This window comes from Notamacropus eugenii, chromosome 2 (assembly GCF_028372415.1).
Source record: "Notamacropus eugenii isolate mMacEug1 chromosome 2, mMacEug1.pri_v2, whole genome shotgun sequence".
Lineage (NCBI taxonomy): Eukaryota > Metazoa > Chordata > Mammalia > Diprotodontia > Macropodidae > Notamacropus > Notamacropus eugenii.
In genome coordinates, this window is record NC_092873.1 from 380,832,234 (window position 1) to 380,888,535 (window position 56,302).

General features: G+C 40.8%; 1 protein-coding gene and 1 pseudogene across 1 annotated transcript in view; both read right to left on the reverse strand.

Annotated features, from left to right (window-relative positions):
• Positions 1–4,767: 4,767 nt before the first annotated feature.
• Positions 4,768–41,212, reverse strand: LOC140523092 (antizyme inhibitor 1 pseudogene; annotated as a pseudogene).
• Positions 41,213–55,633: 14,421 nt separating this feature from the next.
• Positions 55,634–56,302, reverse strand: part of CRABP2 (cellular retinoic acid binding protein 2) — a 10,671-nt gene continuing 10,002 nt past the window's right edge. Inside the window, exon 4 of the mRNA XM_072647269.1 lies at positions 55,634–56,223. Coding sequence (XP_072503370.1) covers positions 56,173–56,223 — 51 coding nt within the window. The 3' untranslated portion in view covers positions 55,634–56,172. The remainder of the gene's footprint in view (positions 56,224–56,302) is intronic.

A 56,302-nucleotide genomic window follows, 5' to 3' on the forward strand; every position in this document is an offset into this window, starting at 1 on the left:
TTATCTATGGTACCTTTTAGTAGGATGTAGTTTCCTTCCTTATCTCGATGTATTTTTCCTTTTATTTTGTCTGAGTTCAGGATTGCTACCCCTGCTTTTTTTTTACTTCAGCTGAAGCATAATATATTCTGCTCTAGTCTTTTACCTTTACTCTGTCTGCTTCAAATATGTTTCTTGAAAACAACATATCGTAGGATTACGGTTCTTAATCCACTTTGCTATCCATTTCCATTTTATGGGATAGTTCATCCCATTCACATTCACAATTATGATTCTGTCTGTGTCTTTCTCTCTATCCTATTTCTCCCCCTCTGCCAATTATGCTTTTCTCTCTCCTTTTTCCCTTTACCTCCTCACTAAAGTTTTGCTTTCAACCACCACCTTCCTCAGTCTGCCCTTCCTTTTCTCAGCCCCCTTCCTTTTCTTCCCCTTTACCCTTACTTCCAGAAGGGTATGTATTTTTAAAAGGTAACTTGGTGGGAGAGTGGATAGAGCATTGGGCTTAGAATCAGGAAGACTCACCTTCCTGAGTTCAAATCTGGTCTCAGACACTAGCTGTGTAACACTGGGGAAGTCGCTTAACTGAGAAGGAAAGGACAAATCACCCCAGTACCTTCATTGAGAAACCCCCAATTGGTGTCGCAAATCACCCCAGTACCTTCATTGAGAAACCCCCAATTGGTGTCGCAAAGAGTGGGACATAACTGAACCACAACAACTTGCTCAGGTCATTTGAGTATCAATTCCATTATTTTAATTTATTTCTCCTCTCTGGTATTGTACACTTTCATCACTTCACCCACCACCTAGTCAACTCAAATTCGAGTTGCTGCTGCAAAGCTGCAGCAGGTGACTCCCTTTGTCTGCAGCCTAATCCTATTATCTGAAGACTATTCCAATTTCCTGAACCCTGGGAGAGCTGAAGTGACTCTCATCCCACCTCCTTAAATGTCTACCAGTTGGGATTGTCTTGCCTTTGCCTAGGGAGGTCCAAATGATATAATCAGGTAAATCAGAAGAAAGACACTCGAGTTTAAAAGACAGGATCAGCCCTAACCAAGTCATTTGGCTGAATTGAGGTAGCCATTTAATCTTTTGTTAACAGATTTCAGGGTTCTCTTACTAAATTGATAAAGCTCAGAAATTTTGAACCTCAGTCTACTCTACCTTTTTTAATTTCTATCACCACAATTTTGAGGGTTCACCTGAGATCAGGAGAAAGAGGCTGGTCCCTGAAAACAGCCTCTTTGGGGAACCCCAATCACTCCCTTGAACAGTCTAGGAAGGGGTAGAGGTTTCTCCATGGAGGACTGCAGCATAGACCTGACTTTTCCCTCCATTCAGTTTTGGGGGTTCATTCTTCTTCTAAACTGAAGGTAACCACTCTATTGGGAAATCTCCATTCTTGTCTGTCTTGGGAGTACTATTTGTGTTCAGTGTGATAATTTGACAATAATTGGCAATGTAATAACCCAGGAGATTCCCCTAGGGGATTTTAAAACATTGAAGGAATTGTTTTTTAACTTTACAATTCAATTTAATATATAGAAATCATAGATTTTTATATTCAGTTAAATTCTGAATTGAAGTTACAATATTGTAACCAGAAATGATATTAACAATAATTCAGTACTTTTTGGCATATCAAATTGAAATGCATAGGTTCAAAACTTCAATTTTTATGTCAAACAGTCTTCAAATACAATACAGAAATCTGAAGTTACTACCATATCATTTACAAAGGTGATACTTATAGCTCTGAACTGTTTTCATTTTCAGATAAAACAAATCTACAGACTTTGCAGCAAAACTGATATGCTGTGAAACCTAGATGTTATCATAAGTAATCAATAAGCTCAAAGTTGCAAAAGTTTGGCATTCCTGGGCTACAAACAAGCATGACATGTAAAGGAGGCAGGGAAACAATTCCTCCAGCCTTCTGAGTTCCAAGGATGTTGCATGGTAAGTTTAGAATTTTGAATTTTGCGTAACATCCTACATTTAGCCTTGGCCACCCCCACAAATACAATTAAGATGGCACACTAGGAGGCTGGGATCCTAAATTTTAGTAGCCCCAATATTAAGAACAAATAGGCATTTGTTAAATCACAAAGTATCAAGCAATGAGTGCAACCTATTAGTTTCAAAGGTTGAAATTTTAAGAGAATCATGATCAGTTTCTTTCTGCTTTGAAGCATGTGTAAAAACCAGCTTTTTATTATATTACAAACTCATAAGTAGAGGTTAGGATTTTCTGTCAGTCGGCACCAATGTGAAGTTATATTTCCACTTGGGAGGCAGAAATTCCACACCTGAGCAAAAGCGAAGTTAAGAACAATGATCTTCATTTCATTACTATTTCAATTCTGAAAGTTAAAATTATTAATAACATTAGCACAACATTGTGAATCCTGACTAAACACTTAAGCTAGGGATAGACAAACAAACAAAAAGGCCAATCAAATTAGTACAAGAATTAAGAAACAAAGAATTAAGGGAATAGTTTAAAATTTTGTTTCCTAAGGACTTCAGAAAAATCTGGAAAGATTTATATGAACTGATACTGCGTGAAGTGACCAGAACCAGAACACTGTATACAGTAACAGCCACAGTGTGTGATGACTGACTTTGATAAACTTAGCTCTTCTCGCTATGAAAGGCTCTGAAACAATTCCAATCTATGAGCTGATCCAACTATTCTGAAGAACAATTTGGAACTATGCCCAAAGGGTTACAAAAATGTGCATACCCTTTGACCCAGCAATATTGCTTCTAGGACTATATCCCAAAGAGATCATTAAAAACAGGAAAGGGTCTCACATGTACAAAAAAAATTTATAGCAGCTCTCTTTGTGGTGGCCAAGAACTGGAAACTGAGGGATGCCCATCAATTGGGGAATGGCTAAACAAGTTGTGGTATATACTGGAATACTTTTGTGCTATAAGAAATGATGAACAGGAAGATTTCAGAGAGGTCTGGAAAGACTTATATGAACTGATGCTGCTGAGTGAAAGGAGCAGAACCAAGAGAACTTTGTACATAGCAACAACCACAGTGTGTGAGGAATTTTTCTGGTAGACTTAGCCCTTCACAGCAATGCAAGGACCTAAAAAATTCCCAGTGGACTCGAGGCAAAATGCCTTCCACATTCAGAGAAAGAACTATGGAACTGAATCGCAGAATGAAGCAGACCATTTTCTCTGGTATTATGTTTTGTTTTGTTTTCCTGGTTTCTTCCATTCATTTTAATTCTTCTATGCAATATAAGAATGTAGGTGTAGAACCTATATAAGATTGCTTGCCATCTTGGGGAGGGAGGAGGGAAGGAAGGGGGAACAAATCTAAGATATATTGAAGTGATTGGAGAAAACTGAAAACAAACTAATTAATTTTTCAAATGTCAGTGGAACCATTAAAAAAAAGACAATTCCAAAAGACACATAATGGTATATGACATCCACATCCAGAGAAAGAAATAGGGAGTCTGAATGCAGATGGAAGCAGACTATTTTCTTTTTTTGTTTTGTTTTTCTTTCTCATGGTTCCTCCCATTGGTTATAATTCTTCTATACAACATGACTAATGCGAAAATATGTTTAATAGGAACGTACATATGGAGTCTATATTGGATTACATGCCATCTTAGGGAGGAGGGAGAAAATTTAAAACTTATGGAAGAGAATGTTGAAAACTAAAAATAAATTTTTTTCTAATTATTACTACAGTCGAATAGTGTATTAATAGTGTGCTTTTCTGAAATTAAAAAATGAGCATTAAGGTGTTTGAAGATGGATCTAGCCCTTCTTTTTATTGATATGCATAACTATTTGCAATTTATTCCCCCCCACTCTTATTTAACATAAATTGCCATTTCAGCCAATAAATTTGTAATTCTATGTCTAAGTTATCATGTGCATTCTATCTCTATAAAGATGTTTATTTATTACTATTGAGCTTGCAGGCTAACATTTTTGCTATTGGACATGTTAAAGAAACGTATTATGTTTAATAAACATTGCAAACTACACATCAACTTTCCAGTAAAGAATCTGAAATTCACAATTTTCAAACTCATTTTATGTAAATTATTGAAAACTTAAATGTTTGAAATAAATTAAGGTACTACCAAACTAAACCTGAAATAATAAACTAAAGAAAAATGATTTTCAGAACAGTCACATGCACATCTATTTCAAAGCTATCTTTGCTTTCACTAGCACTTTTCCAAAAGTTTTAGCCTGAAAAGGCAGCAAAATCTACACAAAATTTTATTGCAATCATACATGGGTTATATATCAGGTCAAATACAACAAATATTATGACGCAATTTTATATTTATTAAGCTACAGTTCAAAAGCAAATTTAAATAACTCAACATATCTAAATGAAGTCACACTGGTTTCCCACTGACATTTGATATATCTGGGCAAAAGACAACAATTTTATAAGACTTTCTAACAGGAATCCTTAATAAAAAAAAACCATAGTTCTATGTAAATGGTTTGTAATGGGGAATCCAAGTGATGGGCTTCCATCTTCACTAAGTCATTTGTTGCATACTTTATTTTAAATGCTTATTCCCACCTTACCCCAAAGAATTGTAGTTGTAAGCTGGTTTTCCCTGGTCCCAGTTCGCTATTATTACTAATTTCTTCCAAGTTTTGGAGAGTGGATAGTTAAGATTGTTCAATTTTTCTTCCACACTGGAATGTGGACCAGACAAGCTTAACTTGCAACTTCAGATCTAAAAGGCATTAATGACTCTTTCAAGCTTCAGTGGAAGAGCTGCTGTTGTCTTGGCTCAGCTGAATGCAAGGGGTACAAAGAAGTTCATCATTGTGTCTGAAGTAATTCCAACATGTTGCATCTCATATCAATCGCTGAATGATATCACATAATAAATAGTTGGCCTATGAAAATCATTAAAAGCAGATGGTTCATGGAGGGTGTCTGCCTCCATATTATTAAAGATCAGTCAATCTCCCACATTCAGCTCAGGAAGAAGACAGTTTTTCACCATTTGATCAAGTTCATCACAGGATGGACCACATCTTTCTTCTATTTCCTATGAACCTCTGGAATGGTATTCAAGTTATCAGACTTGCAAAAGAACCATAAACACCTTCATTCATGTAATACACAAAGGCTGGTTTGTTACTCTGAGTTTTTCCTATTCCAGAGGAAATATCATTTTCAACAACTTTCTTTTCAATGATTAACTGCTAAAGTGAACACAGAAGATGCATACTAGCTTCCAGGTTCTGAAATGAACTCAATGCCAGGTCCATCAGAAATGTAAATGCTCAACAATGGGCTGATGACATGATTTGCTACCCATGAAGACTAGGCCAATATCCAATATGGTCATCGTAAAGCCAAATTCTCCAGCCATGGCAAACACACATTGAGCATCAGCTACAGTATGAATACACACACTTGAGGTTCTTTGCAAGAGCTGGAAAAGTGAAACCTAACACCAACTATTTGGAGGTCAAGCTCCTTAGCACATTCCAAGAGATGCCTACAATTCTTCAGCTTGGTGTCAAACTTTATGTAACTCTCTTCATCGACAGCAGTATCTTCTACTGAGATGTGTGGTAAGAACTTTGCATTTGGATGATTATGTGCAATTTTCTTCAATTCAGTCTCATTGTCATATGACATGATGTTAACCCTGCATACTTTATCAGAAAAGATTGCTTACATGGACTTGCATCAATGATGTTTTCAGGAAAAACATCCAACTCTTACACCACTGTCATTTCATTTTTGCTGGAACATGCAAATCCAAGTTCCAAGAGCTGCTAAAATCTCTAGAGCAGCTGGAGCCAAATTGCATTTTACTGTGTAGAATGGCTTTATTTGAGTCGCAACATTCTGCCTTGACTGGGTTTCTTCACATTTTTTCCAAGATCTCCAACAAAAAATGCATTTTTTTCTGTTAGGATATATTCATAGACATAGTTATTAATAACATTTCCAAGATATGTTCCTTCATCCAACAAGCCAACAGAGTAGTTTGCATCTTCAATAAATCCTTTAATCTCAGCCAAAGTCCACAAAGTTGAAAGTCATAAACCAGGAAAAACAAGGAAATGGGCCATTAAAGCTTACATTTGGGTCCTTAGAATACACAACAAACTGCTACAAAGGCTTCTGTAGTTGATTGACTTCAGAAGAAACTGATACATCTCTCAAATAATCACAAGACAGTTCTGGCAGCAACAGCCCACTTGGCACCAAGCTGGAGGAATATGGGTCTTGGATTTCTGAAATGGATGGAGACCTCCATCAACAAGGTAGGAGATGGAACCCTTCTGTCATCAGCTAGGTTCCTAAGGTAGCTCAGCATTAAAGTCGAACTGCTCTCTTTATAAAGCACTTCTCTAAGGTCCTCTGTCAAGTTGTATGCCTGGTCAAAAATTTCACCATGAAAAACAGCCTAAAGAGTCAGGTTAAACGTCTCCTCTTTTTAGGTGGAATTTTTAAAGACAGATGAGGTTACCTACAACAGAAATACCAGAGGCAGACTAGGCTGTAGGCTGACCAGAAGAAAAAAAAATAAACACTGTTTAAAAACTCCCCAAATGAGGTGGGGGCAGGTGGAGATTTAGGATGATAGACAGGTTCCTTAAAGAGAAGAGTAACGGTGAAAAGGGGAGAGATTGAGGAAAGAAAGGAGAAAAAGGTGACAACATAGAAAGATAGGGGAAACTAGCTGACATGAAGAGCAAATTTCAGGAATTCTCTTTCTAAAAATTTCTTTCTTCAAGGGGAACTCTTGGTATAAGCTGGGAGACATATGTAAGTATTTAAGCATTTTACCTTTTAAGACTGAGGGAGCAGAGACATTCCACAGTTAAAAAAAAATACAGAGCAAAATCAGTCTAAGGATAGAAAAGTCCTAAAATTGTCCTATATGGGCACAATTGATTTGTTTTTGAAGCTTCATTCTTGATGTTTAATATCTGGGTGTTTGACTTGTTATTTCCATTTCATTAATCATTGTTTCAGTTGGGAGTCATGGGAGAGTCCATCAATCAGTCGTGTGTGTGTGTATGTGTGTGTGTGTGTGTGTGTGTGTGTTTTACAAATTTTTTTTCAGCCAAATCTAAGAAAATTTTTCTAGAATAATGGGAGCTAAAAACAGCTAAAAAAAAAAAATACTGTGCCAAAAGGAGCTGTCGTAGAAAAAACTCCTTAAAGCCTGGGATAAAGGGGAGTTCCCAGTTGAGACTGGAATGACATAAAAACAGGCAATTAGGTTATGTGATATTTGCTGTAAAACAGATAGAAATTCTGCTGATGAAAGATTTTAGCCTAGATATGGTACCTTCAATTATTATAAATTAAAAGATTTATGGCTAACCAGAAGTGAATACCCAAAGCATTTAGAGTACTGGTTCTGTTGGAGCAAAATGTAGTGACTAAGCTTCTGTCTGAGGATAAGTCATCCAATGGCATTTCTTCAAGGAAATCTCTCTCCTGAGAAGCTTAGCTCTGGAAAACAGGGTGTCTCCTAATATCTTGATTAACCCTACCTGAGCAGATGTAACTGATTTAATGGAAATTCTACCCTGCCAGGAAGAGAGACAAGCTAGTATAGAAAAAGTGAATAGATTTGATCTGTTGAAAGGGGGGCCCTAATTGGTATTTGTAAGACCCACATTAGAACCCCAATAATCAGGATGATTACATTAGATTACCACGGGTTAGGCAATCTCTGGCATATGGCTATGAATACTTGTGCTGAGAACTGGACTGAGTTCCAAGAGACATTACAAGAAAAGAATGAGACCCCTTCCAATTGTTTTTATGATAGATTGTACAAAAGTGCTCAATTTTATGGAAGATTAGACCCCACCAGCCCTTGAGATGCATGCATCATTAGCATACATTTTGTTCATCAATCATTGCCTGAAATATGAGAATATTCCTGTGAGAGATGCCCTGGATGGCTCTGTGTTGCCTATATGTAAGCTTAAGACCGTTGTCCAATATGCTTTTGAAATGGAGAAAAAGAAAGAAAAATAAGAGAGGGCAAAACAGGACAAAGAGAAGAAGGAGAAACAGGAAAAAGATAAAACTGAACAGGCTGTTTCAGAGGCTATATCTAAAGCTCCAGAATTATGCCAATGTTTTTACTGTGAAAAGAAAGGCCATATTGCTTGAAGCAGTTGTAAGAGACAAAGAGCTCTCAGAAATAAGGGGGGGAATGGTCCTGGAGGTTCCCAGAGAAACTTTGCTTCATGAATGTGCATGGGAGGGCTTGGGAATGGGGAATTTGGAGAGGACCCTTGTGTATTCCTTGAACCTGGTGTCTTGGCCCCAGTCACTCCCGTCCATTTCGTTTCCCAAAATAATGAACCCCATGTCATCCTTAAGGTTGGGGACATACTCTGTGATTACTTATTGGACCCTGGCACCTCTTATTCAGTTTTAGTGAGTAAACCTGGTTCCAACTATATTGGGTCTTGAAATATTGAGGTCTCAGGGAAGCTTCAGAATGTTCCAAAACTGTCCTATCACATGGTGTCCATGGAGGCCCTTTCTTCTGTTGAAAATTCCTTCCTCCTTATACCCAAATCCCCTGTAAACTTATTGGGGGGAGATATCCTATGCAAACTTAGGGCTACTGTTTCCTGTTCCCCTAATAGTGCATTATCCCTGTTGCTGCCTGAGGATTCCCTCTCTCTGTTCTCCATTCTCATTCCTAGTGATCAGGAGGCAGTTGGGGACAATTAGCAGCATCCCATATGACTTGACTCCCTTTGTGCCTCTTCATCCTCGGATGCATGACTTCTAAAATCTATTTCCTGTCACTATTAAAACCAAAGGGGGCTCCCCTCTATCTCCCAGTATCCTTTGTCTAAGAAAGCCATTGACGGTATTTCACCTACCATCAGTTCTTGAAGAGACCAAGATATTACAATTCCTTACAAATTACCTTACAAAATGCCAATCCTTCTGGTTAAAAGGCCTAAAGAGGTCCAGATGGCAAACCTGTTTATCATTTTGGTCATGATTGGTGCACTATTAACACTTATGTTATACCTAGTGAAATAATCAGATTGTCTCTTTTTTCTCTAATTGGTCTAATTTATAGTTAATTGATTTTTATTCTGTTAACTGCCCAAGTCTTTGTCTCTGAACTTAATTAAGAAATTTAGCTGGCTTATAATGAATTAAGTTTGGAAATCCAGTTCTCCTGTTAATCACTTCTGTTCTTGTTTCAAGGAAATCTGTTACCCTTGAAGGAAGCAGGTGGACCAGAAGTCTGGGATAGTATCTTTATACTGCTAAGCTATCCTTCAAGGATGTCTGGTTTGTTCTACAAAAAAGTCTGATTTGCTATCTCTGTCCTTGCAGATAAAGCTGAATTCAAACAACGAACAATTCTTAGTAGCAAGAAGGAAGGAAGGAATTGTTGCTAGTCTTCTCAGTTTCCGTCCAATCATATTTTCTTCCATCTATGATGCCAGCCTTCCTATTTTCTTACTCCCTGAAACTATAAAAGAGAGCTGTCTCCCTCATTCTAGGACTTTTCTTTGCTGGAGAAGTTGAAATCCGATTTATTTGGGAAATTCACACTTTGCTAATAAATTGGGCTAGAAACTTTGTGCCTCCATTTACCTTAATTTAACTGTTACACTAGACATCCTGTGGTATCCAACCCTGCTATCACCATTTCCTTGATTCCTTGTGAGGTAACCTGATTTACAATGGCAGATTTTTTTTTTTGATTTCCCATACACCCAGATTCCCAACACCTGTTTTGCTTTTACCTAGAAAAACTCACAGAGGACATGGACTTGTTTCCCTCAAGGGTATGTAAAGAGTCTTACTTGATTCTCTCAAATCATTTTGGCTTTGGACAATTTGGCTTCCATCACTCTTAAAGGTGCCACTTTGGTCCAGTATGTGGGTGATCTGCTTCTAGCGGCTCCAGAGACTGAGATTTGCCAGGACAGTTATTGTCTACTTTAACAAAGAAGCTATAAAGTATCTAAGTCTAGTCGTGCCTTCCATAAGTGAAACATCTGGGAATTTATCCTAGCTGCTGGGACTAATTCTATTTTGCCTACACCCATTCAGACTATCCAGCAACTTTCTACACCCACCACTAAGCAACAGCTGCATGCCATCTTAAGAGCAGCCAGACACTGCAGATAGTGGATACCTTCATTCAGTGGGTTTACCAAGCCCCTTGTTTCACTAACTAAAGATTCTGTTTCAGGACCTTGACAATTAACACCTTTCTGCTTTTGTGGAGCTCAAACAGCCCCTGTTATCAGCAACTGCACTGAGACTCCCAGATTACCGTAAGTCCTTCTCTCTTTTTCTACACAGACAAAGGGAGTTAGCCTCCAGTGTCCTAATTCAGATGTTGGGGCCTGCTCCTCACCCAGTAGCTTATTTTTCATATTATTATTGATTTTGTGGCTATGGGAGCATCACCCTGCCTACTTTGGGCTGTGGCTGTCACTGCTCTTGAGTGGAATAGGTGTATGATTTTAATTGTGGCTTCCCTTCTAAAAGTACAGTACTTCCATGATAAGAGGCACTCTTATTTCACCACCAAACTTAGGTTTTTTCCGATCAGAAATTTGCCAGATATGAAAGGACTTTGCTCTTAGTAAAGAGAATATCACTCTCAGATGCCAAGCTGTGCTAAATCCTGCTATGTTGCTCCTTGATTTGCTCACGTTGGAGGATCTTCTCCATGATTGTGCCTCAGTAGTGATTGTGGCTGAAAAACCCCTTTGTAGACCCTTGCTGACTTGTATCCTGAAGGATCCTCTTTTATGAGAGACCATGTTCGCTATACTGGTGTTGCTATGGTTCCTAAGTGTGACGCCATCTGGGCGGCTTCACTGACCCTTAATCTCAGCTCCCAGGCTGCTGATCTTGTGGCCTTTACCCAGCTGTGTCACTAGCCAAAGGGCAAAGCACCATGAATCATACTGACTCTCCAGCAGGCATTTGGTGCTGCAGGATTGCTCTAGCTTTCTGATATCAGCCAGCAAGAGTGTTGTAAATGCAGAATTCACCAAAGGTGTCTTGTCTGCCCTGGCCCCTCTTCACTGCTCTGCCCACATGGGAGGGACTAATGTTTCAAGAGGGAACAATCGTGTTCATGATACTGCCAAGGTTGACGCCTTGGAAGGCTCTGCACATATTTTTAATCGTTCCCATGGGTGATGATAGCATCCCTCTTTCCTGAAGTGGAGAAGTGGAAACAACAGTAAGAGGCAAAGCAGGCAATTGCTGTCTGGGTGACTTCAGAGGACAAACCATTCCTTCCCTGGAGTTTCTATCACCAAATAGGTCTACCTGTCCATAAGGGGGGCCACTTTGGCGCTCAAGGTATCACCAACATAGCTGTCCTGCATGTGACTCTTGCCCTACTTGCCAGGCTTACAACTAACGTGCCTTTTGTGACAAAGCCAATGGTGGGCACCCTCTAGCTTATACACCCTCAAAACATTTGCAGATTGACTTCATCTACATGCCTAAAGATGGCCATTACAAGGACTGTCTTGTTATCATTGACCACTCACCTGATGGGTAGAGGCCTTTCCTGGTTTTCATGCCACAGTTGGATTTGTTGCTAAAACACTCCTGAATGTGAATGTCCCTCACTTTGGCTCACCAGCCTGCATCGATGAGGATACCCACTTTACTGATTCTATCCTTTCCCAAACATTCTCTTGTCTAGGAGTGACCCCAAAATTCCACATATCTTACCACTCCCAAAGCTCAGTCTAAGTTGAGTATATGAATAAGGAGCTTGAAGTCATGACTGGCAAGTTTGTGTACTGATGTACTGTGTACTGATAGCATTGTTCTATCTGTGCAGTAAACCAAGGTGGCAATTACATATATCTCTTTTTGAAATGCTTTTTGGACATAGCCCTATCCAAGCAAAATCTTTTCCTCTAGTATTGCTAGGGGGAGATACTTCCATTACTTCCTAACTACAGGAATTTACAAATCAGGCTGAGGAAACTCCTGTTCAAGAAATAAACCAAGCCACCTTGCAAATATCCAGTGAGATTAAGAGAAATTAATTCTTTAGCAAAGGCAGTCCCACAGAACCGCTTGGCCTTAAATGTTCTCACTGCTACTTTAGGGGGAGGATATGCCCTGTTGTTCTTATATCAGTAGCTCAGGGGAAATTGTTTACAAATATCCATGAGCTCCACTATATTATGAATGAAACTCAGCAAATTGTAACAGAAACTCATGGAACATCTGATGATAGCTAATGGTGGAATTCTTCTTCTTGGTTCACGTCATTACAGGGAATTGGCCTGTTAGCCATCCTTGTTAAATGGGCTCTTATTGCCCTTAATCTGGTTATTCTTTTTAGGTGGTACCTTAATTGTTGCATTAGAGCATATTCCAAGGTTTCTCTAAAAGGGAAACTGATGGTAATGCATACTAATGATAATGACCCTGTTAAAAATCTTAACAGAATTAGCTTATAGATAAATGATCTCTTATCTCCATTACTTCCTAAATACAGGAATTTACAAATCAGGCTGTGGGAACTCCTACTCAAAATATAAACCATTTTTATCCATTTGATAAATGGATTTTTTCCATTGATAAAAGGTGGGTAGCATCTGGTATTTTGATTCAGTCTTCTAATCTGCCTACTACTCTGCCAGGTCTGACTCTGATGCCACAGAGACTTCTCCCATGCTTTGAGAAACTCTTGAATATGGTTACCCTTAATTTCCAAATGATCAGTCTTTACTTCAGTATGAATTTAAACTAGTAAGATCTATCTATATGTGCTTATTTCCAATAGTTATTGCAATTTGTGAAAGACAATAGTAACCTAACCCCAAGCCGTCATTAATGAAGCTTTGCTATTTGAGATCTTATGGGACTGTAGATGATAATTTGAATTTGATTTCAGGGTCATTAAATCAATATTTCACCATTTCAAGGAAAATGCCAAACAGCTCAGTGGAAGTAGGATCTGTGCTCTGCTTCTACTGGCAGATATTTGTCCCTGAGGAATAGTCAAGGTGGCGACCTTGTGAAGCCTGAGGTAAGACCCTCTTGACTCAATTTCCCATATAAGAGATTTTCCCACATGGTGAATTCTTAGCTAGCTGGGGTAGTGCTGTTATATGATTGGCTGCCTTTATGTCTCTTGCCTGAAATCATGATGGAGCCAGGGAAGCATCTTCCCTGTGGTATAATTATGTCCTCTTTTTTCTTTTATAGCAAATTTCTATAATCAGGACCAGTGAACAAGGCTGACTTCATATTTTTTTGAACCCTCCTGTGTAAATAGCAACTCTCTTTTGGCCAGTAAACCTGAGGGTCTTCACTTCCCAGTTTGATTTTTTTTTTCTCTCTCTCTCTTTTTTAATTAAAGGGACCATTCTTTGATTCACTTCTTAAAGAGACCTATTCTCTGAATGGGTGTTACCTCACTCAAAATGAGAACCCAAAAAGACCATAGTCTAAAATGACCAGGGTCTCCCATTGCCTCCTGAGCCATCTCCATTTGTCCTGATGAATATCAGGCCACTGGACCCAGACGGCTCTGGAGGATAAAGTGAGACTGGTGACCTTGCACAGCCCTCCTTCACTCAAATCAAAGTTAAGTTCAAGTCATGCCATCATTTCCCTGATGTCATGATCCTCTTCAAGAAGGAAGGACAAACACAACAATAACCTGTAATTTTTATTTGTAAGCATAAGATATATTTCCTCCTAAGGAGGAAAATAGAATTAGACAAAATGAATTTTTTAATTAGAAAAAATTTAGATTAATAAATTTTAAGAAAGTAACACAATCACAATTTGGAAATTAACAAGTTCTTGAAATTGGATTAAGAATTCTACCTATAAATTCCCAAATTGAATAGAAATCATTCCTCCATTCTGTCTGATAATTTTTTAAAATGACTTTATTTTCGCAAGTTAGACCCTCATGGACTCCTTTTTGAGATTTTCTTCTTCAGTATGCTGACAGCATTGTTAATAGTTTGAGATGGTTTAATTATTGAAAACTAAGAAATTCTAAATTGTTGAACTGGGTTTTATGAAGAAGCTGTACTAACTTGTATTAAGTTCTGTGTTACAAACATAGAAGTAAGCAACTGAGAACTTCTGCCAGTGACCTGGAACCATAGAACAAGACCTACTCCAGAATGAGACCTGTGCCATGATCAGAAAACTATCTGAGACATCTGGGACTCAAGATGATAAGAACATTGGGAATGAAGATAACATGTAAATCTGTCCTCTGAAGGAGACTGCCAGGGGCAGAGCCAAGATGGCAAAGTAGAAAGACACACATATGTGCCAGCTCTCCCCCCACAGCCCATAAAATACCTGTAAAGAAAGACTCTCAACAAATTCTAGAGCAGCAAAAGTGGAGAACAACAGAGTGGAGGAGATTTCCAGCCCAGGGTGACCTGAAGGGGTGATAGGAAATGTCTGTAGCCCTGGACGCAGAGTGGAGCCCAGCCCAGCCTTGGCTGTGGGGCAGCTCTAGGAGGAGAACCAAGCAAGCCAGGGGGTGGAATCTCCAGTCACGGAATCCCCAGTTGCAGTAGCAGTGGTTCGCAGATTCCTCAATCACAGACGCCAAAGGTCAGTGACAGGGTTTTTTCAGCAGGCTGAGAAGGGAGAAGGGCCTTCCCATGGCTCTGGCCTCAGGCAGTGGGCACAGAGGCCACATCAGGCAGGTGGCAGCACTTCCCACAGCAGCCCCTACAGCAGCCTGCATCCATTGTTGGATCGTAAAACCCCTGGGGGCGCTGAGCAGCTGACTCTAACCTCAGCCCTGTGTAGAGGCCCTGCCCCCACCTAATTTCTGAGGGATTTGAGCAGCTGATCTTTATCTCACACTGAATGGCAGCCCTGCTCCTGCAATTTATCTGAATCTCAGCCCCCAGTGCTGGCTTGGTGGAACTGGAGGAGAGGTGGTTGTGAAGAGGAAACTCTGCTAAGATTCTGGGCTCAAAAATCCCAGACCAGTGTACACGCTTGATTGTGCCACCTTGGAGGAACTGAAACCTTACGAATCCCCAGAGTATACCCTACTCTTGACAAAGGACCCAAAAGTCAAGTAACTGGTTGGGAAAATGCCCAAAAAAGGGAAAAAAAAATAAGACTATAGAAGGTTACTTTCTTGATGAACGGATATCTTCTCCCATCTTTTCTGATGAGGAAGAACAATGCTTACCATCAGAGAAAGACATAAAAGTCAAAGCTTCTGTATCCCAAACATCCAAAATAAATATTCAGTGGTCTTAGGCCATGGAAGAGCTCAAAAAGGATTTTGAAAATCAAGTAAGAGAGGTGGAGGAAAAATTGGGAAGAGAAATGAGAGAGATGCAAGAAAATCATGAAAACTGAGTCAACAGCTTGCTAAAGGAGACCCCAAAAATGCTGAAGAAAATAACACCTTTAAAAATAGGCTAACTCAATTGGCAAAAGAGGTTCAAAATGCCAATGAGCAGAAGAATGCTTTAAAAAGCAGAATTAACCAAATGGAAAAGGAGATTCAAAAGCTCACTGAAGAAAATAGTTCTTTAAAAATTAGAATGGAACAGATGGAGGCTAATGACTTTATGAGAAACCAAGAAATCACAAAACAAAACCAAAAGAATGAAAAAATGGAAGATAATATGAAATATCTCATTGGAAAAACAACTGACCTGGAAAATAGATCCAGGAGAAGGAGACTGCCCCCAGTGGATTTTTGTCATTGTCAGAGGGGATGAGTTGTTATAAGATTAGGCCAGATGATTTTGTGACCATCATGACAGTCTCCCTTAAGGAAGGTTGTAACATGCTAATAGGCCCCAGAATATTGTACACTCTCATGGCCATAGGCCTCATTATGAGCTTTTGACTTTGTTATCAACTGTTAGGTTATTTGTACTACTAGGGTTTTCTCATTTTAAAAACTTAACAATGGTGAGGAACTTGACAAGGGAAGGAAGAAGGAAGGGAATAAGCATTTGTATAGCTCCTACTGTTTGCTAGGCATTGTGCTAAGCACTTTCATGCTAATAAATGTCGAACAATTAGCTCACCAAAAACTGCACATTTTTAAGTTTAATCTGTATTGTTAATATTTTTCTATCACTTTCTTAAATCTAGACAATCAACAAAACAATAAATCAAACCCTGCTTTGTAGCATTTGCCTATTTCCAAGGAGTAATGTTCACACTGAAAAATCTAACGTGTGTGTGCTATGCAAGCACACACATGCATGCATGCAGAGAAAGAGAGAAAACCAATTCAAACTGGTTTCAGCACAACCCTGAACTCCCCCAAGGGTGAGTTCATTACACTTTTGGATAGCTTTAATACTTAGAAAGTTTTTCCTTATGTCAAATACAAATCTTCTCTGCAAATTCCACCCATTGGTCCTAGTTCTGCTCTCTGGAGCCTAGCAGAAAGAATATTATCTCTCTTTCACATGAAAGGTCTTCAAATATTTGGAAATAGCCACATCTATCCCCAAATCTTCACCCCTCCTGGCTTAACATTCCCAGTCTTTTCAAGGGCATAGTTTTCTTCCCTCTATCCATCCAGTTAGCAAATATTTGACTGAATGTTTGCTGTGTAAAAGGCTTTCTGTGGGGGAGACTGCTGGTCTCTTAAGTATAATTAGCTAACAAGCTTCCAGACCTCACACATGCCCTATTTGGGTCTGGGTGGGCATAGAGAAGACTCAGAAGATATGAACCAGAGATTCAGCCTTTGCTGATACTGCAATATGAGCTTATCAATCATCATTTGCCCCCTTAGAAATCTGGACAGTGTGTGTGTGTGTGGCAGGGCCAAGGCCTCAGGAATCCAGTAGTAGGCACATGCACATGCTTCTTCCATTTCTCCCCCAGTACTATATGCCTCTGAAATGCCATGTTATGTTTCAAATACAAAAGGAGAAGCCTGCAGGCCTGCCCGCTCACTGTTGAGCCATGGGTAGAAAGCTTCCGAATGACCCAGATGCGCCCTCTTTCCTACTGACCTAACAGATGTGGTGATAAGATTCAACTACTACCTTGGAGCTTCTAATTGCCTAATAGGGTCTTGCTGTATATTTAATAATGCTGAATTATACTAACAAAACTCTTGATTCTCTTGTAATGGAGTGGGGTCATAGTTATGTAGTGAGGGCTGTCCTTATGTGGCTCAAAGGGAGACAGAATAGACATGTCCAGCTTCTTCTCCCCTCCTTCCCCCCAACCATTCTCCAAGGGAGACTTTCCTGCCAGGAGTAGAAAAAGGAGGTTGGGGCCAGAGGCTGATCCATTCTCCTCAGAGAGAGAGGGTAGCAAGCTAGAAGCATATCTATCTGTTCCTTAAATATTTTTAGTCTAGAGAATATGATTGAGGCCCCTCTAATTTCTGGTCATTTTATCAGTTTGGGCAGGAAAGGAAATCCCAATATCTATATCCAAGGTTTGACTTCTTTCCCAGGAATATTGGGAATTGAAGAATAAACACAACACATTGGGAATAACAAAGAAACCCATTTATCCAAATCAGTAGCAAAACAGAAATCAGAGAAGAGAATATATACCAGACAATACAAAGTAAAGGAGTTCTCCCGTTAGGATCAAAGTAATTCAGCTCAAGCAAGATATTCCTTAAAGAGAAACTCCAGTGTAGCAAGTTGGGAATAGGGGCATGAGGGCATCTGCCAGTCCCTTTCATGTCTTCCCGGAGTCTTTTCTTTCAACAACCTCAAGTGGGGTTGACTCTTCCATCTTCTCTGTCTCGAAGCTGGAATTCCAAAGTGTCCAAAGCACCTAACTTGATGAATCCCAAAGGGGACTGGCCCTTGAAGAGTCCTAGAAGGGACTGGCAAAGACTGGAACTCTTTCACCTATTCCCAGAATTTTCAGAAAATTCCCAGAAATTTCAGAAACTTTTTCAGAAACTGCCAAGGTATTCATCTCCACCAATAACGAGAGAGTCCCACACAAATTGTTTTTGGAACAAGGGTTACACTACGTTGGGAAATACAGCTCATTTGTGCAGAGTTTTTTGTCTATTGTCTCTCCTATTGGATTGTGAGTTCTTGAAGACAGGTGCTGTCTCTTGCCTTTCTTGGTATCTCCCTTGTTGTTGTCATTGAGTTGTTTCTGACTCTGTGTCCATGGGGTTTTCTTGGCTAAGATACTGGAGTAGTTCACCATTTCCTTCTCCGGCATCCCCATTTTACAGTCAGGGAACTTAGGCGAATAGGGCTTAAGAGACTTGCTCATGGTCACACAGCTAGTAAGTGTCTGAGGCTAGATTTGAACTCAGGTCTTCCTGATTCCAAGCCCAATGCTCTATCCACTGTACCACCTAGCTGCCCTGGCACATAGTAAGTGCTTAATATGTGTTTACTGATTGACTCAGCTGGCCTAATAGTGTTGCCACAACAATTTCTACAACCTACATCTTGAAGAGATGCACAGGTTACATAGAGTGTAAACTGGGTATACCCTGGCTTACCCAGCTCATCTTCATCACATGCTTATGGGTCACATATTGTCTGCTGGGACTTGAATTAAGTTCAACAAACATTTATTACAGTCCTACTCAGTGGCAGGCACAGGGGATACCAGGACAAAAACTGGCACAATCCTTCCCCTCAAGAACTTATGTTCTACCAGGAGAAGGAGGGAAGGACAGAATGCATCATATATAAAGACAAATATAAAGCAAGGTAAAGTGTGATGAGCTCAAAGGTGAGATTCCAACAGTATGGGACAGGTTACGGCCTCTGTTGCCACTTTATATTTGCTCTTTTCTTTTGGGTTGAAGGAGATTGGATTAGCTACAACCTTGTGAGTTGTGAAATGTAAGGAGAGTAAACCATCAGGTGTTAGGCAGTACAGTGCATAGAGCACTGGGCCTGGGGTCAGAGAGACCTGAGTTCGACATGACATCAGATACTTCCTAGTTGTGTGAATCTGGGCAAGTCACTTAATCTCTTTCTGTCTTAATTTCTTCAACTACAAAATGAGGATAGAAATAGTGCCTACATCCCAGGGAGGTTGTGAGGATCAAATGAGGTCATATTATTTGTAAACTGATTAACACAGTGTCTGGCACACAATAGGTGCTTAATAAATGTTTATTTCCTTCCATGAGAGGTCTGGAAGCTGGAGTCAGTGCCAAGATTTGCCAGAAGTCAGAGGGTGGTAAGCTAAGAATTTGCCCAGTAGAGTAACCTATCCAGTCTAGTCTAGAAGTAACAGAGGTGCAGACTGATCAGTGAACCTGATGAGAAGAATAATATATAGCAATTTTCATTAAGTTTGAGCCCTCTACCCCTCTATCCCTCTATCCCCAAGGTAGTAAAGGGGAGACTGTGGGCCCATGTTTTGGGGGGGGAATTTTTTGTACTTCTGTTCTTGCTATATATCTTTACACTAACTATCCTTTTATAAAAGCTTAAAAAATGGGAAGAAAGAGAAATTTCTTTTAGTATCTAGGGATATGAAGGGTGGGAAAGAAGGAGCCTGTAAACTGTCCAGAGGACCTAATAGAGACATATATGACCTGTCACTATCTACACATGGCTTCGTATCTTTCCATGTTTATATAACTCAAGTGCTACAATGTCTGGCTTCCCTTAATATTCACATTTGAGCTCTCGCAGTGCAGTTTTCTATCTGATCAGCGCATTCCCCAGTGCTCTACATTGAGTGCTCTGTCCAGACTCGTGTTGCTAATGGTAGGAAAAGTCTATGCTTACGTTCACTCCTTAGGTCTCTTCAGTCAGAGTATTCAGTCCTGAACGGTGCCTTGGGCATATCCCAGCTGGTAAACACTCTGACAATATCTATGCTGCTATCTGTCCTAGAGTCATTAGTAGTGAATCTGATAATATCTAGGCTCAACCAAAATATCTGAGAGATATACTAAACTATAAACAATCTTAGATTTTTTTAAGACCACAGGAGCTGAATAAACCTTAGAGATTGCCACCACCTCTCCCATTTTACAAAAAAGCGAAACCCAAGAAGTGAAGTGTTTTGTCCAGGTGCGTAGTAAGTGGAAGCATATGAATTTGAACCAAAGTTTTCTGATTCCATCTAGTATTCTCTCTCTAGATCTTAGAGCTATAAAGGACCCTAAAGATTATCTGATCTAACCTCATGCCCTAGGAACAGAGCCCTTCTATGGCATTCAATAGTCATTCTACCTCTACTAGAACTCTTCTAATGATAAGGAACTAAATATTTCCTTGTGCAGTTCATTCCATGATTAGATTGTTCTGTTAGGAAGGTCTTGCTGAACTATAATGTACTTCTGGTTGCTCTTACTCCTGTGCTCTGGGGCCAGTCTTTCTTTCACATGACAGTACTTCAATTATTTGACAGTGTACTCAGAGGTAGTCACTTTCCTATGGAGAAGCTGTTTAAACCTAGAGAACCAGATTCTGTCCGCCACTGCCATCTAGGAGTGGCACTCTAGTACAATGGAAAGAACTCTGGACTTGGACTCAGGAAACCTGATTTAGAGTCCCAGATCGATCACTTACTGGCCATGTGACCTTCAGAAAATAATTTTCTCCTTTCTGGGATTTCATTTTCCTCATTTATAAAATGGTGTTGTATGATTTATAAGGTATAGAAGGAGTGGTACCTGTTTTTTGTAGTTTCGATGTTTTTCCTCTAAAGGAACAAGGCCATTCTTAGGATCATCATCAGTTTGGCTTCGTCGCCATCTCAACCTTAAAGGAAGTTGTCAGAGGCTACAACAGAATTCCTACTGCCTTGCAAGAAATCCCACTGACCTAGCCCAGCTATTTTTTGTGGTGAAAATTAAGGGAGTAGCTATTTTATTCGAATGACTATATTTTTTAACCTTAGGAATTATATCCTTTTATCCTTTAGTATTAGTAAAATCTTTTTTATTCCATATTATGGTCCACAAGTATCTCACTGCGTTCTAACCCCAAATCTGAATCACCGAGCTTGCCTGACTTAGATCTGCATCATAATAAAAGATTTCTTCAAGCTCTAACTTGACTGGTACTGCAATCAGGATAACCAAAAGCTTGGACTAGATAGCTCTGGGCCTGAATAGGCAGTGAGTACAGAACATTCTAAGGAGGGATATATGTATGATATTTATGTAGAAAATGTATGCCATAATATATATACACACATACATATATGATACACATGTATAAAATACACATATTATATATGTATCAAAAGTATAAGAATAAGAAATATATATAATATATTATACATATGTATAAAACCTGAGGGTTTTATACACACAGACACAGACACACACACACACATGAATATAGATAGATATCTACATACATCCCTCCTCAGAATATATATAATTTGGATATGTAATTGTGTGTGTATATAGATATAGATATATGCATGTATGTGTGTATATATATTATATGTGTATATAATATATAAACACACACATCCTGAGGGATATATAGGTATAAATGGATACCCATGTATAGATTCCTCAGGAATATATGTAGACTATGACAGAAGTGTATTCTGAGTGGAAGGAGGGAAGGAGTGGGAGCATGAGGGACCAAGGTTAAAGAGTAGGAAAGATTTCATCTATGGGCAGGTTTGGGACATCCTATGGGCCTTGAAAGTGTCTGTACTGGAATGGGTCTGGGTCTCCTAATTCAGAGAAGATGATAAGAACTTGGAAATCAGTCTGAGAAAGTAGAGATTTATATTAAAAATCTGTGACCCTCACTTGTGAGGATCAAATGAAATAATGTTTGTAAATTGCTTTACAAACTCTGAAGCACAAAGATCAATTATAGTTCAAACTAGGATTGGGAAATTGGCAGTTTGCCCCAGAGCACTGAAATTTAGAGGGTGGTGACTGTACTTTCGATTCTTATGGCAGCATAAAAACAACTGAGTTTAGTTGCAGGGGAGGTGGGGAGATGCTATGATATGCAAACGACCTGTTTTCTTCTTCCAGCTATCCCTCCCTATTCCTGTGAGCTTCTCTCACAAGAGCTCTCAGTTTGCCCCTATTCAGAGCACTGGCCTTTCTACCAGTACTTTTAAGGAACAGTTTATGCCCCTTGGCCACAGACATATCTTATGTTACTTAACCCAGATGAGAAAGTTGGCAGTTAGGGCTCAGATGGCAATAATTTTCGTTGCTGCTGATAAAGTTTCATTCTTTTCATCATTTTGTTTGATGTAGTTCAGATAAAAATGGTCTTCAAATAAGTTTCCATCCTACTGCTCTTTTATTAGCACATGGTTTTGATTTCTTCTACTACATCTCTATATTTAGAGTTCCACATAATTAGAGTTTCTGAGTGTTTGGTATGATAATATATATTTAAAATGTTGTTCTTAATTTTTTTGTGGGTGAATATTATGTCCAGGTAATTGTGGGTAATAATTTTGCCTGTGATAATGGCTCTAATTCCAGCATGGCTTATTCATTGAATTCTCAAGAATATTTTGGAATTTATACTAGCCATTTGTCAGCTTATGAAGAACAACAGACTCCTGGTATATAATTTTGCCTCATGCCTTTCTAGGTATTTAATAGTTACTAAAAATCTGTAAACCTTCAGCTATAATAAGTTTTATAGTTTTCACCATCTTCTTGCAAATCTGTGCCATTCTATAAGCCTGGATTCTTAAGAATAACCCTTCTGCAGTTTCTTGTAGCAGTGACATAATATATTGTTATCAAGAACCCCCTCTGTTTCTATAGAAAAATCTACTGGACTCAGCCATTTTTTGCAAGTCTTGTTTGTAACATACTATGTGTGAATGTCAGCCATTCTTAAATCTTAGCCATTTCATAGTCTCTATCTGATGGTAAGTCACTATCAGTCACATTCCCTATATTCAGGGATATGTATCACTTTTCAACCTTGTTATTACTTTATGAACTAGGCTCTGTTGTTCAGTAAGTATTGTGACAATAATTTTGATACCCCTACCAAATTTAATCTGCATTTAATCAGTTCATTGTGGTTTAATGGGTATCAGTGATCATATTAGTGATTTAAACATAATAGGATTAAATCTGATAATGCTGTTAGGATAAGAGTTACGATTGATTAATCTATGATGTATTAGTGGCAATGTCCATGTATTGATTAAAATTAAAATTAAAATTATTTGTATGTTGACCTATGTTTAAATATAGAAAAGGAACTTGCTATGCCTGTCCATCCCCCACTGATGTTGATAGCTGTTGATAGCTATATTCCAGAAAACCACAGTTTCTTATTTGCCATGACCAGATGGTTGTAACAAATGTTCAAAAGTCCCAAGGACTCTGTTGCCTAGTCACTGACCAAACAGTAGAAAGTCCTGGACCCCCTGTTACTTGGACACTGATTAAACAAGCAGATGGCTAGGAGACGTTACCCTTGACCAAATATGGAGTTCCTTCCTTTGGCTATTTCCTACGGTCAAACATGGAGTTCCACTTCCTCCCCTTGATCAATCATGTAACTTTCCCCTTTTTGAAATTAACCAATCAAAGATTTGTACTACCCCTTTTTATTTTTAGTATTATCTCATTTTCCATAAATATGCCTAACCCTCAGGCAGAAAAGGGTCTTTGACTGCAGAGGAGAGTCTTGGATCCAATTTCTTGGGGATCATCAGTTTCCCTAATAAATTGAAACTGTTCAGAGTCCTCATGCCTCACATGTCTTTTGTTGCAAATTGGAATTTTTGGGTCACATTCTTTCTATACATTTTTAATCTGTTATCGTCATCACCATCAATCATCAAGTGTTTTGATGTTTGATCTGGAAAACAAGAGTTTTGGAATCTGTGCCTGAGTCTCATTCTATTCTTATTTCCCCATAGCACAAATCCAGCTAAGGGATAAAGAGAATCAAAATGATTCTGATCCAGGACAATGACCCTGGAGTCTCTCAGAGTTGCCATTACACAAGAGCCATGCACAGGGCAACCTTTCCTTTGATCTAGTTGCTGAAAGTCAGATCCACATGGGAGGAGATACCATGATACCATCAGACCCCATTCTGGAAGCTATTTTGCCTGGCATTTTGTAGGGAGAAGGCATTCAAACTACTTTTGCCCTTTTTTCATGTCTCCTCATCTCTAAAGTGCACAGATGGACACTAGTCACAAGGAGGGATTGTTTCCAGAAATCTGCACTTTCCTGGGTGGCAGACTAAGAGCCAGAACAAAGGAAGAGATTGTCTAGGAAGAGAAATCTGTCTTTACTTGAAGACCTCAAGAGAAGGAGGATCTACTACCTTTTGAGGAGACAATTTTTGGTTAGATATAATTGTTAGGAAACTTTTCTTGATGAATGAGTGAATGAATGAATGAAAAGTCTTCTTTTAGTGCTACTATGTGCCATGCACTAAGTACTCGGTGTGCCATTACAAAAAGCAAGGCCATTCCTCCCTTCAAAGAACTTAGGAAAGACAACATATATAAGGGAGTAACAGCCAGAAAACGGTGCTTTGGAATGAGAAGTTACAGCAATAATGAGTGGAATTCACCACAGGACACATCTGTTCCAGGAATGGTAATGTTGATTTGGTTATTTTATCCAGGGCTAGAATGGAAATTCTGAAGGAAAAGGATCAGAGGGGGCAAGGTGGGCATTGAAGCAGTAACCTGGCATAAAGATGGCTGAGGAACAGCATACTAGAGTTTGGGTCAGGCCAGTTATGGAGAATTCTCACCAATCAGTAGCCTAGAGCCCCATGGTAAGAACTGGAGAACTGGGTCCCATCCCACTTCAAGACATTAAGCCTAAATTGTCCACTTTGCAATTCTCATCCACCTGCTACTAGCTTTGCCCTCTGGGTCCAGGCAGAACAAATCTAACCTCTCTTCCAACCCTTCAAATATTTGAAGATACCATTTATATCTCCCCTAAAACTTTTCATTCTCCAACAAAACATCTCATTTCCAGTTTTTGAGTGGCTTGATTTTTGAGGCCCTTTGCTCATTGGGTCTTTTTCTTCTGCACACTCTGTAGCTTTTCCATGTCATTCCTAAAATGTGATGCCCAGAATAGAAGACAGAATTCAAGATTTGACTTGACTAGGCCAGAGAATGACAGGATTGCGATAGTCTTTCTTCTGCACATTATGCCTATTGATGCAATCTACAAACACATTAGATTGTTTTTTGCCACCATATCAAGTAGTTGGCTTCTATTCAGTTTGCTGGTCTCAAAAACCTTTGAGTCTTTTTCAGACAAATGGCTATCTGGCCACACCTCCCTTCTATTGTACTTTGAGGTTGGATTTTAGACCCAAGTAGAGAATTTTTCCATTATCTTTTTAAAAGTTCATTGTATTAGACTTAAATCAGTGCTCATCGAAGCAAAGAATTGGATCTGGAGGAGACCTTAGAGATCATTTAATTCAACCTCCTCATTTTACAAATGAGAAAATTGAAGCCAGAAAGGTTGTGATTTGCCCAAGATCACATATGTATGGACAGAGGTAAATACGAACCCAGATCCTCAGGTCTCCAAAGCCAGGGTTCTTTCTATTTTATTATCCTGTCAATTCCTTTTTGGATCCCAATTCTGCTAGCTAACATTTTAGCTATCCTTCCTAGTTTTGTGCTATATACAAATTTGGTAAGCATGCTATTAATGTTTCCACCAAAGTCATTGATAAAGAAGTTCAACAATGTTTTGCCAAGCAGGTCTACTGGAGACCCCTTCCAAGGTGACCTGGCCCATCAATGACCATTTTGGTCTGGCCATTCAACCAGTTCTCAATCTACCTAACTGTTGAATCCATATCTCTGTTGACAAGCGCAGCATGAAAAGCTTTCTCAAATGCTTTGCTGAAGTCTCATCTACATCTATCTGTCAAATTCTCCTTCATCTATTAGTCTATAAGCTCTCTCAAAACAAAAAGAAATCTTATTCTTGAGTGACCTGTTCTTTTGTAAAAATATTTGTTTTTGACATTCACTTTCTAAGAATTTTAAGTTCTGAATTCTCTCTCCTTCCCACCCTACTCATTTGAGAAGGCAAAAAATATAATATCAATTATACAAATGAAATCACGCAGAACATATTTCCATATTAGCCACGTTGCCAAACAAAGCAAAAAAAAGTGAAAAAAAATTATACTTCCATTTGCATTGAGTGACCTGGTCATAATGAAGCCATCCTTACTCTGGAAAATTTGTAAAATTTCTTCTCTTCAGTCATTTGTCAGTCACGTCCAACCCTTAATAGCCTCATTTGGGATTTTCTTGGCAGAGACAGTGGAGTGGTTTGCCATTGCCCTCTCTAACTCATTTTACAGATGAGGAAACTGAAGTAAAAAAGGTTAAATAACTTGCTCAAAGTCACATAGCTAGTAAGTGTTTGAAGCCAGATTTGAACTCAGGAAGATGAGTCTTCCTGATTCCTGATCTGGTACTTTAGCCATTGCACCACCTAGCTGTCCAATTCCTTTTCTAGATATTCAATACTCCTTTTCTAGATGCTCCTTTTAGTGATTAGCTCTGAAATTTTTGCCAGGAATTAAAGTCTGGCTCATCATTCTATTATTTGCAAACTACTGTCTTCCCTTTTTAAGATATTGGGACATTTGCAGCATCTCTCCCTTTCTCTGTGATCACTTCGCTTAGCAATCACACCCAGGCAGTTTGTCTGAGTCTATTGATTTATACTTATCAAGAGCAGCTAGGTGTTCTCTTAATATCTCCTCACTTTGAACATTAACTCCCCTTTTATTCCTAATTCTTCTATCCTTTCCAGTTCAGAGATGATTCTTCTTGTCAGAGGCAATGGAAATAAACTAAGAGTGCATAGTTGTCTGCTCTTTCCGTGATCCTTTATCATCATATCAACCACCCAAGCAATGGTCCTATGCCTTCTTCATTCCTTTTTTTTACTCTAATATGCCTCAAAGGAACTGTTTTTGCCATCACAGTCATTGTCTTTGGCATTTGTCACCAATTTCAGCTGATTCAGAGCTTTACTACTTGTGACACTGCTGTTGTAGCTTGTCTTTCACTCTCAGAGAGGACTATGACATCAGGGAGATGATGCCATGACTTCTAAGTAAATTGGATTTAAGTGAGGAAGGGCTGTGCAAGGTCACTAGCCTCACTTTCTCCTCCAGAGCCATCTTGGTCCAGTGGCAAAATATAGATCAGGACAACTGGAGATGGCCCCCTGGTTTGGAGAGGGTAGAGAACAAAGAATAGAAAAGGGTAGAGGACATCATGAGTTTGAGAGCAACATGACTGCTTACAGAGCAGAGGTGCAGGAAACAATATGATTGGTTGAAAGTTTGGTAATGATGGCTAGCAATGGTCCCCACCTTTTCTCCTGAGACTAAGAAGTGCTCCGTGTTTGAGTCTAGGTGTGAGATAGCAGCCCAGACTTTTGGACTACAAATTAGGCATCCTTTAAGGATAACTTGGTAATGTAAAGATATCAGGTCTGACCCCCTTGTGTTCACCTAAGTACTTGTGACACTAATCTTAAGGGAAGGTGCCATTTTGTATTCATCTTCTATTACCTTCTCTTGCTTCCATCTGCTGCATGTGTTTTGAATATCTAAATTAGTCAGTTTCCTGTGTGCGCATATCTGTCTCTCCCCTTTTGCTCCTCATCAGAATTATTTTCCTTTGTACCTGCAGAATTTTATCTTTAAGAACTTTCCATCCTTCAGGGCTAACTTTCCCTGGACAGATTTAAGCCATGGAATTTTACCTATCCTTCCTCTAACCTTTTTGAAATCTCTTCTTCTAAAATCTAGGATTCCCTTCAGCCTAGTTCAGTTTTCCTTCTGTATCACAAATTCTAACCTCTTCCTTCTTGCACAACAGTCAAGTCAAATCATTAAGCATTTATGTGCCAGGCACTATGACTTATGGGCTCCAGGATTACAGGGAAAGGTAAAATGGAGCCTGAAGTCTAGTGGGACAACAAGACACAAACAACTATGTACAAATATAAGATATATACAGGATAAATTGGAGATAAACTTGAAAGGAAGACATTAAAGGAGAAGTGAGAAAAGTTTCTTAGAGAAGATGGGACCTTAGCTGAGGCTTGAAGGAAGTCAGGGAAACCAGAAAATGGTGATGAAGGGGGAAGGAGTTCCAGGCAAGTGGGACAGCAAGTGAAAGTTCCCAGAGTTGGTAGGAGGGTCTTGTCTGTGGAATAGCAAGCAGGCTAGTATTACTGGATCACAGGATATATAGCAGGTAATGAGAAATAAGAAGACTGGAAAGCCAAACAGGATTTTACATTTGATCTTGGAGGTAATAGGGAGCCTAATGGGATTCACTGAATAACAAGGGAGTTGTGCCACTTCCAGGGTAGCTAAGTAACAGAGTGGATAGAGTATCAGTCTTGGAGTCAGGAAGACATCTTCCTGAATTCATATCTGGCTCAGATATTTACTAGCTATGTGATCTTGGCCAAGTCACTTAACCCTCTTTGCTTCAGTTTTCTCATCTGTAAAATGAGATGGAGAAGGAAATAGCAAACCACTCTAGTATCTTTGCCATTGATTAGTGATAAAGACATGATCCTGGAGAGATGGGCTGAACACTTCCATGATGTTCTCAACAGACTGATGTTGAAGTCATTGGCTTCAAGTTGAAGTCAATCCCTTTCTAGGGATTCCAACTGAAGAAGAGGTTTTGAATGTCGTTGGTTTTCTCTCCAGTGGCAAAGTGCTTGATGCTTATTCTATTCCAGTTGAGATTTACACGATAGGGGGTCTACTGCTCGTACAAAAGCTGCCTTCCCAATTATATGGCAAGAGGAAGTTATCAACCCTAGGACTTCAAGGATGACTGTTGTCTATCTCTATGAAGGAAAAGGAAATAAGTTATTTTCTGACAATCACAGGGAGGCCTCTCTCTTAGTCAAATTCTTGCCAGAATCCTCCTTAATAGGCTGATCCTTCACCTGGAAGATGGTCATCTACCTGAGAGCCAGTGTGGCTTCAGAAAGGGCCAAGGAACAGTCGATATGATGTTCGCTGCCTGAGAACTCCAGGAGAAATGCTAGGAGCAGAACAGAGGTCTGTACACAACTTTTGTAGATCTGACCAAGGCCTTTGATACTGTCAGTTCTGAGAACTTGTAGAAGATCATGGCAAAATTTGATTGCCCAGAGAAGTTCATCAGTATTATATGCCAATTCCATGACAGCATGCTTGCACAGGTTCTAGATAATGGATAACGCTCTTGTGTTTTCTCAATCATCAATGGAGTGAAGCAGGATTGTGTGCTTGTTCTCATGCTTTTTAGCATGATATTTTCAGTGATATTGTCGGAAGCCTTCAACAAGGACAAAAATGGCATCAAGGTCAGCTGCCAAATTATTTAACTTGAAAAGGCTTCAAGCCAAGACTAAAGTGGAGGGAGAATTGGTGCTTGACTTTTTGTTCCCAGAGGATTGTATACTCAGGGCAGACTCTGAGGCTGAAATGCAACAGAAGATGGATTAATTCTCTGCCACTTGTGCTAATTTTGGCCTGACAGTTAACCACTAAGAAAACAGAGGTTCTCTATCAGCCAACATTGTACCATCCATACATGGAACCAAATGAAACATCCATACATGGAATTACAAATGGAGAAATTTTGAGTGCTAAGGATAAGTTCACTTACTTTGTCAGCATGCTTTCCAAGGATATACACATAGATGATGAAGTTGGTACCTGCATTGCCAGAGCTAGCTTAGTGTTTGAGAGGTTCTGAAAGAAAGTATGGGAAAGCATGACTGCCTACTAAACTGAAGATCTACAGAGTCAGTGTGGTATGTCTGTGAAACCTGGATAGTATATCAGCACTGTGCCAGGAAACTGAATCACTTCCATTTGAATTGTCTTAGGAAGAGTCTACAGTGATCCTTGGCAAGATAAGGTACCAGATACCGAAGTCTTTTTTTGAGCTGAATTGCCAAGCGTTCAAACTCTGCTGCAGAGAGCGTAACTCCGTTGGGTTGATCATGCTGTTTGAATGCCAAAAGTATGTTTGTCTAAAAGACTATTTTACAGAGAACTCACACAAGGAAAGCACTCACATGGAGGTCAGAAGAAGAACTACAAGGACACTTTCAAGGTTTCTCTGAAGAACTTTAGAATCTACTGTGAAAGACATGAGAGACACTGGCATAGAACTGCCTAAAATAAAGTACTTTCATCAAAGAAGGTGCTGTACTCTATGAGAAAAGCGGGCCTGCACTAGTTCAAAAGAAACATGAGATGCATAAATTTAGAGACATTTCCACTCCAAATGGTCATATGGATTATTTGTGCCTGACCTGTGGTAAAACCTTCTGAACTCATATTGGTCTGATCAGCCAGTCAGACACACTGTACCTCGACCCTAACATGGTGATGTCATTTGGCCCCTCTTTAAGCAGGAAGGGTAACAACCAACCAACCAATCTACAACCTTGTGCAAAATATTTTAACCTATCTGGGCCTCAGTTTCCTCATCTGTAAAATGAAGGGATCAGACTAAATGACTTTCCTTTTATGGTCCTTTCTACCATTACATCTGGGCTTCTATGATTCTTTATGAAGATTTTCTCCTTCCCTCCCTTCCTGAATAGCTCATCTTTCTTTCATTGGCTTTTCTCCTTCATTTCTGTTTTCTCTCTCCTACACACTTATCACATCCTGATATGTTTTAGTTATTTGTGTACATGTGTAGCCTGAAAGCTCAGAGAAGAACTTAGGAATTGGGGTCTATTTTTCCCCACAGCCTGATGTTTTGTATATAGGAGGTTCTTGAAGGTCTGCTAGATTCAAATGTATTAAAGGCAAGGGTCAAGAAGCAAATGTAACAGGGTCAAGAAGGTTTCAGGGATGGTTGTCCAGGACTGACTCCCTAAAGAGACTTTTGTGCAATGTGACCACCAGGTGGCACCAGTACTCAGAGTCTCACTTCACCTCTGCTTGGAAGAATTTTGTGGGGGTCCCAAAGGAGAGGGGATAGGGGCGAGGCAGAACAGAGAGGAAAGAAGAGGTTAAGCAAAGTTGAGGGTAAAGGGCTTGGGAAAAGGGAACTGGGGTAATGGGGGGAGGAGGTGGAGATGAGATCAGAAAAGCGAGGGAGCTGGGAGGATAGAGAAGGAGATGTGGCTCAGGCTTAGGCAGCTAGGAAGGGTGGGGATAGAGGAGGTATATTTATCTGCTGAGCTGTTGGCATTAAAAATAACCAGGGGCCCACAGTAACCCAAGCCTCCCCCCATCCCCCCTCACCCCCGCCATGAGCAGGGAAGGAAGGACTATGAGGAGGGCAGGAGCGGAGAGAGAGGTGATCCCCCTCCCCCACAATACCCCCAACCTCAGGGCTGGGCCCAGAGCCAGAGAAGGGGCCTGGCTGGCACCCCATGGGCTGGCTGGAGCCAGCGAAGTGGGGAGGAGGAAAGAGAAGGGAAGGAGGGAGGAGGAGGAGGGGGAGCCAGCCAGGAACAATACTGGCCCCCAGCCAGAAGTTGGGGAGGGGGGAAGAAAGAAAAAGGCAAGGGGGGGAGGGAGCAGTCAATGAGAGGGGAGAGAGGAGGGAAGGAAAGAGGAGAACGGGCCAAGAAGAGCAAGAGACAAGGAAGGAAAGGAAAAGGCAAAGAAATGCCCACCCACAGAGAGGGGGAAATAGGTAGGGAGATGGATAAGTACCCAGAGGAACACAGAAGAGGAAACACGGGATGGGGAAGGGAGAGGGTCAGAGAGACAGAGATAGATGGAGGAAGAGATACTGAGGAGCAGAGGCATAGAGAGAGAGACAGAGAGTGGGGAGAAAGAGGGAGAGAGAGAGAGAAATAGAGAGAGAGAGAGACAGAGACAGAGAGAGACAGAGACAGAGAGAGACAGAGAGAGAGACAGAGAGACAGACAGAGAGACAGAGAGAGAGAGAAAGAGAAGCAAAAGTAGACAGAAAGAGGGGAGAGACGGAAAAACAAAAGAGACTCTTAAGCAAAAAGCAAAACCCTTACTGATAGGAAGAGGAGACCTGGAATGAAGCAAATAGTTTATCTCCATTTCCCCAGGGAGCTCGTAATACTGCCCTCCCAGGCAAACAGGTGCTTTGTCTCCTAGTGCTACCCTCACACACATAAGACACAAGGGATAGCAGTAGAAGGCTTTGAGATTAGATTTTGGAAGAATTTCCCCCAGAGAGTAGGTAGGAATCTCAACTAAAGGAGTTGAATAAAGGAGAGTGTGGAGTCTCATTCTCTTGGGAGCCTATCATACAGGATAGAATCTCACTAGGTTAATGGGAAAGGGGAGGGGGGTTGCCCCAAAGCAGGGGGCAGGGGACAAGATGACCTCTGGCAGTCCCTTCATGTACACTATTTGTTCTTTGGTTTCTGATTCTGGGGATGTGATGATAGAGCGACAATAACAGGAAAGTTTTGCTGAAAGATTTAACTTCTAATTCCCAGTCACAGAGGGGAGAGGAAGTGAGATTTAGGATAAGGGGTGCTGTGGGCTAGGCTACCTGGTTCTGGTAGAAGGGGGAAGACAGCAAGAATAAGGCCGGATGCCCCCACCTTCCTGCCTGCTATAGAGCTCCCTGGCCCCAGGCACTGTGGTTGGCACACTGGGCAGGGATGGTGGTTTGACTCAGCTTCATGGGAGGGGAGTAGCCTGCCTGCTTGGTGGAGTTCACAGTTCCTACAAAGTTCAGAATAAGAAAGATCATCGAGTCCAGCTCCCTCCTTTGACAAATTAGGAAACTGAGGCCTAGAGAATAAAATTGGCTTCCAGTACAGAGTAGTGGAAATGATATTTGAACTTACATCTCCTGACTCCTAATGTGATACAACTGGCACTTCAGCACATCACCTCTGCTGAAGAGGTCCTCTACTAGGTAGCTAAATGATGCAGTGAATAAAGCACTGAAGCTTCCGTCGGGAAGAATCTATCCTCAGACACTTAACCACTCATATGACACAGGGCAAGTCACTTAATCTCCCTGTGCCTCCGTTTCCTAAGAGTAAGCCCTTTCCCCCCTCCTTATGAAGTTTAAATGCTATGTAACTGTGAGCTATTATTACCCTAAAAATGGAAGGAATGGGATCTTACGATTATACCAGGAGAGTACAGTGGTGGACCCTTCCTTGAGTAAAGTAATGAGTCCGTTGTAAATCTGATAACAATACCTACATGTCAGATAACTGGGGGTATGACTGATGCACAGAGCCTTTGTCCCTCTGCGTCTTTGTGCCAGAATTTGGACCACATAGAAGGTGCTCTGGACGCCTTTTATCTCATTGAAGACAATATTCTCTGCCCCAGGGTGTATTTCTGTCTGTGTGCACAGTATGGTGTGCCCTGGTAGGCAATCTTTATTCAAAGAATCAGAACTAGAGAACTAGAACTGGAGCTTGGCAGTCCCTAAATATTAATATTTTTATTACATCTTAAGGTTTGCAAAGCGCTTTCCAAATATTATCTCATTTGAGCCTCAAAACAGCCCTGAGAGAAAGGTGCTATTATTATCCCCCCTTTTTACAGATGAAGAAAGTGAAGCACACAGAGGTTAAGTGACTTGTCTAGGGTCACACAGCTAGTAAGTGGCTGAAGTTGGATTTGAACTGAGGTCTTCAGGATCCCAAACTGCATGATCTAGCCTAGCGGACTGTCTTAGTTCTAGTACAATCCTTACAAGAAAAAAGAACTCTCTCTACTTTTGCTATGAGGCCTGCAACGAGGGGGCTCCTTCCATCCCCAGAGGCAGCTCATTCCATCTTTGGAAAGCTCTAATTGCTAGCAAACCTTTCCTGACAGGAAGCCTAAATTCCCCTCTTTGCGAAATTTACACCCTTTGCAGTTAGTTGGCCCCGGGGGCCGAACAGAACAAAGCTAATCTTTCTCTTACTGGCAATCTTTCAAGTACTTGAAGACAGATCTCCAGGATAGCAGCACACCCCCACCCCTCACCCCCAGGTCCAGTCTTCTTTTCACCAGGCTGATTGTCCTTGTCTACGGATCCAAAAGTTAGTAGCTGCTCCTGCTAGTGGATTCCTGCATCTCAGGTGTGACAAGCTGGACAGGTTTGGGGCACTTTCTGAGGAGCAAAAGGCATGGTGGAAAATGGATTCATCTTAGAGCCAGAAGAATCTGAATTTGAGCCTTATCTCCGCACCTTATTTAAACTATATGATGCTTTGTTGGTGGTGGTTAGTCATTTTTTCAGTCATTTCTGACTCTGTGACCCCATTTGGAATTTTCTTGGCAAAAACACTGGAGCGGTCGGTTTGCCATTTCCTTCTCCAGCTCATTTGATAGATGAGGAAACTGAGGCAAACAGGGTTAAGTGACTTGCCCAGGGTCACACAACTAGTAAGTGTCTGAGGCGTCATTTGAACTCAGGTCTTCCTGGTTCCAGGACAGGCTTTCTGTCCACTGAACAACTTCGCTGCCCACTCCCATTTCTTACCACACACTAATGTTCCATTACATTCACATAACTACAGTTTGTTCAGCTGTCGCCTGTTTGATGGACACTAACATTGTTACCAATTCTTTGCCACACTAAAAGCAAAACAAAACAAAAATAAATGAAAAAAATGTGCTGCTGTGAATATTCTGGCATGTACTGGATTTGGTTCCTGTCCCTTTGGGGCTTGGGATGAGAGAAGGGTGAGTGAGTTTGATTCAGATAGACCAGTGAAGGATGCTGGAGAGGAGAGTCACCATACTCTCAGGAAGAGAGAGAGGGGACAAAAAGATGGGAAATACTTCAAGTCAGTAGAGAATTATGGCCCACCTAGGACCGAGGACCTACATTTAGAAAGAATAAGTGTACACAGCCTAGTCTGGGCCTGGCTCACTTTCTGGTTTATAGACTTCCTACTCCTATACCCTGATACAGTCTTTCTATATACACAGACTCATTTACCTTGTGAATAAACCCTAGAAGAATATACTCTTGCTTTAAAATGCATGGTATGATGAGAAGAGAAAAGCGGAAAAGGAAACTTCTGCCAGAATTGGGGATCCAGTTAAGCTACATTGGACAGAAAGTGGAAAGGTGATTAGGAAGGGAGTGTTTACCAACTCTAGATAACAAAACGTATGCAGGACACACTTTTAAATTTAATCTGCATTAACACTTTCTCTGTCACTTTCTTAAGTCTAGAAATCAACAAAATTGTAAACCAAACCCTGATTTGTCACCTTTGCTGATTTTGGAGGCGTCAACGTGTTAAATGAAAATTTAACAGTAGGCTATCTCTAGGGCTAGCTCCACCCCTCTGGGTGTGACCGATCTTAAACTCCTGGGAGAACCGGGACCAAGAAAATCTAGCCTTGAATTTAGAGCAGGAAGGGATTTTAGGGATTATCTCTTCCAATCCCTCTATTTTCCATAAAAGGAAATGGAAGTCAGACAAGGGAACTGACTTTTCTAAGCTCACCCAGCTGGTGGGTTGCAGAATTAGGATTTGAATCCTGGTTATTTGACTTCAAATTCGGGAGAATTTATCTATTTGGCATTCAGCAATCAGTGAGGTTCAGAAATGAGTAGCATTAAGAAAACCCTGGACTCAAATTCAGTTTCACTTAGAATCACTGAGGAAGCTGACACTGTTCATAGAGGCCTAAGGCTCAGGGTAGAGCCATCCTAGTGTGTCCCTAAATAGGCTGATGTGGGGGGTGGGGCTAGGGCCAGGAGATGTGGCCTTCTAATAAAATCTTTCTCTGTTTTCTCCCCCATCCACTACTCCTCCCCATTTTCTTCTTCTCCCTCAGGACCTGGGGGTATTTGAATTCCCCCTTGCCCTTCCAGAGACAGCCGTGGGGCAAGGGCCCTGGGAACAGACCAAGGGTCAGCCCCCACTCCCAACCCTCCCCAGCTGGATCACTGGCTCAGCTATGGTAACCTTAGGACTTAATCCTCCACCTGAATAGGGAGTTTTTTTACACACACACACACACACACAGCTTGGAGACCCACTTAGGAGTCCTGGGGGCATAATCTTTAAGCCTGGCAGGAGGGGAAACAGTTTGATTCTGAAACCTCCTCCACAGGCTGGGAGGGTGGGGGGCGCCAGGCGTGAAGCCCGACCCTGTAGTGAAGGATAAAAGTTAGACGGCAGGAAAGATTTCCTTTTCTTTCCAAAGAATCCCATACATATTAGATGGGAATCTTTGTTGTATGTGAAATCCAAAGACCTCTTCCCAACAGCACCAACGCCCAAAACAACACACTTAGTAGTCAGCATTGCTGAAGCCTTTTCTGTATCCACTTTCAGTACTTCCAGTCCAATGTCATCTCAGTTTCTCGCTGAGGCTTTGGCAGCACTCCCTTGGTTTTTCCATCTGTCAAAAAGAAGGTGTTGGATTTGAGGATCTAAAACTTGCTTTCAGTTCTAACAGTCTTGTTCTTGGGTACTTCCTTGCTCTTATATTTTACCTTCTAACATTATTTCCTAAGCTTCCTCTCAGTTCTAATGGCATAGATAACAATCCGCGTCCCAAAGTCCCTTTCAGCTCTGACATGCTGTGGGGCTATAGGATTTTGCCTCAGTGACTTGGTGGGTCTAACCACACCTCTCCCACTCCCTCCCATCAGGAGGGAAAGGCCAGTCAAGAGTTGAGAAGTCAGTCCCTCTGCAGTTGCTGTCTTAGGCTGACTCAGATTTGCTGAGTCTCCATTCCCAGAAAACCCTGCCTGGCAGAGACAGAGCGATGAGGTCAGATTCTAGGTTCTCTCAGACTAGGATAGAACCAAGTAAAAGAAGCCAATTACCCTGTGCCCAGCATCCTGAGCTCTTCATAGGAGAGCTTGACCTCAGCCTGAGTGTGCCAAATGGAGTCAGAGAAAAATGTTGCAGGTGGGAGAGTGAAATGTGCAGGGAAATTCTAGTTTCCAGCCTCAGAACAAACAAGTATTTATCCACTGATCATTTATTAATCTTCTATTTGCACAAGCCACAGTACTAGCTAGGCACTGGGGGGAGATAAAAGGATAAAAAAGACAGTTTCCCATCCCTTGTTCAGTAGAGTTTGGTTCTTCATGAACCCATTTGGGAATTTTCTTGGCAGACATGCTAGAAGGGTTTGCCTTTTCCTTCTCCAGCTCATTTTACAGATGAGGAAACTGAATCGAACAGAGTTAAGTGACTTACCCAAGGTCACACAGTATATGTCTGAGGCTGGATTTGAACGCAGGAAGATGAGTCTTCCTGACTCCAGGCCTGGTACTCTATCCACTGTCTCCTAATAGGACAAAAAAAGACATGGGCACAAATATCCATAGAACAAATATGGAAATCTTACTGAATCCCACGGTTGAGATTTTTTAAAGAGATTGTTGGGTCCAATTCCTTCATTTTATAAATGAGGAAACTGAGACCCAGAGAGGTCATGAATTACCAAAAGTCATACAGCTATATGAAGCTAGGGTAATGAAGTCTCTTTACAGAGAGCAACCTCTCCCCTCCCTTGCCTTAAACTTCCTACATTAGTCTAATTCCTATCTGTCTCTAGGCTCCCTGAAAGGCTCCAGTCTCAAAGAAGCTATAAAGAGAGCTTAACCAGCTAGGCCTAGAACAGAGCCCAGTCTGGGCATTAGGGGGTATTGGGGGAGAGATAGGGATAGGGAGAGAGATAGATGAGATGACCTCTTGATGTCCCTTCCTACTGGAGGAGTATGACCTAAGCTACTGGGGGTGGGAAATGTGGTAGAATTTTGGGGAAAGCTGGGTCAAGTGGGGTCATCTGTATCTCAGTACCACCCCCCATCCCCACCCCCCCAGTGATAGTGACAGTGACGGAGGACTGCTGGGCTCACCTCACTGCAGGGGAGCCATTGATCAGGGAAGCTGTTGGGATGGAGACAGGCAGGTTGGAAAATAGGAACCAAAGGGAAGGAGAGGGAAGTGGGGTGGGGGGAGGGGGAGGAAGCAGGTTTCAGAGAAGGGAAAAGTGCTTTATACATCAACTTAATAAAACCAATCAACCAACAAAAATGTAAGTTTTCAAGGGACAGCTGAAGAGGGCTTGGGAGAGGTTAGAACAGAAGGAACCTTAAAGATAGAGTTGCCTCTTTTTTAAGATGAAAAAAATAGAAGTCCAGAGATGGAGAGTGACTTCCCAGGGGTCACAGAGTAATGAGTTAGTAGCATAGAGATCTGAGAATACCAGGGAAACTGAGGTAGGGTAGGATGGAGGAGAACCCCGAGAATACAGGAACGACAACCAGTCCTACGGTGGGAAGGTTGAAGGTTAGACAGCTTCCAGTGGATTTGATAGGAGATGAAGTTAGAGTAAGAAGGTACCATCTACCTACTCAACAGTCGTCCTAAGGGAATAATGGTGGATGGGTAGACAGAAGCACTTCCTAATGGTCCAGATGTCAGAGATATTAGACCAGAGGAATACCAGGCCTGATTTAAAGAATGAAATTCTACCCCCTGGTGAGGAAGAGGGATAACTAAATCAAGAGATCTTGATTTAGGAGGATGGAGGATGGGGGAAGCAATCTGGGGACTAAGGTCTCCTCTCAGGGCGAGGGCTGCTGTCCTACCGCCAAGTTTCTGCTTCTGCAGGGAGGAGCCCAGCCCAAAGATTCTTATCCCAGCTCCTCGGAAGTAGAACTGGTTTATCCACTGGCAGTGCCAAAGAAGGGGGGAAGCTGAGGCTGAAAGGTCAGGAGGTCAATGTCTGCCCACCCCCTGGCTGTACCCTTTAAGATGAGGAGAGAAGGATTCCCAACCATCTAAATTCCCAAAGTACTCAGCTGCAGAAGACTGTTTTCAGATGTAATCTGCATAGGATTACCGTGTTTTCATCATAGACAAAACTCTCCAAGTGCAGTATCCCCTTCTTCAGACTTTGTTCCTACAGTATCTCCTTAATCCCCTGTCCTCTCCCTCAGTGGCTCCCCATCTTTTCCCCTTCTCCCCTCCCCCAGAAGCTTCTCAATTCCAGCATAGTACATTCACCGGAAAAGCATTGGAATTTTTAGTCAAAAAATATAGGTTTTAACATTGCCACTGCGATCGTGTGATCTTGGGCAAGTGACTTTGTCTCTCTAGGTCTCAGTTTCCTCAGGAGGTTGGACTAAATGACTGCTAAGAATCCTCTCAGCTTTCTCTGATGAGGTGGAATCAGTCAAGAGAACTACCTGATAGGATTTTCTCTCTCTCTCTCTCTCTCTCTCTCTCTCTCTCTCTCTCTCTCTCTCTCTCTCTTTCTCTCTCTCTCTCTCTCTCTCTCTCCCTCTCTCCCCTTTTCTCCACCCCAGGCCTCCTTTCTCTTCTCTCCCTCTGAAGAACTAGTGAGATTAATCTAACTAGGGCTGCAGCTTTAAGAGTCCAGGCTGGGGTAAGGATAGAGGGTTACATACTGGAGGGGCTCACAGCAGAAATTCCCTTTCCCTAGTTTTCTTTCTTCTTCCATAACAAAGGCCCCCAGAGGCCCCATCACCTCATCAGTCTTTCATCCTCTGGTTGATGGCAGCCTCTTTATCATTAGCAGTCCCAGGTCAAAGGGCATAGCCCCCAGGCCCCTCTCCCTCACTGCTATTCCCACCCCCCAATCTCCAGTTGACAGCTTCTGTTTTCTGGTCTCCCCCTCCCTTCTCTAGCCTCTTTCCCATTCCTCTCTCCCCTCACCTGGCCCTTCACCTTCTCTCCTCAAAGATTTAATCTCATACTTAGGCTTAATCTTTCTCCTGTTCCGTCAACTTAATCGCTGAATGGGCGTTGCCTCAGTCAAATTCAGACCTGGGGAAGACCTTAAATTAAAAAAGGCCAACGCCTCCCACTGAATCCAGGGCCATCTCCAGTCTTCCTCATCTATATCTCATCACTGGATCCAGATGGCCCCAGAGGAGAAAGTGAGCCTGGTGACTTTGTACAGCCCTGACTCACTTGAGTTCAATTCACCAGCATGTTATGGCATCTTCTTCCTGAGGTCATGGTCCTCTTCAAGAACAAAGGACAAGCCACAACACCCTCTTATATTTCTTTGTCTACATCTATTCCTTTCTCCGTCTTTCTTTAGTTCTATGTCTATTTTTCTCTCTCTTTCTGTGTCTCTTTTTCCATTTATCTTTTCTCTTAATCTCTCTATGTCTCTGTCATCAATTTCTGAATCAGTCAGGGTTTCTTGAGAGTCCATTCAGTCTCTATCTGCCTGTGTGTGGGTAAATGTATTCACATGGAAGTTGGAGTGAGACTGGGAAGGGGTTGAAAACTGGATCCTAATACTCTTGACTTTGGCCTCCTCTTGTGTAATGAGAGGTTTTAAATACCCTTTCCCAGTTCCATCAGTGGTGTGTCTCAGACCTACCTGTCGACTGACTTGGGGGACACTGAGGCTGTAGGGAGGTAAGGGGTAAGGAAAGACCCTTAGGTAGTTCAGGGTTTAGGGGAAGAGAGGCTGAAAATGCTTCTGTGGGTTTCATCATTAAGTGAATCACGTACAAATGAGATGTAAATTACCATGGAAATGAGCGTCTGTTCCACTGGAGTCCCTCAGGGCCAGGGATGATACCTTCATCCTGTTCTCCCAGCTGCCAGGGTTAGCGGAAGGCAGGCTAGGGTGGGTGAAGGCTGGTGAAGGGGAAGCCTGGAAGGAATTTCTCACCAGCTGGGTGGGGCAGTCAGGGTGAGGCTGCCACCTCCCTGATCCAATCTCTTAAACTGTAGACAAACTATGGCTTTATCTCCCTTGATGTCTCTGGCAGAAGTCTCCCTCATCCTGAACAGCGCCAATATGATCGTCTTCCTTGTCCTGGGGACTAGGGGTAGATCCAAAGAGAAAAATGGAATCGTAGGATTTGGAACAGCCAGTGACCTTAAAGATCTTCGTGTCTGAATCCTTTGTTTCACAGATGAGGAAACTGAGGCACAGAAAAGTCCTTTCTTGGAGGAAAAAGAACTCTAGATCAGAATTAAAGGAGCTGGGTTCAAATGCTAGCTCAAATATATTTTTATCTGTATGATATTGGGCAACTACAGTCTAGAGACATTGAGTGATTTGCCCAAAATGGCACAGGTCCTTTGACCCCAAGTCTATCATTCTTTTCATTGTTACATTGAAATATTTTTCTTAATGTCAGTTTTCTCATCTATAAAAGAGACAGTTCTCTTAGATTCCCTCTGAGACTTTTTCCTGTTCTAAATCTAATAGAAGGTCCTCCAGTCCAAGGGTTATCTTGTTTTTATCTTTGCAACCCCATTACCTGCTGTAGCATCATAGTTGGTCGTTGTCCTTCATTCTCCATGAGGACTAAAATGACATCACTATGTTAGAGTCAAGTTTCAGTGTGTCCAACTATGGCTGATCAGAGCCAAATGAGTTCAGCATGCTCTACCACAGGTCGGGCACAAATAGCCCATGCGGACATTTGGGGTAGATTCTCTAAATTTATACATCTGCCTTTGTTTTGAGTTATTTCAATTCTGCTTTGCTCATAGAGCATAGCACCTTCTCTGATGTGGGCATGCCATACTGAGTAGTCCTGTGCTGTCTCCCATGTCACACAATCAGTTCCAAAGTTCTTGAGACAGTCCTCAAGAGTGTCCCTGTATCACTTCTACTGACCACCATGTGAAAGCTTGTCCTGTATGAGTTTTCCATAAAATAGTCTTTTTTGGTAAGCACACATTTTGCACTCAAACAATGTGGCCAGACCATCAGAATTGCACTCTCTGAAGCACAGTTTGAATGCTTGGCAGTTTAGTTTAAGAAAAGACTCAGTGTCTGGCATCTTATCCTGCCAGGTGATCTTTGGAAACTTCCTAAGAGAATTCAAATGGAAGCGATTCAGTTTCCTGGCATGGCGCTGGTAGACTCTCCAGGTTTCACAGACATACAACAATGAGATCCGCACAAAGGCTCTGTAGACCTTCAGATAGGTACTTAATAAATACTAGTTGAAGGGAAGGGGGAAAGGAAGGGAATAACCATTTATTTTATCTTATGTGATTCTCACAACAATCCTTCCAGGTAGGTGATATTATTTTCCTCATTTTATAGTTGAGGAAACTGAGGTAGAAAAGTGATTAAGCGACTTGCCAGGTCACACTGCAGTAAGAGGTCAAGTGTGAACTCAGGCCTTCCTGACTCCATACCCAGCACTCTGTCCACTGTGCCACCTATCTGCCCATAAGTAATATAGTATTTGTTTAAAAAAAGAGAAAGCCAAGCTGTGTGTAATAGATTCAAGGTTTCATGTATTTTAAAACGTTTAATATAGACTTGAGAAAAAGCAAATGATGTGCACATGTCCACCATTTCATACACACTCCTCTTTTCTGTTCTTTGCATAACAAAATGTTTGTGTGGTGTTTTTCCAATTCACAATAAAAGAAGAAACTTTTAGAAAAATAAACACCTGCTTAATTGACTCTTAGATGACTCATACAAGGTCACATAAGCGGTAAGTAGCAAAACTAAAATCATAGAAGCACGGGACTTGAGCGTTGGCTGAGATTTCAGTGACCACCTGGTCCAATCTTCTATCCCAAAGGAATCCCCACCATGATTTATGTGACAAATGGCCAGGCAGTCTCCCCTTGAAGACCTCCAGTGAGTGAGAATCTACTCCTTCCTGAGGCAGCCCATTCCCCTCTCGGACAGCTCTAAGTGTTTAGGAAAATATTCCTCACATCAGATCCAAGTCGGTCTCTTTGGAACTTTCACTCATCACGCCTCCTTGTTCTGCCCTTTGGGGCCAGACATAATAAGGCTAATCCTTCTTCCACATGACTAAGTTGAACTAAGTTATCAAGCCTCTCCTGAATTTTCTCTTCTTCAACCTAAATATCTTTGGTTCCTTGAACCAGTTCTTATATAATGTAAACTTCAATTCACCACTCTTGCTGCTCTACTTTGGACAATCTCCAGCTTATTATCATTCCCAGAACCAAACACCATCCTCTGGATGAGGTCTGCCTAGGACAGAGCATAGAGAGACGGTCTTATTCTCTGGGATATTATACCTCTCTTAATATAGTCCAAGATCACATTGGCTGGTTTTTTGGCTACCACATCACACCGATGACTCATATTCAGTCTGCAATCCGCTAAACTCAGACAAACTACTATCTAACCATGCTTCCCTCATACCCTACTTAAAGAATTAATTTTTTTTTAACCTAGGATTGAATTTCATCTTATTATGTTCAGTCCAGTGTTGCACCCTATCATGATTTCAGCTCCTGACCTTTGTCCAGTATCTTAGCTAGGCCTCTCAGTTTTGTTGCCTGCATATTTGGTGAGAAGGTTAAATAGCACAGTGTCCAGTACACATCCCTGAGGAGATGTGGAGAGAAGAGGAGGTCCTTGGCCTAGTTGACAGTGAAGTTTTAATGAATGATGATACTGAATAATTCTAAGGATTTTTATAATTTATATAATTATTTTATATAATTTAATTTATAAGGATTTTTATAAATTAAGGAAGAATGAAATGAGAAGAACCAGGAGAACAAGTTATCTAAAAAATGATATTGTAAAAACAAACAACTTTGAAAGCTATAAGAACTATAATCAGGATAAGGACCATTTATAATTCAAAGGACCAATGGTAAAACATGCCATCCATTATAGAGAGGTGATAGATTTAGAATGTGGAATGAGACATATATATTTTTTGTGCACAAGGAGGGAATCTGTTTTCCTTGACTATGCATATTTGCTATAATATTTCTTGTTACTTATTGTTAATTGTTAATTAACAACAATTTCTTCTTAAAAGAAATTTGCTTTTCCTTTCTTTATTTTCCATGGGATTGGGTGACAAAATGGATTTCTGTTCATTTTTTAAAATAGAAAAGTAGAAAAAAATAGAGAAGTACATGCTACAGATGGAAAATTTTTCATGTAATTTCAAATGAAGTCCCTGTATTAATAGTTTTACTTAACTATTTTACTTCTCTACAAGGTATTTCTCACAAAATAGGAGCAATCAGTAAATGTTTGTAATGTAAAAACAAAACCTATCAATAAAACTTAGAGGCAGCACCCTCCCCGAATATTTTAATTTTTAAAAAATAGAGGATCGATGAAGAAGAATGCTACCACTTCCTGACAAGTGAAGGATTCAATATGCAGAACAAAAGCTACTTTTTTGGACCTGGGCAACACAGGAATTTGTTTTGCTTTACAAGGACTTTGTTTTGATTTTTCTTTTCCTCTCAATTGGGGAATGGGGGATAGGTAGGAGAGAGAAAAAAATGAATGCTTATTAATTGAAATATTTTTAAAATAATTGGTTTACTTAATTACCCTTATTACTTTTTTTAGTCCAGCCTTCAACCAGTTCTGAATTCTTCTAACTGCATTATCATCTTCGATAGTCCAAGTCCCTCATTTTCCCCACAAGAATAGCATGAGATACTTCATCAGATACCTTACTAAGATCTAGGTATATTATATATCCCTGATACCAGAGAGATCCATTGTTCTTCAGTTGTGTCCCACTTTTCATGACCTCATACTTTTTATGAGGATTTCTTGGCAGAGATACTGCAGTGGTTTGCCATTTCCTCCAGAGATTAAGTGACTTGCCCAGGGTCTCACAACTAGTAAGTATCTGAGGCTGGATTTGAAGTTAGGTCTTCCTGACTCCAGGCCCTGGGCTTTATTTACTGAGCCACCAAACTGGCAGAGTCCCATACTGTTGGGCTTTGGAACTGGAGTTACACATTTTTTGTCTAGACTTGTGATTTCATTGTAGTAGGGAACTCCCAGTGAGGAGACTCCCTCTAATACAGGCAATCTGAATCTCTAGTCTTACAGAGCTGCCTGAGGCATGGAGAAATTAAATAACTTGCTTAGAATCATCTAGAAGGTAAGTATCAGATGCTAGATTTGAATTCAATCTTTTTGCCTCAAAGGCAGACTTTCTGTCCACTATGCTTAGTTGACTCTTAGGAGCTCTAAGAAAAAAAAAGTGAATTAAGGCTAAACTGGAATGACCTGTTCTTGAAGAAGCTGCCATGATGGCACCTGGTGGCCAATCACCTCTTTCTTTCCTCCATCTTCACTAATCATGAATGATGTTTTTTCCAAGAAATTAAATTCATACTTGTTGACTTATAGTTTGTATAGACTCTGTTTTATTGCCTCAAAAAAAAATCAGAATGACGTTAATGTTTCTCCAGTCTTGCAATATCTCTCCCATTTTCCATGATTTTCCATATATCACAGAGAGTGACCCAGCAATGACATCTGTCAATTCTTACACTTGTGAATGGAATTCTTCTGAGCCAAGTGACGGGTTCATCAGAGGTAACAAGGTGCTCTCTTATAGCCTCTTACTTATCTTGGGCAACAACTCCCAGTTGGTCATTTCCAATGAAAAGGTCATTCTTCTTAGCAAAAAGAAAAGAAAACCCTACAAAACCCACAAACAAACATCAAAAACAACAGAAGTACAAGAATTAAGCAACTCAGCCTCTTCTCTTTTATCAGTTCTCATTAGCCCCAAACACTACAAGGGATGCCCTCTTGACATCCAGAAGATAGGAATCCATTGGCCATCTTGCACTGTCACTGTGTGACTAGCCCATCTTTCAAAAACATGTTTCTTTGATGGTATCTTTCATGCCCCACCTCCTTGGTAATTCTTTGTCTGTAATTATTATACCTTGCTCCTGCCTTCCATGACCCTTTCCATTAGCCTTTTAGGGATCCTTCAAAGGTCCCTCTGTTTTGTCCTGACATAGCTTAAGGGGGTGAAAAAACTTTTTATTGTTGTTAGCTTTCCACAACAACCTCAGCGCATTCTGAACTTTAGTGTTCCAGATCCTATTTTTTCAGGACGAGGTCATATTCTTTTATTGTTACCTCCCCTTATTTTCATCATCTATATGTATCTTTATTGAATCTAAGTTGCTTGCTCAGTTCCCTGGGCCTTCATATCTGTTTCTTCAGACAATTTCCATTTTCTTCCTCATGGGAAATGTTTCCCTTTGTGTCTTCAGAATTTCATTCTGGAAGGTTTCTCTTTTCTCCTGGGATGACATTCCTTGTAGAATTTTATTCATGGGATCCTACCTACTGTTCCTCTGTAATCTTTGACTCCATTTCCCCCCAAATCAGGCATGCATGTCCCCTCCCTTCCCCTCACCCCCACCTGCAGTCCTCTGATACCAAATACCTTTCCTCTCTACCAGAGTGTCTTCAAGTCAAGTGTCTTCCTGGCCATCTCCTTGCCATGCTTCCTATACTCCATCCTCCACTTCCTGCTGAAAGTTCTCAGCTCTTTCACTCTGGGTTCTAATTGGCAAGTATTCTCTTTTTTTTGGCTGAGTCTCCCACTCTTCTCGCTACTTTCAGGCCATCTCCATGCCAGTGGTCCATACCACTCCTTTCCGATTCTAACTCTGAGAAGAGTAATCTCATCAACACAGTCTTTCTTAGTGGGGACATGCCAGTCAGTTGCTCTGTGATTCCAATTGACTTCTGGCCATGACTCCCCTATATGTGTTGTCTTCTCCTACTAAAGCATAGGTTTGTTGAGGGCAGAGACTGTCTTGCTTGTTTGTAATTGTATCCCAGTGGTTAAGCATAATATCTAAGACATAGTAAATATGTAATAGATTTTTTTCGTTAATCTATTCTTTGATTTTTCTGGAATTCTCTCTAAAATATCCCTGGCAGATGTCCAGAGACACAATTCCTTTGCTTAGAGAGGTCCTGATGAAGAAAGAAATCAGGACACATGCTTAGAACCCAGACAGAAATACAGACAAAAAGCACAGAGTTCTAGACAGTATAGGAAATGTCGGGGATGGGGAAATCAAGTCTATGAAGGATTCCTAGAGGAAGAAAGTGAAGGGCAAAGTTGAGGAGAGGGATGGTTAGGAGCAAAGGGAGGAGGAAGAATGGAGGAAATATCTTACATACTGTGTTGGAAAGCCAAATGGGAAGTGGATGAGGTGTGAGTTGGGTATGGGTGTCAGATGAAGTAGTGAGTCAAAGTGAAGGGTGTTAAGAAGATAAGAAAGTTGAAATAAAGAAGAAATGGGGAAAAGAGGCCTGGTAACCCAAGACAAAATATTGGGATTTGACTGGATAAACATAAATTCAGAGTTGCAGGGCTGAAATGGATCCAAAAAGGTCATCTCAGAAAAAGTTATGAAGGGAAGATCTCTAAAGAAGGAAAAACCATCAGAGTCTATTCATGTGTGTTCGTGCATGCACATGTGTTTTCTATTTGTATAAAATTTTCTTGAAATATTCCAGTGGATCTGCAAACTCATTAAATTAGGTATTTTCTTCAGTGTTACAGATCTCAACCCTTCCATGCTCACCCATCCTATGAGACTCCCATCTACATCTTCCTTTTAATTCATTACAGGGGCTTCACCCAATGGGGTTGGTCAACTCCTTAAATTCTTTTGACATCCATAGGATACCAGTGGAGCATTCAGGCTGTCCATTCCTGAATATCAAATTCCTGTCAATGACAGAAATAAAGGTCTCATATATACCCAGTTAGTCAGCGGTGCTTTTTTGTCACACCAGAAAAATCTAGAAAGAATGATTTCCCACTAACTGGGAAATCATAACTATAATTCAATATTATTGTACTATAAGAAATGATGTATTTGGAGAATTTAAGGAAACATGGGAAAATTTACAACTGATGCAGGGTAAAGTCAGCAGAATAATGTAAATGCCAATTACAATTATGCAAAGAAAAGCAACACAAAAAGATAGTTGAACTTGAATTAAAGACAATGACTAATGTTGGTTCCACAGGTTCCATATGATGAAACATACTTTCCTCTTCACAGTAGGAAGTTGATGACTTATTAGTGTTGAATATAGTATGTGCTGTCAGTCCTTTTGTGGGTTTATTTTGCTTATTAATCATTGGAATAAGGGAAGGTTCTATGAGTGGAAAGGGGTATCAAATGCATGGCATATTCCTTTTATGATACTGTATGGCTAAGAATCATGGAATCCTTGGTCTCTGAACAGCTAAAGTTGAGGATCTCCATAAAGGCAAGAGACAAGGTCATGGAAGGCAGTAGGATTCATCACTTTACAGACAAAGAATCACAAAGGAAGGAGGGCATAAAAGATACAATCAAAGGACATGACTTACACTTGACTTCATTTGGAGTGAGGGAGGGTTGTGCAGATCACCAGCCTCACTTCTCCTCCAGAGCCATGCCATCTGAATCCAGTGACCAGATATTCATCAGGATGACTGGAGATGACCTAGGATGAGGCAATTGGCGTGCAGTGACTTGCCCAAGGTCACATAGCTAGTGAGTGTCAAGTGTCTGAGGTGAGATTTGAACTCAGGTCCTCCTGACTGCTGCACTGGTGCTCTATCCACTGCACCACCTAGCTGACCCTACAATCAAAGGAACATGATGTTGAAAGATGGGCCAGTTACCTGGTAATGGAATCATAAGATCAGAGGATATCTGTTTAGTAATGTTTTACTAATATTTTTCTCATTTAGTTCCAAAATTGTTTCACAGGATGGTTGGACCAATTCATGGCTCCACCAACAGTGCATTAATGATTAATGTGCCTCTTTCCTGCCAGGGTCTCTTAACACTAACTATTTTGTATAATCCTTGCCAATTTGGTGGATATGAGATAAAACCTCAGAGTCTTAAACATTTGAATTTCTTTTCTTATTAATGACTTAGAACATTGTGCATTTTTTCATGTGGTTAATGGTTTCATTTCTTCTTTTGAAAACTGTTTGTTCATATCCTTTGGCAATTTATCTCTTGGGCAACATCCTAGGCTTTTAAAAGTTGTATTTGGTGCAAGAAGAACAAGGAAGGGATATACTCTGCTCTTGGAGTAGTTGGCATACTATCAACCAATAACAAAGGAAAGCAGAACTATTCAACTCTCTTGCATTCTTTTCTCTGTCAAAAAGTGTAGTCTTCAAACTGGAAACATGATAAAAAGGAAATTGAAACCCCATATTAAGTAAGGATGTGTGAAGAGAAAATCTGAGTTTAGTTCTCTAAGCTGGGACAAACTTTTGCTCTAAGGAACTGAAAGCATTTTCAGGTGGGATTTCAGAATCCTCATCCATAACCATTAAGGAATCCTAGAGAAGAAGTAATGTGTTCAAAGACCAGAGACGGACAAATGTTATCCCAATTTTTTAAAAAGGCAGAAAAGATAGATTTCATAACCAATAGACTAGTAAGCATGATATTGATCCCCAGAAACATTGTAGAACACATTATTAACAAACGGTTTATGGGCACTTGGAGAGGGAAGTGATCACTAGAAAACAGCTTGGGTTCATGATAAAAAAGTCATACCTTTTGTACATTTTCAATTATGGAAATATTTGTGTTGGTTGATCATTAAGTTCACAGTCATTAAGTTTGCTTTTAAAAAGAACAATGAGAGAAGGCCAAAGACATGGAAGAACTGGATTTTATAAGAACATGTGATTTTTGGAGGCAATCAGGATTAAGTGATTTGCCCAGGGACACACAACTAGTGTCTGAGGCCAAGATTTGAACTGATTCAAGGGCTGGTGCTCTATCCACTGTAACACCTAGTTACCCCTAGAAAATCATTTGAAAGAATTTCTTCATGTTATTGCTGTGGATGGGATGAGGACATGTGGGTTTGTTGACAGTGTGGTTAAGCAGATTTATAACTGGTTGGAAAGACAGTAAGTGTAGTTGATAAAGAGCTGGTCCCTAAACAAAGAAGATTTACTCTCAAGTCCTGTCTCTGACATATACTTGTTGTGTGGCCCTGGGCAAGTCACTTGATGTCTCAGTGCTCTAGGCCAATGGAGTCAAACTCATATAGAGAAGAAAGACACTTAGTCATACATAAGGATCCCTTCAGGGCCCATATTGACAAGAAAACTGCACATTGACATTATCTATGTCCTACTGTACCTTATTTATCTATTTTGTTAAATGTTTAAATATTATATTATATATTATAAATATTATGATATATCATATAATTATTTTAATCTAGTTCAGGCCTCAATTGAGAGTGTTGCCGTCAGTGTCTGACACCTCTGTTCCGAGAAGCTCTTGAAGATTCTTAAGTCGTAAGGAAGGTATTGAGCTCCATCAGTGGAAGGAGTTTCTCACCTACACCAATGAAATCATAGATCCAGATCCCATCCCAGTATCTGGTTGAATGTCCATAACCAAAGAGTGTTGGCTGACACTGTCAAGCTGGTTGGAGGTCTCTAGTGGAGTACTACAGAATTGTGCTTTTAGACTTGTTCCACTCCACATTTTTATCAATGGCTTAGATGAAAACATAAAAGGATCATAAGATGATAGATTTAGAGTTGGAAGGAAGCTTAGTCCAATCCATTCACTTAAAAGATGAAGAATTGACATCCAGAGAAGATAAATTACTTATACAAGATCACATAGGGAGTCATTGTATGAAGTAGGCTCGGAACTTGGGTTCAAATTCCACTCCCTTTCTGTTTAACCACATTGCCTCCCTAAGGAGGCAATAATATTATCAATAATTAATAATAATAACAGTCAACATTTATATCATACTATGAACTGCGCTGAGCACTTTCTAATTATCTCATTTGATCCACACAGCCTTGAGAGGTAGGTGCTGTTATTATGCTTATTTTACAGATGAGGAAACTGAGGCAGGCAGCGGTTAAGCAGCTTGCCCAGGGGCACACAAGTAGTAAGGTCACATTTGAACTCGGGTCTTCTTGATTCCAGGCCTAGAGCTCAATCAACTGTGCCACCAACTGGCTCAACAATAATAATAATTGTTGTTATTATTAGTAAGGGTTTTGTGCTATGGTAGGAAGAATACTACATCTGGAGTCAAGGGACCTGGGTCTGAGGCCCGCCTCTGACACTTTTCAGTTATCTCACTCTGAATGTCTGAGCCTCAGTTTCCTTATCTGTAAAATGTAGATAATAATGCTTGCACTACTTACCAAGTACAGGCTTTATTTTGAAGAAAATATTTTGTAAATTAAGACCTTACTATAGAAATATGAATTAAAATGCTTTCCTGGAGACAATGTTGGGGTTGGAGTCAGCGGACCTGAGTTCAATCCTAACTCTAATATTTAATAAACATGTGATAGTAGACATACCATTTGACCACTCTGAGTTTAAGATTACTATCTGTAAAATGGAGATAATAATACTTGTTCTGAGAAGCTGCAGGTATAGAGGACAGAGGACTGATCTTGGAATCAGGAAGACCCAGGTGGAGTCCCACTTCTGCCATATCCTAGATGCAAGAGCATAGTTAAGTGACCCAGGCCCAAAGGCAGCTGGGTAAGACTCTACAGTGCAGAGTAACTGTGGTCATTGGCAGAGAGAGGTCCATCCTGGGCCTTCTCCATGTTGTTGGGATTACAGATCAGGAATAAACAATAAATAAATAAATGTTATCATTAATAAATTGTATGATTTATTTAGATTTTAAATTTAATTTAAATTTTATAATAATTAAGTACACATAATATGTATTCCAAAGAGATGTTGTAAGGAAAAGGCTTTGGAGACTCTCAAGTATTGTATAAATAAATGTGAATTCTGATGAGACCTAGAGAGGTCCTAAGTGGGAGAGCTGGGTATTGAACCCAGGGCTACTCCCTCCCAATCTAACATGCTTTGCATGGCACTGCACTGCCCTCCCTGGGGGCAACGGCTTGCCTCATCTTGATGTCTCCCTACCTTTCCACACTTATCCCGTTTTACTCCTTTCCACACAGTCAATGCTCCTGCTAAACTGGATCACCTTTTGTCTTGACCCCTCCCCTATCAGCCTCTCCAGATACAAATGACCCATCATCTGCTTTGTACAGCAGCTCAGGCTGCTCCTTAAGCCTGGAATACCTTCCCTTCCCATATTTGCCTACTCATTCTTTAAAGCTGAAATCAAATGCCTCCTCCTCCAGGAAGCCTTCCCAGATTCCCTGCATGGGGAATGACCTCCATTTGGTGGCATCCTTTGGTTGTGCAGATGGTATTGTACAAAACTGTGGGAAGCAGTTTGGCATAAAGGAGAACATGCTGGGTTTGGAGTGAGGAAGGCCTGATCTTGACTGAGTCCTGCCTCTTATACTTACAAGCTATGACCATGGGCAAGTTAAAACTTCTCTGAGAACCTCTCCTCATCTACAAAATGGAGATAATAACACTTGTGGTACTGACCTCACAAGGGTGTTGTAAGAATCGAAGAAATAACATTCATAAACACAAATGTTAGCTGTTCATAAGATGCGTTAGGAGATTACCAAGTATTTTATGTATATTATCTCTTTTGAGTCTCAGCACAGCCCTGGGAGGCAGGTACACTACCATTATCATCCCCATTTAATAGATGGGAAAACTGAGGCTGAGAGTAAATAATCATAATAAAGGATCACATTTACACTGCTCTATGTTTCAGGCACCCAGCAAAGCACTTTACAATTATTATCTCTGATTCTCATGACAATCCTGGGAAGCAGATGCTATTATTATCATCCCCGTTTCACAAATGAGGAAACTGAGGCAAGCAGAGATTAAGTGACTTGCCTATGATTATAGAATTAAAGTGTCTTGCGTCAGGATTTCAATTCAGGTCTTCCTAAATATAAACCCAGCATCTTATCCATTATACCCTCTACCTACCTGTGATATGTATAATCCCTACCTAGGTTTAGACCTCATTCCTCTACTAGCTTATATGCTCCTTGAAGGCAAGAATCATGTCTCTTCTCAACTTTGTCTTGCTCCTAACGCCTGGGACACTGTAAGTGCTTAAGAAATGCATGCTGTATGTGTGTGTATACTTTTTGAAATGGTCAATGTAGGAATTTGCTTTCTTTGACTCTGCATATTTATTGCATGGGTATTGTTTTTTGTCCTTTTTTAAAGGCAGGGTGGAGCAGGGATAGGGAAAGAAAATAGAATTTTGTTCATTTTTAAAATAAAATTGAATTTTTAAAAATGCACATTGCATTTGTATGGAGTTTCTGGTCCAGTTGAAGAAGATGAAATCAACACATAAACCAAAGGTGAGCATGTTGTATACAAGTTAGTGTGGAAAGACCTTGCATGAGGTCAGCAGAACCAACGTTCTGGACGCCCTGACTACAACAAGTTTTGGTTTTTATTTTTAAATACAAAGTCAAAGGTCTGGACCTTCAGCTAGACTTGGAAAGCCCCATTAGGCCAAAAAAAATCATTTTCTTCTTTGTTTTACTCATTCATTTGCCAAATATCTATTAACCACTTCCTGTGGACCAGACGCTGGGGATACTGAGACAAAAATCAAACCATACTTGTCCTCAAGGACTTTATATTCTCTTGGGGGGAGGGATGTTGAGGGGTGGGACAGAAGGCAACCTGTATACGGAGATAAATAAAGCAACGATAAAGTTATTTGAGGGGAGGCTAACTGAGGGCATTGAGAAAGACTCTGTGTAGGAGGTAGCATAGGAACTTAGCTTTAAAGGAAACTAGGGGTTCCAAAAAGGCATAAATGAGGAAGGGGATGCACTCGAGGCATGAAGCACAGTCTAGCAAAGGCAAAGAGGTGGGAGATGGAATGTCCCTCACAAGGAACAGTTAGCAGGCCAATTTGGTGGAAATGGAGAATTCGTGAAGGAGTTACATGAGGAAACCTAAAAAGGAAAGCCCCAGCCAGATTGTGAAGGGCTTTACATGCCAAACAAGAATCAGTATTTTAGCCTGGAGGCTGTAAGGGAAATACTGAAGCCTCTTCCTGAGCAGAGGATCCACTTGCCCATCTGTTAATTTGCTCCTTTCTATTTTATTAACTGCTAAGAGTTTAATGTAAGATTTGGTTCCTCATTTTTATGCACCTTTTATTATTGGTCCTTGTTGATGGTTGATAATGTCTTTAATCAAAAAATGTAAAAATGAAGGAAACAGATCTCCATCCTCATGGCAGAGAGATAGGAAACTACTGGACAGAATATTGTATATATTTTTAGTTATAGGCAGCTAGGTGGCATCATGGATAGAACACTCGGCCAAACGTTAGGAAGAATGAGTTCAAATCCTGATCTCTCACTGGCTGCGTAACCCTGGACCTCTCTGTAACCTGTCTGTGCCTATTTTTCCATCGGTACAATGGAGATAGTAACACCTACCTTACAGGGAGTTGTGAGGAGCAAGTAAGCTAATACGTGCCAAGTGCTGTACAAACCTTAAAGCACTGTATGGATGTTAGCGATCATCATTATTGGATGGTTATGGACAGTTATTATTAGGTGGTTACTGTAGCTGATGATTTGGGCTGCTTTTTTTTTCTTTGTCACAAGGAGGAGTTCAGACTGGAAGAGTGGTTGAAATAACTTTAATATAAAGGCAAAAAGGCATCCATGAAGGTATTTTTTAATATAAAAATGATGCAGATAGGTAATTCCTCAGACAATCTGATGTTCCATTAATACTTGGGGTTCAGAGAGAACCTGGATCACAGGGGTAAATGGATTCTCTTTGGCAGTAGAATTGACTGAATAGGGAAGAGAGCAATATGTGGACTGGGAGATAGAAGGGTGAAGAGGCTGTTTAAGAATTCAGGTCTGCTAGAGCCTATATCAGATTACATGCCATCTTTGGGAGGACGAGAAAATTTAAAACCTATGAAAATGAATGTTGAAAACTAAACATAAATAAATTAACTTATAAAAATATCAAAAAAAGAATTCAGGTTTAAGAAAATGAGTTGTAAGCAGGTGTGAAAAGAAAGAAGGGGATGGAATTGAAAAGACACTGAAAAAATAAAGAGAACTTGGGAACAGATTGGAACACAGAGAAAGAACAATAAAATAATATCTGAAGCTTTGAGGCTAGAAGAGTGCCTGGTGGTATCACTGACAAAAATGGTCTAGTTGAAAGAGGTTGATGTTGGGCATTGGGGTGGGGAAGGATTCATTTTTAGATGTTTTCAAGGTGAAGAGCCAATGGCATATCAAGGTGGAAATGTCTAGTAGGCAGTTTGGAATCTGGGACAAGAGCTTGAAACAAGATAGAGTTGGAGGTGAAGCTTTCGAAGTCACCCACACAGGGGTGATAGTTGAAGGTGTGGGAGGAGGTGAGATCACCAAAGGGATAAAAGAAAAGAGAATGGCAGAGGACTGAGGTCAGAGCCTTGAGGGATGCCACAGAGAGGATGAGGAGTGGCGAGCAGACAGGAATCGAAATAAGGACAATGCATTGTCACCCAAGCCAAGGCTTAAGAAGGAGGGAGTGGTTGACTAGTAAAAATCATTCCCAACAAACCTGTGAGGTAGGTGGCAAAGGTATTGTTCCCTTTCTCACAGACTGGATAACTCATGCCTGGGGTCAGAGCCAGGAAACTCAAAACTAGGCCTTCTGGATGCTCCTTCCCCTACACACAGGGGTGGATAGTTGGAAATGCCGTCAGGAGGTCAAGAAGAATGAGAACTAAGGAAAGATCACCAGATTTGACAGCTGAGGGGTCATTGGTACCTTTTTAAAGGAGCATTCCACTGAGTTGTGGGGGCAGAAACCAGATTTCAAAGGACCAAAGGAGAAGGGAGGAAATGTAGGCCATGCATTCAAAGACTTGGCAGTAAAAAGCAATATGTCTTTTTACCTGCTGCCCACCCACTTATCTCCCATTTTCCTGCACCCACACCCATCCTCCCAAATTTCCCTTCTCCCTCCAAAATCAAACACTAGTGGTCAGAAAGAGGTTTAGTTTTCTAATGGTTTAATAACATTAACAAATAAATATTCCAAATTGAATCAGCTACAGGGATATGGGGAAGGAAGAGAATGCTGTGGGATAGAGGGAGAGGCCTTAGAGATAAAACAGAGACCATGGACTTCTGTCTGGTGTTAATGGGGCGCACTCTCTTGCTTTTGCGCTCTCTGTCTCTCAGAAATGGAGAAGACCTCTCCTGGGCGGAGTCTCTTGATCAGAGACAGAGGGAGGGAAGCAAAAATCCCTGGCCAGAGTGGTCAGGGCTTCATTGAGGATGGGTCAGGTAAAATAGGGAGGGGTAGAGGAAGCAGAGATGGGCTTCAGGAAGTGCCCAGGGATGTTGGCTTCCGGACATAACAAGAGGTGGGGCAGGATAGGGGAGCAGGGCAGAAAACTAGCCAGGTAGAGTTGGAAGGAAAGTGTGACAAGGTAAACAAAAGACTTTGAAGTTGAGTAGTTACTGGGAGGCCATGGAGCAGGAGAGATGCAGAAGATGGAGAGGACCCTGCCAGGACATCCCTTCAGCGCTCATTCTCTGACGTAGACTCTGGTGCACACCACGTCGTCTGCTGTCATGGTCTGGAAGGACAGAAACTATGGTCTAGGGGAGGGGACTGAGGCAGTCCTCTGGATGGGTGGGGGTAGGGTGAAGCCTGGC